The sequence below is a fragment of the Solanum dulcamara genome, chromosome 1 (genome assembly GCF_947179165.1).
Source record: "Solanum dulcamara chromosome 1, daSolDulc1.2, whole genome shotgun sequence".
Taxonomy (NCBI): Eukaryota; Viridiplantae; Streptophyta; class Magnoliopsida; order Solanales; family Solanaceae; genus Solanum; species Solanum dulcamara.
The window spans coordinates 29,746,185-29,818,273 of record NC_077237.1 but is presented as its reverse complement, the minus strand read 5'-3'; the positions used below and the strand labels follow the sequence as shown (position 1 = coordinate 29,818,273).

Genomic DNA, 72,089 nt, shown 5'->3' with positions numbered 1-72,089 from the left:
AAATGAGCAGTTGAGGGACCTACTGGAGAAAGGGTTTATTAGGCCCAGCACATCACCATGGGGAGCACCTGTGCTATTTGTGAAAAAGAACGGCTGAATAAGGTATCAATTAAGAACCGATATCCCCTCCCTAGGATTGATGATTTGTTTGACCAGTTGCAGGGTGCCCATTGTTTTCCGAATATAGACCTGCGATCAGGCTCTTATCAGGTGCGGGTAAGAGAGGCAGATATACCAAAGACCGCATTCAAGACCCGGTATGGGCATTATGAGTTTAAAGTGATGTCTTTTGGGCTGACAAATGCTCCAGCGGTATTTATGGACCTAATGAACTGAGTTTTCAAACCATTTCTAGATTTATTTGTAATCGTATTTATTGATGATATTCTAGTCTATTCACGATCGGAGGAGGAACACGCAGATCATTTGCGGGTGGTACTAGGGGTACTTCAACACCAGAAATTGTACGCTAAGTTCTCTAAATGCAAATTTTGGTTAACTTCAGTGAATTTTCTGGGACATATTATCAGGACTGATGGTATTAGCGTAGATACGCAGAAAATTAAGGTCGTAAAGGCTTGTCCAAGACCTACAACCCCTACGTAGGTACGTACCTTCTTGGGGTTAGCAGGGTACTATAGAAGATTCATAGAAAGGTTTGCTTCCATATCAGTGCCTTTAACAAGACTGACTCAAAAAGCGGCTAAATTCCAATGACTGATGCCTATGAATAAAGCTTCCAACTGTTAAAAGAAAATTTGACTACAGCTCTTATTCTAACTCTCGCTGATGGACCAAACGGCTATGTTATTTATTGTGATGCCTCTGGGATGTGTTCTGATGTAGAAGGGTAGATTTATAGCCTATGCCTCTTGACAGCTTAGGAAGCAGGAAAAGAATTACCCAATACATGATCTGGAATTAGCAGCGGTGATCCATGCCTTAGAAATATGGAGGCACTACCTGTATGTTGTATATGTTGATATCTATATGGACCATAAAAGCCTCTAGTATATTTTTAAGTAGAAAGAGCTAAACTACGACAGAGAAAGTGGCTGGAGTTATTGAAGTATTATGATGTCGATATTTTATACCACCCAGGGAAGGCAAATGTGGTGGCGGATGTGCTCAGCCATAAATCAATGGGTACCTTGGCAGAGGTACAACCTAAATGGAAGGAGATTATCCGTGAGATCTGCCAGCTTGCTAGCTTTGGAGTCCGCTTAGCTAATTCGGGCGATAACAGGGTTTCTATTCGGGGAATTGCTGAATCCTCGATCATGGAGAAAGTAAAACGATGTCAATACCAGAACCCTGTTCTAACACAGTATAGGGATAAAACTCTCAAAAAGTAAAAGACTCCATTTGAAATCACGACTGGTGAGATATTACGATATCAAGGCAGAGTTGTGTACCGGAAATTGTAGGTTTGCGGTAGAAAGTACTGGCAGAGGCACATCATGCCCATTATTCTATTCATCCGAGATCAACCAATATGTATCACGACCTCAAATATTTATATTAGTGGAACGGTATGAAAAATGATATAGTAGAGTTCGTAGCCCAATGCCCGAATTGCCAGCAAGGAAAGTTTAACATCAAAGATCGGGTGGGCTACTACAAGAGATGGAGATTCCAACCTGGAAATGGGAAGCGATTAACATGGATTTCATTACTGGCTTACCTCGTACTCTCCAGAAGCAGGATTCTATATGGGTTATTGTGGATAGGCAGAAACAATCAGCCCACTTCCTCCTAGTCAGGACCACATATTCAGCCGAGGACTATGTGAAGTTGTACTTCAAGGAAATAGAACGACTTCATGGAGTTCCCACATCTATTATTTCGGACAGGGGAGCCCAGTTCACAGCCCACTTTTGGAGGTCATTCCAAGAATGCTTGGGAACACAAGTAAGCCTTAGCACAATGTTTCATCCCCAAACTGATGGGCAGGCGAAAAGCACTATTCAGACACTAGAGGACATGTTACAAGCCTACATAATTGACTTTAAAGGCAGCTAGGATGATCATATACCACTTATTGAGTTTGCCTACAATAACATTTATCACTCCAGCATCCAGATGGCGCCGTATAAAGCTTTATACAACAGAAAGTGCAGGTCATCTATCAGTTGGTTCGATATTGGCGAAACGCAACTAATGGGTCCAGACATAGTCTAATAGGCGGTGGAAAAGGTAAAGCTTATTCGGGAAAGATTATTAACTGCCCAAAGTCGACAGAAGTCATACGCAGATAGTCGACATTGACCATTGGAATTTGAAGTGGGTGAATGGGTGTTTTTGAAAGTGTCTCCCATGAAAGGAGTAATGAGGTTCTGCAAGAAAGGGAAGTTGAGTCCGAGATACATTGGCCCTTACTTGATCCTTCGCCGAATAGGCAAGGTTGCCTACGAACTAGACTTACCAGCGGACCTAGAAACAGTATATCCATTTTTCCATGTATCAATGCTTTGCAGATGTGTTGGTGACCCGTCCCGAGTACATCCCATCAATGACATCCAGGTCACAGAAGAATTGGCCTATAAAGAACAACCGATCACCATCTTGGATCGGCAGATTAGAAGATTGCGAACTAAGAACGTGGCTTCGGTTAAGGTGTTGTGGCAGAATAGAAATCGGGAGAAAATGACCTGGGAAGCCGAAGAGGACATGAGACACAGGTATCCGTACCTATTTCTGATATCTACAGGTAACCTCAATTCTTGAGAACTTGTATGTTAGTTATATGAATGGAAATGTATGTGATATCATAAAAGAAAGGAACATCTCTATAATCTATATAAAGTCTTAAGCGAAGTTGCATTTAACATTCGGGGATGAATGTTCTAAAGGGGGGAGGAAGTTACACCCCACATTCTTAAACTCAAAAAGTTCCTTAAGTTACTTAGAAGATATCATGTGAGACACCTAAGTTACGACCCTATTCAACAACTCTAAAAAGGGAGAATGTGACACCCCATAGTAGGAAAGGTTGGAAATAGAGTCAAGAGAAGTCGGAAGGAGTTGAAGGCCAAGTAATGAGTCGTAGGACTCGATATACCTATGTATACACCTAACTTAGAAGTTTTACATACCTAAGCTATTTGAATACACACCAAGCTTGCGTAGCACGGATGACATAGGCTCTTAAAATAAGATCAGATTACGAACCCACGAGAAAGAATAAATGACGCGGGGCAGCCAATGAGGGGGTGACACATGGCAATACCTCAAGCAAGCAGGTGACCCACCTTCTTGGGGTCAAGTACGTGACCTACCTATTTGGGGGAGGTGGGCCCCACTTCCATGTGGTAGCCTCTCCTTCAGTGCATGGATGTGGTGGCCCAATAGGGGTTAGACACGTGTCACATCTAGGGGCTGACACGTGTCACCTCTAGGGGATGACACGTGTCACCTCCTAGGACCACCTATATATATGTAATATGTGACTTTACCTCAGTTCTTATCCCAACATTCAAGCCAAAGTGAAGAGATAACAAACCATAATCTAGGGAGAAAAACCTGACGGCTAAATGGGAAAAATAAGATAAGTCCTAATTTTGTTCCGTAAATTAATTACCTAGCATATGCCACAATGATATGGAAGTATTAGTAGTATAAAATTACAGTTTGGTGCAGCAAAAATCGGTCAGCAAGCTGCAACGGTTTTACATCACGCTAAAAACAGTTCTGAGGCACAATTTTGGCGAGTTCTAGCTATTTACGGGAAATGTTAGGTATTCCCCTCTAATTTGAAGTTATGATGTTATTTTAGGGTGTATTACACACATTTTGGGCTGCTGGAATTTGGGAAAAAGTCGTGAAAAGTTCGACATTCGAAATAAACAAAATTAGAATCGCTATATTTGAATTATAATCGAATAATGCGTTGTGCTTGTGGTGTTTGACTGCTGGTCATGTGGTGATTTATTGTGATGCTGGAATATGAGTTAATAAGGATGTGTCAGCTGCTGGTTTCAGTCACACGACCCTCCACTTTGCACAATTAAAGAATTCACGAAAGGAAGGAGAAAAACCCTAGTTTTGGTATCGTAGTTTTGAATGAGTTGTTTGGGGTTTATATTGTGTAATGTTGCTATAATAAACATATATATGAGCTGATGGTTATGTTTATGGTTGGTTGTAGGTGTTAAGGACATAATTGAGAATTCGGATAGGGCATATTATAGGGGAGGTGCTGTCCGATTTCCGTTAACGCCTTAACTAGTTAAGGAACTAATCGAGAAGGCGAGCGAAGGGATGAATGCTATGAATACTCGTGGGTAGTCTAAGTTGCTGAAAAGTCTAAGGTTGTTAATACATGCATTACTTCCATGTTAAATAGGTTTTGAGGACAACGATGTGAACACGATTAAGAGGAGTCCATAAGAGGTATGTGAAGCCTATCCCTTCTCTTCTTTTGACATGTCGTATAAGTAAGTAAATAGTGATATAATCTATAAAGTGATTCCATCCCTGAATGTCTTTTATTCAGTTCTAAATGTTGAGCTTTTATGATAGTTAAGTTACTTGCCTTGAATCGTTTATCTACTGAGGACTTAATGAATATACAGACTCCTAGTCATAGGACTATACGAAGGCAAATACTCTAGAGTTCTTAAGTTAATAGTAATACTTTAGTATAAGTCTAGGGACCTCGAGATGCTAATTAATGTAGCCCCTAATGGCATTTAGAGAGCAGCTAGAATGACTATACTATTACTTGAATCCTCAGATGATAGTTTAGTCCTCTTACATAGTTGAGTCTCTGATGTCAATTTAAATTGCATAAAGTTACTCATAACTCTACTCGTGTATACTGTAACCCTTCTTTCACAGAGTCCCAGACTGGGTATGTTATCATGTACAATTCACTGCATCACTCACCGAGCCCCTCACTAGAGGGTCGGGTACGTATGTATATATATGATTTTCTCCCTAGATTAGGGTTTGTTCATCTATTTTTAGTTGCTGCAAATTTGATGAATGAAATATGAAGTTTATGATACATATACATACATATATGTGGTCTTAGGGTGTGACACGTGTCAGCCTCATGAGATGACATGTTTCCAGCGCCTATTGGGCCACCGCACCCATGCACTGAAGGAGGGGCTGCCACGTGGCAGTGGGGCCCACCTCCCCCAAGCAGGTGGGTCACCTACATTCTTGAGGTGCTGCCACGTGTCACCCTCCCATTAGCTACCCCGCATTATTTTTTTCTTCTTCCTCGTGGGTTCATAATCTCGTCTTATTTTAAGAGCCTATGTCATCCATGCTACGCAAGCTTGGTACATACTCCAATAGCTTAAGTATGTAAGACTTCCAAGTTAGTAGCTTACGTAGGTAAATCGAGTCCAACGACTCATTACTTAGCCTCCAATTCCTTCCGGATTCTTATGACTCCATTTCCAACCTTCTCTACTATGGGGTATCAATTCTCCCTTACTTAAAGTCGTTTGATAATGTCGTAGCATATACGGCTCACATGATAATGTCTAAGGAACTTATGAGACATTCCGAGTTTAAAAGTGTCATCACATCATCACATATATACATACGTACCTGTCCTACTAGTGAGGGCGCAATGAATAGTGTAGTGGAATTGTGCACCAGTCCGATAACCAGCTTGGACTCGTAGAAGAAGTGTTACAGTATATAGAGTAGAGTAGTGGAAAACAAAATACAGTTTAAATCATTATCAAAGTCTCAATGAAGTCATTAAGCAAACCATCACTTAGAGATCAGGGTAGGAAGTATCTGACGTATACTCTCTAAATATCACCAAGGACTATGTAAAAAGGAGTTTTGGAAATCTTGGACATATACCAGTGTGAAATATCTCAAAGAATCCTAAGCATTGGTTATCTCATAGTCTTTCTCTTTTAAAAGAAGGGTTTTGTCTAATCAGTCACTATACCATCACATAGAAGACTTGAGGAATAGAAGTTTATCTACTTTAAGAGTCTTAACATCCAGAAGTGATCAAGAGTCCTGAAGTCATATTCAGAACCTAAGAATGAAGTTGCACCAAAGTTTACATCATCCATAGTCTACATCTAAGATATGCCAAAATAAAGAAGAGAGAGTTTCACATACTTATTCCAAAACATGCCAAAAGAAAGAAAAGATAGTTTCACATACTTATTCCAAAACATGCCAAAAGAAAGAAAAGATAGTTTTACATACCTCTTACGGGTTACTCTTTATCTTGTTGCCTCATCGTCCTTTGAACCTATTCAATATGAAAGCAATATGAACATCAACAATCCTTGACTTTCCAGTCCTTAGGTTACACATGAGTATTCATAGAACTCAACCCCTCGCTTTTCTTCTCGACTAGGTCTTTAACTAGTTAACAAGTTAACGAAAATCAGGCAGCATCTCCCCTATAATGTGCCCTATATGAATCCCCAATTATGTCCTTAATACCTACATACAACCAACAAAATAACCAGAAGATCATATATATATAACATGGCAACATCACACAATATAAACTCCAAATGACTCGCTCAAAACTACGATACCAAAATAAGGTTTTTAGTTTCCATTTTGCAAAACTTTTAACCGTACAAAGCGGGGGTCGTGTGGATGCAACCAGAAGCTCCCCCACATACTTTAGAACAATTTTAGGATGCAACACACCACCAAAAGACCAGCAGCATCCCCCACACACACAACGCCTCATTTCCACTACAATTTAATTATAACGATTTCAATTTAGTTTATTTCAAACGTTGAGCATTTCCACGACTTCTTTTATACTTACATCAGTATACAAGGTATATAATACACCCCATAACAACCCCATAAAGTCAAAATTGAAAGGACAAAACTTACCTTACCTGAAATTGGCCAAAGCTCATCAAAATTGCGCCTCAGTAACCTTTTTAACGTGCTGAAAGTAGCGGACTGTTTTGTAGCTCGTCCTTGCTCCCCCAAAATGGATTTTTACATTTTCAAAAATCGATATATCATCGTAGGATACACTAAATAATTAATTCACAGAACGAAATTAGGACGTACCTATTTTTTCCTCCAACCCGTCACGTTTTTCTCTCCACTTTAGGGTTTGCTTTTCTTTTTGTTTGCTGAAGTTTTTGGAACATAACTGAAGTATGTGTTACATATACATACATATATGTGGTCTTAGGAAGTAAAATTTGTCAGCCCCTAAGGCAGACATGTGTCCAGCCACTATTGGCTACCGTGTCCATGCATTAAAGGAGGGAATGCCACATGGCAGTGGGGCCCACCTCCTCCAAGTTTCTTCTCTCTAGTCTTCATGTTTTGCCTTGCCCTCTCTTGTTCTCTCTTACAACTGGTGTCCGGGTAGATCTTTAATTCAACCATGACTATGTCCTTTTTGTCCATTTGATTTAACTTCTCTTCGTATTCCTCTGTAACGTCTCCAAAACATCATAACTCCTTTTCATCATAACTATTCATAGGTTCCAAAACTACTCTTATACTATTGGTATGAGGTAAACACAATCTTTTCATCTCCCGGCCCATCTTGATTTATATATTGACTTCATACTAGAAGTTGTTCGTCCTAACGCTATTTTGTCCTACATCTTTCTTTTCTTCCTTTACGTACTCCTTGCTCTCCTAATTTTCTACTGTAGGAGATTTTCTATTCTCCTTGCTAATTGTACATCCGAATATCAGCGACCAATGATGTTGTTGCCATATCTTAATCTTTACTCAAAAATTGCCCTACTACCCTTTTTGCGGCCCTTAGTTTGCTTAGTCCTACTCTCTTATCGTATTCACCCCTTTTTGTAGGCACATATAATTCTTCGCATGGTCTAAGCTACCGTGGCTTCTATCTATTTATTGTTGAACTTGAGCTCTTGTTAACTCGTGCTAGTATGGGATCTCGCTTGAAATTTAAGCAGTCCTGTCTACATGTGACAGTGTCAGTTGACTTCCTCTCTATACTTCTTCTTTATCTCTTTCTCCTTGCTGGAAGGCTGTTTATGAGCGGAAGGGAAGTAGAGGTAGAAGGTCCGAAGGAGAGAGGAGATCTCTGCTCTTATCGTTAATTAGGTATGCCTCCAGATCTGAATGTATACCCTAGGCCAAGGGGTGCGATCCCCCGAGCAGCTCTTCATACTATGGGGTTATATAATCTCCTTGACCTTTCGATTGAGGGTATTCAGCAGTGGGCCTACCTTAAGGTAGGAGGTGATTGAAAAAGGGGAAGCCGGTCCCCTTACATAGCCATAATAGTCCGTTTTTTCGAAGTAGCTGAACAATGGAATCGGCTAGTATAGAATCAGCTGCACATTAATCTTCCTCTATTCTATCAATTTCATTCTTTTTTATGTCCACATGTTTGCTCTTATACACTTCCCCCCTTTAGGGTGTATCCATGTTATTTTCTGTTTATTTTCAACTATTCATACACATATGATTATGTTCCAACACATTTGATACTGCACCATGTCTACACCTTCTGTTAACTCATCTATACTTTAGGTTACCCCTATAAGAAACCTTAATATAACTATGGGGTGCTCAGAATTTTCAATAACTAGTACCCAATCTAGTCCAAGTACTGGTACTTGAGTCATATAACTAATGTAGTAGTTTAGCTAAAGCCACATTTCATTCATCCCAATCAGTACGTCACTAGAGCTTATAATCGTATTCGATTTTCCATTCGGGGCACTTATACTCTGATGACACATGTCTCTCATTTTGTTTATCACATTTTTTTTCTAATGGATACCACTTGGTCTTATGATAATTACACAATATCTTAGTTGTTTTGCAATTTCTATTCCCTGTCTTCGAGGGATCCCACTATTTTCCAAAGTGGCAGTACATATACAAAATACCCTTCTCTACTTCATGAGATTTCATCTTTATCGTTACCGTGGATACGATCTCTCAAGATATGTTACAACCGTATATCTCATTATCTTTCTATTTCCAAAAACAAATCGATAGAGTTTTCTCTATATTTCTTACTATCCCAAACCTGGACTCAGGAAATACCAACAATGCCTTACAGGGCCAATATATATTTATTAATATCACAGCCATACAGGGCTTTCAATATCAATAACCGTATGAAAATAATGGTCTTACCTCATGTGTCCAACTCAAACCGCATTTGTTACACTTTCTTGTCTACTTTCCATTCAATTCTCAATTTTACATTTCAAGATCACTACCTTACTCAACATATCTCTTTCATACCTTTGCTTACCTGCGTGTTTTGTCACTCCCAACATTGTCAATTACTTTTTTCTATTAATGCCTCCCTTCTGTTCATATCCAATGTTAGTTTAAGGGGTTTTTCCTATGACTTGGATGTATCGCACGATCTTAGATGTAAAAGAAAGGTCAAATCCTAAATGTCCTGTAGCCTTCTGTTTAAAGATGTGGTGCACAACACACAGATAAACAGGACTCTATTAGATACGATTTGTAGCCATTCTGAGGAACAAACCGCTCTGATACCACTTTTGTAACGACCCAACCCCGTAGATCGTGATGGGTGCCCAAACTAGGCACTCACGTAAATCCCTGCTATCTGTAAGTAAATATGTCCCCTGTTTAAGTTATAGCACATAAACAGGCAAGATAATATATAAGCCGGCAAGCCTTATCATAGGCACCACTATACATACATGCATATACAACCCATACACAACCTACATATATGTCCACAGACCTCTAAGAGTAAGAACAGTAACATAAGGAAGGATAGGGCCCCCGCTATACCCGTGAACAAATAAATATATACATCAAGGTTTAATACCAAAACTAGGCTCTGGCACAATGGAGCTCTTCTGAACTGCTAAGTGGAACTCCTACGTTAATGGATCTCCAAAGTGCATATTTATAACTGCGAGCTTGAACATAGCCCCCATAGAAAGGGGGTTAGTATGATATATATACTTAGTATGTAAAGCATAGACATCATAAGAAAATTACAGTTGGCGTAGGGATGCAGGGATAAGTATGACATCTAATCATTTACTGTATGCCATTGTAATCTTTGCAATAACGTGATGGGTACTCAACTTAGTCCAAGATTTACCTTAGCTTTGTCACGCTAGTTTTCATGTTTTGCCTTATCATTCTTCCCCTCATCCTATAATTAGTATCGGGAGAGACCCTTGGTCCAATCATGACCGCACCTTACCTTGCCTATGGTACTTATTTCATCCCGACAATTTGGCGTACCTATCTTTATAGCTTTTGGTGGGGTATCCAAAATATCATAATTTCCTTGTCATTATTGAACCCGTATTCCTTTTAACATGTACTTACTCACTTAACCTAAGGGTTATGTATACATATCCGTAGGTTGCACAACTATTCAAATATAACTTGTAGAAGGAAGACGTAGTCCTTGCGTCTTCTGGTTCATTCTACTGTACACATCTCACTTATGTTGGAACTTGCTTGTGTGCCATCTTATTATACATCTTTCTTTTCCCCTATTCACTCTTTGCTCTTTTCATCCCCTATCATAGGAGGTTTCATGTTCCTTTTTCCTTGGTTACAGATCTATCGCACACCCTTTGCGACCAACTCTATTGACAACATCATGGCTTTTGACCTAGCATGCTTTCATTATCCTTCATAGTGTCTCTTGAATTATTTGGTATCCTTTTATTACTATACCCTTTTCTTTACAAACGCATTCACCTTCTAGAGTTATGTTATTCCAGGTCTTGTTAAAACTTTTCAATGCTATCTTACATACCGTTCTAACTACTATTCAGTTACTAGTGGCTTCCCGACCTTTCTAACTTGGTTTAGCAAGGGTTCTTGTTGAAGTTTAAGCATACATCTCAGCTATGTTTCCATATCAATTGCCTCTATCTTACCCTTGCAGCTTTCTCACTTGATTCCCCCCATTAGAGGGTACTTATACCTTTATCCATGTATACCTTGCTCTATGTTTCTATGTCCAATCTGAATTTCGTCCAATCTCCTTCCCTAATCTACTTGATACTGCATCATATCCCCGTCTTACTGTATATTGTATACCCTGATTGTTTGCGTATGGAACCTTGGTTAAATTACGAAGCGATAAGAACCTTTCCATCCATAGTGTGACACCCCATCCATTAATCCGTACTTGAGTAAGGGACCCATGGAACAACTCATCCAAGGCAACCTTCTACTTTTCTCTATAGAAAGTTAACTGGCATTTGTAGTCGTTCCAATTCTAATTAGGCAGTATTAGTATTCCAACGATAATTGTTCAGGGTTTTCTTGAAATAGTAGCTTTATTCCAAACTATATCCTTCGTTCTTGGGGTGAATGGAAGATGCGTCATTTATTCCTTAAGTTTGTCATCTTTGTCTCTTAAGAGTTCCGTTATTTTTTGGGCGATGTTGTGTATGAGCATTACTCCTTTATACCTTATAGCCCTTACCCTTACTGTGTACCAAGGATAGGATTTTAACTTAGTCAACATATACCAAGTATGCCTTACTAGTGGTCCTACTTTATCCCTATATAATTGTATCACACCATTCAATTCATACTTACATATCTCCCTTTTTGTTCGTACTCATATTCAGTTCCTGAGATCTCTTTGAGGTGCTCCTGTTCGAAGCTCTTTCACCAATTAGTCGATGGAGGACTATAAACTGTTATCGTAACCCATTTTTCAACCATTGTTGGAAGAAACTAGATTTTCTTAAACATCACAGTACTTCTTTTAATACTTGACCTACCTGGTCTCCTTCTGAGTTTATCCTTAAGTTATGAACAACTTATCTAATTTACAATAAGGAGTAGGGGGCTTGGTACTTTCAAAAAGAGTGAAGCTCAATCAAATGACATCTTATCCTTCCACCTGGGTTTTTTTTCCTACAGCACAACTACGGCAAGCGATACCGTAATCTGAACTGTATTGCTTAGACAAACTTTTATTTCCTCGAAATAAACTTTCCCAAGTAAAAAGGCTATCCGTTATTGACAACATGAAGAGTACCTCTTACAGCTTTAATTTGGCATAATATGGGTACTCGGTATCAATTTCCAAGACATATTATAAAGCTATGTTTTATTCCCTTTTTCTTGTTCTGATAAAAGTTCGGCAGAGTTTCCTTTATATTTCTTACTTATCCCAAACCTGCACGCAGAAAATACCAACAATGCCTCATAAGGCCAATACATATATATTTGTATCATATCACAGCCGCACAGGGCTTTCAATATCATCTCATATTACAGCCACATAGGGCTTTCAATGTCAATAATAATACAAAAATACTGGACTTACCTCGTATATCCAACTTCAAACTGCATATCTTGCATTTTCTCATCTACTTTTCCCTTCATTTTTTGACTTTACATTTCAATCACATGTCAATCCCTTTCCCAATAGATATCTTTTGTGCCTTTATTTTACTTAGTTGCGTGCTTCGTAAATTCCCATGTTGTCAATTACTTCCTTCTGTTGGTGTCATCCTTTTGTTAAGATCCAAGGTTAGTATAAGGAATTTTCCTATGACTCGGATCAAGACTCTACTAGACACAGTCTGCAGACATTCTAAGGAAGAACTGCTCTGATACCACTTCTATCACAACCCAACCCCATAGGCCATGACTGGGGTTTGACCTGGACCTATATTTACATATTTATCAGTTGTGGTCAAGTCAAATTATGGACACGTAATGCATAAAATACAAGTGTAGTCAAACCAGACTACAAACAACATAACGCTATGCATCAGAGCCCTATTGGCGATAACATTTTTATAAACCTATAGCCTCTTTCATTTGTATCACCTCATGAAAGGGCACACAAGCCGACAAGGCCGCCATAACATAATAACATATACCATACATCATGTAGACCCAGCTGAATCAATCTGACATACATAACCCATATATACATATTTGCAGACCTCTAATAATAGTAATGACAGCATATAGCAGGACAGTGCCCCTATCGTACCCCTGAATAACAAAACCATACTATACATCAGTGGCCAGTGCTAAAAACTAGGCTTCGATACAATGGAGCCTTCTCCAGCTGAGCTAACATAATCCCTAACTGATGGACTTCCAGAACCAGTACCTGTACCTACGGGCATGAAATGCAGCCCCTCAAAGAAAGGAGGTCAGTACGATATATGTACTGAGTATGTAAAACATAACATAATACAACTGGAAGCATATCTGAGATGATAAAGGAACAGGGGATGAAATGTCAAATCAGAAATCAGTACCTGTACTCTGTGAATTACAAAAGCTTGCATGTTCAAATTATACCATATAGCCGGCCCTACCAGGGATCCGGTGAATACATCTGTAAAACCATCATAGGCCCCGTGCCATCACCACCTTATTACAATACATCATCACATATATACATACGTACCCGGCCCTCTAGTGAGGGGTGGTGGACAGTGTAGTGAATTGCACAATTCTGATAACCGACCCGGTACTCGGCAAAGAAGTGTTATAGTATACACAAAAAGAGTAGTGAGTAACTATATGCAATTTAAATCATATCAGAGACTCGACAGAATAAGAAAGTTAAGCTTTTGCCTGAGGACCCGAGTAGTGGTGTAGTAATTTTGAGTGTCCTCTAAATGCCATTATGGGCTGCCTCAATTGAAATCTTGGGGACCCTAGACATGTATTAACATAGGTCCAAATCATTTATGGAATCAAAACATTTGGTATCATATAGTCTTTAAGACTTGGAGCCTGTACATTCATTATCTCCTTAATACGTGGAAGTTTCCAGGGAACTAGTTCAACTATTACAAGAGTTCGATATTCAAAAGTAAATAGGATATGTTTAAGAATGGAGTTACCCCAAAGCTCATATCATGTTTAACTTACAACTAAGATAAGCCAGAAAAGAAAGAGAATAAGCTCTATATAGTCTGTACTTTCCTTTATGTGGTTATCACATACATATTTCATACCCGACCCATCATGGGGTTCGGTGAACAACTATGGCATCAGAATTTCATTTTCATACCAAGTAAATATCAAGATAAAGGAGATATAGTTTTCCACATACTACTTTTTGACACGTAGAAGCCTAAATAGGCAATACTAAATCCTTACAGTAGTTCCAATCCTAAGTAGAGGATAGGGATTATGAGGCGTACTTGGAGTTCTGGGAATGGAATTATCCCCTCATTTCACGTACATTTCACTTAAAGCTAAGACATGCCAAAAGGAATGAAAAATAACTTTACATACTTATTCCAAAACATGCCAAGAGGAAGCTTCACATACCTCGTACGGTTTACTATTTGTCTTGTTCGCCTCATCGTCCTTTGAACCTATTCAACATGGAAGTAATACAAATATAAAACACTCTTGACTTTCCAGCACCTTAAATTTTACCTTAGTATTCATGGAACCTATTTCCTTGTTCGTCTCCTCGACTAGGTCTTTAACTAGTTAAGGCGTTTAAAAAAAATTGGGCAGCACCTCCCTTATAACATGCCCTATACAAATTTCCAATAAGATCCCTAAACACTACTTCCAACCAACAACAACAACCTGCAGCATATGTTTAAGAAATTCACACCAACAATATACAACATAAACTCCGAACGACTCGCTTAAGATTACGATATCAAAATAGGGTGTCTAGCATTTATTTTTTAACACCTTTAATCGTATGAAGTGGGGGAGGGAGTCATGTGGCTGCAACCAGCAGATTCACCACCTATTTTAGAAGACATTTAGGCCCTTCAACACACACCACACAACTAGCAGCTGCCTCCAAACACACAACGCCTCCCTTCGACTACAATTTATCTACGACGACTTCAATTTAGATTGTTTCTTTCTCTGAGCATCTCCACGACTTTTTTATACTTCAAGCAGTATAAAAGGTACATAATACACTCCATAACAACCCCATAAATTCCAAATTTATAGGAGAAACCTTACCTTACCCGAAATTGGCTAAAACTAGCCAAAATCGTGCCTCGAAAACCTCTTTAGCGTGCTGAAAGTTGCAGACTATTTTTGGCTCATTCTTGCTGCCCCAAAATGGATTTTTATTTTATTAAACACCACTACACTTCAAGAGGATACCATAAATAATTAATTTACGGAGCGAAATTGGAACGTACCTATTTTTCTCTCCTAGCCGTCCTCTTTTTCTCTCTAGACTTAGGGTTTTGTTTTCTTAATTTGTGCTGAAGTTTAAAGACCAAAGCTGAAGTATATCTTATATATACATACATGTGGGTGGTTCTAGGAGGTCACACGTGTCCAGAGCCTATTGGGCCACTGTGTCCATGCAATCAAGGTGGGGCTGCCACATAGAAGTGGGGCCCACATCCCCCAAGCAGGTGGGTCACCTACTTGACACCAAGCAAGTGGGTCACCTACTTGACACCAAGCAGGTGGGTCACCTTCTTGCTTGAGGTGATTCCACATGTCACTCTTCCATTAGCTGCCACGTGTCTTTTATTTTTCTCTACCTCGTGGGTTCGTAATCTTATCTTATTTTAAGAGGCTATGAAATCCATGCTATGAAAACTTGGTACATACTCCAATAGATTAAGTACGTAATACTTCTAAGTTAGTAGCTTACGTAGGTAAATAAAGTCCTACGACTCATTACTTGGCCTCCAATTCCTTCCGGTTTCTTATGTCTCTATTTCCAACCTTCTCTACTATGGGGTATCACATTCTCCCCTCCTTAGAGTCGTTTGATAGTGTCTGACAGTAGGGGTCTCATGGACACTTTCAAGAAGACTAGGAACATATTTCAAGGTTCAAAAGTGAGGGGTGTAACATGTTCGGTGACTTGGTGTAACAACTACATCACTCTGCTATTATAAGCATCTATACTATTAGTGCTATCTCATATAATAATGCTGAAGAATGTACGGCCCAATCCATTTGTCATATAGTAATACTAAGGAATGTTTAGCCCAATCCAGATATCATATAATAATACCAAGGAACGTTTGACCCTATCCACATATTATATAGTAATGCCGAGGAACGTTCGGTCAGAACCACATCATCATATTATATCATTACATACATATACCATACCCGGCCCTTTATGGGATTCGGTGTCATCACATTATCATATACCGTACCCACCCATTTTTGGGACTCGGTATCATCATATTATCATATACTGTACCTGGCCCTTTATGGGACTCGGTGTAATTATATCATCATATACCATACCCGGCCATTTATGGGACTCAGTGTCATAATTATCATATACCGTACCCGGCCCTTTATGAGACTCGGTGTCTAATGTATTACAATATACACAAATCAAGTAGTGATTAAACATATACAATCTAAATCATTATCAGAGACTCGACAATGTAAGAAGATTAAGCTATCATCCGAGGACCAGAATAGTAGTTTAGCCATCTCGAGTTCCTTTTAAATGTAATTAAGGCCTTTATCATTTAGGATCTCGGGGACCCTAGAAATGTACTAAAGTAATACTAACAGTTCATAGAATTAGGGATATCCGTCGTCACATAGTCCTTAGGACTAGGAGCTTATGCATCCAGTACTTCTCAACGTATGGAGTTCAAGGAAAGTACTTCAACTTACTACAAGAGTTTGACATTCAGAAGTGAATAAGAGATACGGATTACATTTAGGACTTAAAAGTGGAGTTACCCCAAAGCTTGTATCACATTTTACTTACAATTAGGACATGCCAAAGGAAGAGAAAGAATAAGATTTACCTAGTCTCTACCTTTCCTCAAGAAGTCATTATTACATATATCGTACCCGGCTCGTCATGGGCTCGGTATCATAACTATATTATTGCATTACCTTACCATCATAGAACCACACTTATGTCAAATACATATCGAGAGGAAAGAAGGGTAGCTCTACGTACTTATGCCAAAACATGCGAAGAGAAAGGAGATAATTTCACATACTTACTACTCTCCATCATATAGAAGCGTTGAGAGGCAATAACTCAACTAGTATAGGAATTCTACCATCGAGAAGTGAATAAGACTTATGAGTCATACTTGGGGTTATATGAATGGAATTATCCCCCACATTTCGTATATCAATCACTTAAGGCTAATACATGCCAAAAGAAAGCTTCACATACTTATGCCAAAGATATGCCTAGAGAAAGCTTCACATACCTTTTTCAGGATTAATTGAAATCCGGCTTGCCTTGATACCTCCTTGAACTATTTGAATTGAAAGTAATACTAAGATTAATATCCTTTCACTTTCCAATATCCCACTCTACAACCAAGTACTAAAAGGAGTCATTTCCTTATCCATTACCCTCGACTAGTTTGTTACTAGTTCCGATGCTACCGAAAATTGGGCATTTCCCCTATAACTTCAACATCCCTGAGGTTTCAAGTAAGCCAAAGTATAAAAAACCATACCAACACAAAAACTAGAAGAATATATACAAGTAAACCACCTTAACATTACACAATACAACTCCAAACAACTAGCTCAAAATTATGATATGAAAATAGAGTTTTTAACCTTTATTTCATAAAACCTTTAACTATACGAAATGGAGGTTCGTGTGGATACAACCATAAGTACCCATCCCACCAGCTACAACTGCAGAACCATAATCACAACCAGCTACAACTGCAGCACCATAATCACAACACACTACTCGACTTTGATTTAACGCTAGCAACTTCAATTTAGTTTATTTCTAACGTCAAGAATCCTTATGCATTTTTTCCACTTACAGCCTCATTTAAGACATATAATATACCCCATAAGAACATCACAAACTTCAATTTAAAAGTGAAAGACTTACCTTGTCTGAAACTCGCCAAAACTTGCCTTGGAAGCTCTTTTGGCGTGATTGAAACTTCGTGGCTGTTTGTTTTCCGTTTGGGGCTGATCCAAACCATAAATTTATATTAATAAAACTTTAATACCTTCAGTGTATACCCCATATAATTAATTCATGGAACGGAATCGGAGAACTTACCTTTTTCTCCTCCCAAAACCATAGTTCTTTCTTCTCTCTAGCTTAAGTTCCTCTTCTCTTCTTTTTGTTTTTCTAGACTATTCTTGGATGAAGATGAGACTAATTGGATAAAGATGAACATAAAGTCATAAATTATATATATATAGTCTACTTTAGGAGGTGATACATGTCAAATCCCAGGTGGTGACACGTGTCAAGCCCTCATAGGGCCAACGCACCACCTCTTGTACTTAGGGACTGGCACGTGGAAGGTGGAGGCCCACCCCCTTACTGCATCTTCTTCCACGTGGTACCTCTACCTGCTTCCATCTGGCACTCTCCCATGATGCCATGTGTCGCTCTTTTCTTCTCTTCATGGGTTCGTAATTTTGTCTTGCTTTACGAACCTATGTAATCCTTGCTACGTAAGCTTGTATGTACTCAAATATTTTAAGTATGTAAGATTTCCAAGTTGGTAACTTACGTAAATAAGTCGTATCCTATGACTCATTATTTGGTCTCCAACTTCTTCCAGATTCTTATAACTCTATTTCCAATCTTCTCTACTATGGGGTATCGCATTCTCCTTACCTTAGAGTTTTTTGATAGCGTTATAGATTATCCGTCTCACATGGAAAATATTAACAAGCTTAAGAGTTCTTAAGAAGTCTTAAGAAGCTTTAAGAAACTTTAGGAAACCTTAAGAAACTTAAGAGGCTTACGATCCTTCCTTAAATCTTAAGAGCCTTTCAAGATACTTAAGAACGCTTTCCAAGGTACAAAAGTACGGGGTGTAATAATATATATATATATGAAGTATATAATGATAAAAAGTCGTATATGATGAAGATTAAGCATATGATAACGCCATATATCAGATGTTATTCACCGAGTCTCAAGTTGGATATATATATGATGATATAATGAAATTATGGATTGAATCATATGTTTCACGACATTTTTTTATATTATGGATCAGGCTGAATGTTCCTTGGTATATTTTACTATGTGATAATGGCACCGACTCCCTCACTAGAGGGCCGGTTATGACATGTATATATATGATGATAGTATGCTATAGATGTACACTACTCCCTTCACCGAGTCCCTTACTAAAGAACCAAATACTTTACGTAGGCATGCATATGAAAATATAGGGATATATTTGTGAGCCTGAGCCCCATAGTGGACCGAATATAATATGATAACATATACGATAAAATTATGCTGTGTATGATGATATGATATCGCATATGATGACATAATGAAATCATGTACATGATCAAAAGGGATGATGACATGATGATATGATGATATGGTAATTTAATGAAATAATTATGACACTGAGTTCCTTATCAGGCTGGGCACAGTGTATGATGATGTATATGATTATGTGTCCTAAGGTGTAGGTACAATAATTTGTTAATTGTTATGTTTGTCCCCTACATCCCTGTTTCACCTATATCTCAATTATGGTGTGTTATGCTTTACATACTCAGTACATATATTTTACTAACCCCTCTTTCTTCGGGGGGCTGTATTTTATGCCAGCAGGTACAGGTACTTACTTTGGAGATCCGCTATCTTAGGGTTTTCACTCAGCAATTTGGAAGTGATCCATTGTGCCGGAGCGTAGATTTTAGTATTGACCCTTGATGTATATGTTTGCTTATTAATGGGTATGGAGGGGGCCCTATCCCCCGCCATATGTTACCATTGATATTCTTAGAGGTCTGTAGACATATGTACGTGGGTTATTTACAAGTTTGTTTCAGTTGTGCCTATACAACATATTGCAAATGTTCTTATGTTAAGACAGCCTTATCTGCTTGTATGCCCTTTCATGACATGATGTAAATGAAAGAGGCTATATGTAGGCATATATGTTATCACTCATGGGAGTTCTAGTGTATAGTCCTTATATTTGATAGTTAGGTAGACGAATGTCTAGGTCGGACCCCAATCATGGCCTGTGGGGTTGGGTCGTGATAAGAGTTATTCTAATATTTCCTCTAACTAATGATTCATTTTATATCCTCTAGATCATGCCTCCAAGTAGAGTCCCTCTACCTACATCAAGGGTTGATGATGAGGACCAAGGTTCTTTTAATCTCGAAGCTCCACATTGAGGAAGGATTGACAAATATGGAATTCGGAAACATCATAACTTTGTTGGCCTAAGCCTTAGCCAACCAAACAAACCAAGGCATTTTTCCTCCTCCTCCTTAAGTGCTTACTTCAGCTTCTAGGATTCAGGATTTTAAGAGAATGAACCCACCTGAGTTTCATGGTTCCAAGGTATATGAGGAAACTATGAAGTTCATTGAGGAAGTTTATCAAATTGTGGTTATCATGGGAGTGCCTCCAAATGAGAAGGATGAGCTAGTGGCTTATCAACTCAAGGTGTGGCACAGGTTTGGGATGAACAATGAGCTATTAAGATGGGTGAAGACATAGGACCCATAGAATGGGAAGAGTTCAAGGGTGCCTTCCTATATGGTTTCTTTTGGAGCTAAGAGAGGCAAAGATTCAAGAGTTCATCAATATTCACAAGGGAGCATGAGTAAAAGGGAATATGCCCTCAAATTCACTAAAATTATCTAAGTATTTTAATGGTCTCCAACCCAAGGTCAAGGATAAGCAATTTTATTTCTGGCGTTGTGGTGTCCAAGGAATGAAAGATGACTATGTTGGTCAAAGAAATAGACAACTATCAACTCATGACATATGAGGAACAAATTGAGGATGAGAAGTTAAAGGAGAGGTCAAAAGGGCTCAAGAAGGCTAGATAGAAAGGTCAACGGTCCGCTTATGGTAATAGTGGAAAGGGCTAAGGTGGGCAATGATTTGTAGGGCAAGGTTCCACCAATAATCCTCCTTCCAGGTTCAATAAGGATAGGGTTCCTAATCTGATGGTTCCAAAGAAGAAAGTTGGTAGTCAAGTTTTCCCCACTTGCAAGAAGTGTGGGAGGACTCACAAAAGGGAATGCTTAGCCGGTTCTAATGCGTGCTTCAAATGTGTAAACTGGGTCACCAAGATATAGAGTGTAGAGGTGGTGGTTTTAGGCATCAAGAAAAAATTTCTCATGGTCAATAAGCTTAAGGAAGTGGATAACGCACCAACCATTTTTATGCATTGCATGAAAGATAAGAGGTTGAGGAAGCACCTAATGTTGTTATCGGTATGTTAAAAGTCTTTGCTTTTGATGTGTATGCATTATTAGATTTGGGTGCCAATTTGTCATTCGTTACTCCATTCCTTTCTAATAGTTTTGATGTGTCACCAGAAATATTATTAGAGCCTTATTTGGTGTCTAGCCCCGTTGATGAGTTGGTTGTTGCTAGAAAGGTCTGTAAGGGTTGTCGCATGTCTATCTTACATAAAGTTGTTCCTTGTGATCTTATTGAGCTTGAAATGGTAGATTTTTGATATTATTCTTGGGTTGGATTGATTTAATGCATCTTATGCTTCTATAGATTGTAGAACTCATAAAGTCAAGTTTTATTTCTCAAATGAATCAATTCTTGAATGGAAGGGTCATGATTTAATAGTAAATGGCAAATTCATTTCTTGTCTAAAAGCCCAAAAGTTGATCTCTAAGGGTTGCATCTATCACATTGTGAGGGTTAGAGATGTCGACTCCAAAAGTCCTTCTCTTGAGTCGATTCCCGTGGTCAATGTGTTTCCCGATGTTTTTTACGATGAACTCCCCAGTGTCTCCCCCTATAGGGAAATTGATTTTGGTATCGATCTTCTCCTTGATACCTAATCTATCTTTACTCCTCCTTACCAAATATGTTACACCCCACACCCTTGAGCTCGGAATATCTCTTAAGCTTCTTAGAAGTTATCATATGAGCTGAATAATCTGCGACACTATCAAACAACTCTAAGTAAGGGAGAATATGATACCCCATAATAGGGGAGATTAGAAATTGGGTCGTGAGAAGTCGGAAGAAGTTGGAGGCCAAGTAATGAGTCGCAGGACTCAACTTACCTATGTAGCTTAGAAGTCTAACATAATTAAGCTACTTAAGTACATACCAAGCTTGCGTAGGAGGGATTACATAGATTCTTAAGGTAAGACGAGATTACAAACCCACGAGGGAGAGAAGAGGTGACACATGGTAGCAAGGAAAGAGTGCCACGTGATAGAAGGAGGAGGTTCCACGTTGAAGTAGCTGAATCAAGGAGGTGACCCACCTGCTTGCTTAGGGGGTGGACCCCACTACCATATGGTAGCTTAGGGGTGGTTGCATGATTGAGGTGGCCTAATGAGGGCTTAACACATGTCACCCTTAGGGTATGACACGTGTCATCTCCTAAGGCAACATATATATGTATGTTATATGACTCTTAGAGTCATTCTTTATCCAAACCAAGGAACAAAAAAAAGAAAAGAGAACTTAGAGACTAGAGAGAGAGACTTACGGGTTTGAGGGGCTACTAAGGTAAAGCCCCGATTTCGTTTTGTGAATTAGTTATTTAAGGTATCCTATGGTGATATAGTGGTGTTTGATAACGTAAAATTTCATTTTGGGGTAGCAAGGAAGTGATATAAATAGTCCGCTAAATTTTAGCATGTTAAGAGAACTTTCGAGATAAGTTTTAGCAAGGTATGGATTGGTTCTCTTCTACCACATTTTGGGTAAGGATTTGGAAATTTTATGAGGGTTTTAATAATTTAAATTTAAGGTTTGGAGCAGCACCAAGTGGACAACAAACAACTACGATGTTTCAGTCGTGCTAGAAGAACTTCCGAGGCAAATTTTGGCAAGCTTTGGCTAATTTCGGGTAAGGTAATGGTTTTCCTTTAAATATGGAGTTTATGGAGTGTATATGGAGTGTATTACACGTCTTATATGTGTCTGGAAGTATAAAAATAGCACAAGGATGCTTGACCTTAGAAACAAACTAAACTAAGGTCGTCATAGTTAAATCGAAGTCGGGTAGGGTGACGTGGTTGTTGTGCTGCACTTGCAGGTGCTTTTATTGTGTGTTTCAGGGATGGAAAATGGTCTAAATAAGGCATGGGTGCTTCTGGTTTCAGCCACATGACCTTTCTTCTATTCGGTTAAAGGTTTTACAAAATAGCGACTAAAAACCCTATTTTGATATCATAGTTTTAAGCCAGTTGTTGGAAGCTTGTATTGCGTAATGTTGTCATATTTTAATTGTATATGAGCTGATGATTAATTTTGTTGGTTGGCTTCTAAGGTTTGGGAGTTAAATTGAAAGTTCGTATTGGGCAAGTTATAGAGGAGATATTTTCCGATTTCCGTTAACTCTTTAACTAACTAATAGACTAGTCGAGAAGTGTGAACAAGGAAGTAATTCCTATGGATAATGGGTGGTAGGTTTAGGGGCTGGAAATTCGAAAGTCACTAACCTCAGTATTACTTTCATGTTAAATAGGTTAAAGAAATAACGAAGTGAGCTGGGATGCGATTAACCCATAAAAGGTATGTAGAACTATTCTTCTTTTCTTTTGGCATGTCCTAGGTATAAGTTATGAATGGTTTGTATATGAAATGTGGGGATATTCACTTTGTGATGTTAAAACTCCTGTAATAGTTGAGTTATTTCCTTTTAAGACTCCTAGATCATGAACAATAGTATATGTAAAGCCTGTCTCTTCTTCTTTTAGGAATGTCATAAGTATAAATTAAATAGTTTATGATATGAGGTGGAGGTAGTTCCAGTTATAGGTTTCAAGTACGACTCATGACTTTTATTCACTACTTGATGTTAGTGTTCTTAAAGTAGTTCAACTACTACCCTTGAGTCTTCTATCTGATGAATTATAATGGAATGCATCAGCTCCTATTCCTAAGGTCTCTACGATGACAAGAATCTCTAATTCTATAAGCTGTTTAACCTTGTCTCGATACATGCCTACGATTCCTGAAACTCTAGTTAATATGATCTCTAATAATATTTAGAAGGTACTTAAGATGATTACTACTCTGGTCTTCAAGTGATGGTTCACTTGACTATTTTATTGAGTCTCACATGATGACTTAGTTGCATATGGTTTTGTTATGACCCAACCCCGTAGGCTGCGACTGGGATCCAACCTGGACCCCCGTGTACCTATCTGTCGACTATAGTCAAATTAGACTATGTATAACGGGATACTACTCACAAAAACCTCAATGGGTTAAATCTTTTTCATGTTCATATAGCCTCCTAGATATCAGAACCAAACACATGAACCTAATGGGTGATAAAATATCCATACACGTGTAGCCTCTTTCATTTGCATCATGTCATGAAAGAGAAAGACAGCCGACAAGGTTGCTACAACATAGTAGCTTTTACAACATATCGCATAGGCATAATCGAAATAAACTCCTAAACAACCCACACACATATGTCTACAGACCTCTAAGAATAGGAACGACAATATATGGTGGGACAGGGCCCCCGCCGTACCCCTTCATAAACAAATATATACATCGCAGGACCAGTACCCAAAACCCAGGCTCCGAAATAATGGAGAACTTCCAACATAGCTGATGGAAATCCTAAGCTGGCGGATCTCCGAAATGAACATCTGTACCTGCGGGTATGAAACGCATCCCCCCAAAGAAAGGGGGTCAGTACGATACATGTACTGAGTATATAAGCATACGTAACTGAGATAATAACTGAAACAGGGATGCAGGAAACCATGTATAGCATTTAATAGGGTACTATACCTGCATCTCATAAAATGAAGTCATGTATATAATTATCACGTACCATATACGAACCACTCGGGGACTCGGTGCTATAAACACATCATCTATCATGATAGGCGTATGCATATTATTAGTACTATGGGACGTACACCCTGATCCATGTATACAACAAGCACATGCCGAGGAACGACGGCCCAATCCATATGTCAAATGATAATGCCGAGGTACGACGGCCCGATCTATATATTACATAATGATGTTGAGGTACGATAGCCCGATCCGTATAATGCATAATAATGCCGAGGTACAACGGCCTGATCTATATAATGCATAACCTATTGTAGAATGTACGACCTGATCCTTACATAGAAAAATATGCCGAGGTACGTTCGGCCTGATCCATATATATCACAATGCATATACGTGCACGCAAAACTCTGTAACATATTAAACATCCCTTAGATATCATCATAAAGCATGTTCAAGATCCCCTAGGTATAGCAACTTACACATCCCAACCCTATTCAACCTATAGGAGGCTCAAGGGTCGTAGTTCAACTACTTCAAGGCCTTTATCATTCAAAAGTGGGTACAAGTCATGAGTTACATCCAGAATCTATAAATGGGGCTATATCCAAATCCATGTCCTATAGCACCTTTAGTCTAGTATTTCTAGAAGCAGGAGAAGACAAGATTTACATGCACCACTTCCTATCACATGGAAGACTTGAAAGCTTTACATGCATCACTTCCAAGCATCCTACACATATCACTTGTAACTTAAATCTAAGACATGTCTAAAAGAAAGAAAAGATAGGCTTTACATACTTATACCAAAACATGCCAAAAGAAGGAATCACTTTACAAACTTATGCCAAAAACATGACAAAATAATGAATAGCTTTACATACTTATGCTAAAAACATGCCAAAAGAAAGCTTCACATACCTCGTATGGACTTCTCTTAATCACGTTCACGTCGTCGTCCTCTGAACCTATTTAATATGGAAGAAATGTGAGTATCAACAAACATAAATTTCCAGTGCCCTCAGTTGCACCTTAGCATTCATGGAACCTATTTCCTTATTCGTCTCCTCGACTAGTCCTTTAATTAGGTAAGGCGTTAACGAAAATTGGGCAGCACTTCTCCTATAAAGTGCCCAATCCGAATTTCCAATTAAATCCCTAATCCCTACAGCCAACCAACAACAACACCCTGCAACATATACATATAAAATATGGCGATATCACGCAACACAAGCTCCAATCAACTTGCTGAAAATTACGACACCAAAATAGGGTTTCTAGTCTTTATTTTGCAAAGCCTTTATTTATACGAAACGAGGGGTCGTGTGGCTATTACAATAAGAAACCACACCCCTTTTAGAAACCATTTAGGCCCTTCAACAAACCCCCACACACCTGCGTCAGTACACCACAAGCACAACATTTTACTTCGACGACAATTCAACTATAGCGATTCCAATTTAGTTTATTTCGAACGTCAAGCATCGCTATGATTTTTTCACATTTACAGCTACTTAAACCACATATAATTCACTTATTAACAATACCATAAACTCCAAATAAAGAGGATAAACCTTACCTTACCCGAAACTAGCCAAAATCTAGCCTTGGAAGTTCCTTAACATGCTGAAACTTTAGCCGACTGTTTGTATCTTTTTGGTACTGCTCCAAACCATAAATTTATATTAATTACACCTTAATAGCATGTACAAACCCTTACCAAAACTAGGGAGAAGATAATCAAGCCATACCTTAACAACCGGCTTTCCAAACTTGCTGAAAATTAACTTCGGAACACCTCGACGCGGCTGAAATTAAGGGACTGTTTGCGTTACTTCTTGCTGCCCCAAATACAAAATTTCCATTATTAAACACCATTATATCACCGTAGAATACCTTAAATAATTAACTCATGGAACAAAATTGGAAGACTCACCTTCCAAGGACAAACCCGTAGCCCTCTCCCCTTGACTCTCTAGGTTTCTCTTTAAGCTTCTCTTAGTTTTCCAAGTGTAGAACTGAAAATATGGTTCCGTAGGCATTGTAATATACATATATACACCTCACATAGTTGAAGAACACCGTAGATAATTAATTCACGGAGAGAAAATTAGAAACTTACCTTAGTTTCTCTTAAACCATGGCTGCTCTCTTTTCTCTCTATGTTTTTCCTCTCTTATGCTTGCAGAAATTTTTGATGAAGAATGATTTAATAGTCATCATAAGATATATATATATGTACCTATTTAGAAGGTGCCATGTGGCAGCCCCTAGGGGTGCCACGTGGCAACCTCCTAAGGTGCCACCTCCACCCATACGGCCAATCACATGCTGCCATATGTCAGTGGGGTCCAACCCAAGATGCTGCATCACCTACTTAAGCCTAAGTAGGTGCATCACAGGGCACACATATATATATTTAGATCATATCATATCGCAGCCACACAGGGCGCCCAATATCAATAGTATGAAAATGAACTTAAGAGCCTTCCCAGAAATTTAAGAAGCCTTCCCAGAAACTTAAGAAGCTTACAAAGCATTCCAAGGTACCAAATTATGGGGTGTAACAGGTTTCTAACTACTCAACTCGTGCACACTGTAACCCATCTTCCTCCGAGTCCCTAAGAGAGCTGGGAACGCGGTCGTGCCTAGCTTTACTATTCATTCACTGAGTCCCGAGCCGGCTATATATATGTATGAAATGTCATATATGATGAAGTGAAGCATATAATGACGCCATATGTGATGATGCTCGTCACCGTGTCTTGGGCTGGATATGTATATGGTGATATGATGGAAAATATGGATTGGGGCATAGGTACATCGACATTATTTTAAAATATGGATCAGGACGTACATTCCTCAACATTGTTTTAAACTATGGATTGGGCCGTACGTTCCTCGGCATTATTTTAAATTATGGATCAGGACGAATGTTCCTTGGTATATTTTACTATGTGATAATGGCATCGAGTCCCATAGTGGGTTGGGTGTGGTACGATATGTACACCACTCTTTCATCGAGACCCTTACTAAAAGGCCAAATATGATAGATAGACATATATATGAAAACATAGTGATATACTTATAATATATGAAATGATGTTGTATGCAATGATATGATGTCGTATACAATGATATGGTAAAACCAAGTCCCACAGTGGGTCAGAAGTGATATGTGAGGATGATATACATGCCCTCTTTTCATAAGATGTAGGTATAGTGACTTGTTAACTGTCTTACTGGTTTCCTGCATCCCTATTTCAATTGTTATCTCAGTTATGTTATGCTATGCTTTATATAATCAATACACATATCGTACTGACCCTCCGTTCTCCAGGGGGCTGCATTTTATGCCCGTAGGTACAACTATTCATTTTGGAGATCCGCCAGTGTATAATTTCTTCTCAACTATGTTGGAGGTGCTCTACTATTCTGGGGCCTAACTTTTGATGCTGGTCATTTGATGTATATATTTGTTTATTTAGGGGTACGGTGGGGCCCTGTCCCGCCATTTGATACAGTTAATACTCTTAGAGGTCTGTAGACATGTGTATGTGGGTTGTTTATAAGTTTGGTTCAGTTGTGCTCATACAACGTATTGCAAATATTTTTGTGTTATGGCAGCCTTATCTGCTTGTGTGCCCGTTCATGTTATAATATAGGTGAAAGAGGCTACAGGTATATGAAAAAGTTTTTCACCCATTAGGTTTTTTGTGTATAGTATCACATCACACACATTTCAACGTGACTATAGCTAATAAATACATATACAGGGGTCCAAATCAGACCCTTGTCGCAGCCTACGGGGTTGTGTTGTGATAGAAGTAGTATCAGAGCAGTTTATCCTTGGAATATCTACAAACTGTGTCTAGTAGAGTCTTGTCTATCAGTGTGTTGTACACCACATCTATAGACATGAGGCTACAAGATATTTAGGATGTTACTTTCTTTCAGATCAAAGATGGTATGATAAAGCCAAGTCATAGGGGGTGAAATTCCTCATACTAACCTGTGATTTTAGCAGGAGGACAACATCGATAGAAGAAAGTAACTGATGATATTGGAAGTTATGAAGCACGTAGGTAAGTAAAGTCACGAAGGTAATGTCAGGTAGGGTGTTGAAATACTATTGACATATAAAGTTGAAAAGTGAAAGGAAAAGTATACAGCAAAGTACAACAGGTGAATTTCGAGTAGACATATGAGGTAAGTCCATTTTCATACTGTTAATTATGGGCACAATGTATGGCTGTGATATGATATGATGTGAATATATATGTTGGCCCTGTGAGGCATTATTGGCATTTTCTGCGTGCAGATATTGAGATAGTAAGAAATACAGAGGAAACTCTGCCCAAATTTTCCTAGAAATAAAAATAGATACAAGGTTGTAGTATGCCTTGCCCATAATAAGGATGAGATTTGACTAAGCTACGAATATGGCTGATCTCGAGAAATGAGTTAATTGTTGAATTAATGGCAATAGAAACTAGGAGGTTGATACTGGAATGGTAGAACGAAGTTGGAAAAGACTTATGATTCAAAGAAAATGATTTAGAGAAGACTGATAGATCTTGATAGAATGATATATTAAGGCACCGACTTAATTGATACATAGGGATAAACTATGATGAGTTATAGTTAAAAGAAGTAATAGTATGATTAAGACAAGAGTATAAGGAAAAAAGAATTGTGACGGATATGAAGTGTTAATAAGATAGCTTGTGAGACATTAAAGATAAGACTAACTAAGAAGGGTAAGTAACCCATAATAAGGATCGTGAAGAAGGACAAGTAGTGTTATACTATGGGACTGAATGCGAATAGGATACCATGTGAATATAACGACGATCGTTGTGAGAATAAGTAAAGCTTAGTAAGAGAGTAACTAAAAGGTATGATGTGGTCTATGTGATTGGAATATAAAGAAAGGTGTGAAATGAAAACGCAATCTATGGAACAAATAAGAAAGACTTATCAAGTTCTCTAAGGAAAGTTTCGAGTAAAGGTTATAAAATAATGGAAAGGACAGCTAGTGCAAGGAAATAAAGAATAATATGAAATTCCTTGCGCATAACCAAAATATAGACATGAGCTGGAGGAATAATAAGGAAGTTCTAACAGAGGCACCCCAGATAGACATAAGTAACTGAATACGGGGACGGAACAAAAGGAGAATGTATAGTTATAAATTTAAAGGTGTAGTACAATAACGGGGTGTTAAGGTAGACCTGTTATTGAGGCAAGCGCGATAAGCTATTGAGAAAGTGAGCATCAGGTGCCCGAAAAGGATGAAATCTCATGAGGCATAAAAAAGTATTATGTGTACGTGAATCGAGTACCAACAATTAGACTGAATCAGCACCTCACAATTATGTTAAGATGTCGTACATGGGCAACCAAAGGTATGGATAATATAAAAGAAGGCATATATATGGTGCAGTATACCAAATATGTTGGAAAACAATCATACACATTTGAGAATTTGAAATAAGGGCGTAGGGTAGCACACAAACAGATAGTGACACAGATACACCTTAAATGGGGGATGTGGCTTCAAGTGAAATCCCATACTAGCATAAGTTAACAAGATATAAAAGCTAGCAATGAATTGATAGAAGCCATAATACCAGAGATAGTGTTGAGAATTATTAGTAAGGACCTTGAATAGAGTGACATCAAAGGATGGGTGCATGCAAATGGGATGAATACGATAAGAGAATCACAATAAGAACCTAAAGATATTATAAGGGATAGCTAGGCTACACTTGACTAAAGGCTAGGATATTGGTAACAGAGTTATGGCTACTGGCATTGTGATATACAAGTAGCAAAAGAGAAAGGATAAGAAATCTCTCCTATATTAGAATAGTAGAAAACTTAAGAGTAAGTGAAGATAGCGAAACAAGTATCACAAAAGAGACTGTAAGTGCGTGTTAGTACAATGACACATGTAGAGTAGAGTAAGCTAAGAGCAGGAAAGACTATGACTAAAATGGAATGCACTTCATGCAAATTGCATAAGAATAGTTGTGCAGCCTACGAACATTGGTATACTAAGAGTAAGATCAAGTGATTACTCAATAAAAAGAAGTAGGTAATAGCAATGTGATTGTCATATTTAGAATCTATTAAAGAAAAGTGTAAGATGGTTCGAGGCAGAACTATTAAGATATAATCAGTATTAAGGAGAAAAGACATAGTAGAGCCCTGACCTCGACTGAAGGAGGTAAGACACTAGTATAGCGATGCTAAGGCATTTTTTGGACTGCTCTAAGTACCTAAACACGGTTGTGTAAGGATTATAATATGATATGTGGTAAGAGAACTGGAGAGAAGATCTGAGTAAAAGCGCAGGATAGCATGCCTAAAGGGTTACAAGTTGGATTAAGAGGAATTGTATAATAGCTTAAACAAAAATTGAGCATTAGAAGGTTGATATTCTATTACAGGAGATGGAAATCCTGACTCAAAAATGGAAAGCAGTTAATGTGGGTTATAGTACAGGCTGACCTCGCATTCTACAGAAATATGAGTTTATATGGGTTATGGTAGATAGGCTGACAGAATCAATCCATTTTCTTTCAGTTAGGAAGACATATTTAGTTGAGGAGTATGCGACGTGATATAGAGAGGAAACAGTAAGACTCCATGGAGTTCCCCCATCTATTATCTCAAAAAAGGAAGTTCAAGTTACAGCTAACCGCTGGAGATTATTCCAGAAGGGATTGGGAACACAGGTGAATCTTAATATGATATTTTGCCCTTCAAATAATGGATAGGCCCAGAGAGGATCCAGCAATTTATATTCAGGAAAAACTATTAACAGCCCAGAGTTAATACAAGTCACATGTAGATAGTCAACGTCGACCTTTTGAGTTGAAGTAGATGAACGAGTATTTGTGAAAGCGTCACTAAGGAAAGGTTTAATAAAATTCAGCAAGAAGAGGATACATTGGTCCTTATCAGATCATTCGTAGAATACACAAAGTTTCCTGTGAGTTGGACCTACCATCCGATTAGAAGCAATACATTCAATTTTTACAGATCAATGCTCCGCAAATATATAAGCGACCCTCCCAGAATATTCTTTGTGAATGAGGTCCATATAACAGAGAAGTTATTCTATAAGGAGCGACCTATCGCCATCTTGGGGAGGAAAATTAGAAGGTTGCAAAGTAAGGATGTGACTTCCATCAAAGCGTATGATGAGACAAAGATAGAGAAGAAATATTCATACGGGTTCCCAATGTCTACAGGTAATCTAAACTGAGGCTACTGGTATATGAAAAAGTTTTTGACCCATTGGGGTTTTTGTGTATAGTATCACATCACATAGTTCAAAATGACTATAGCTAATAGATACATATACGGGGGTCCAGGATGGACCCCAGTCGTAGCCTACGGGATTGGATCATGACAAAATAGCCTCGATGGAATTAAAGAATTTAAAGGAACAATTAAAAGACTTGTTGGAAAAAGGATTTATAAGGCCAAGTATTTGTCACGACCCAACCCCGTAGGCCATGACTGGGGTCCGATCTGGACCCCCCATACACTTAGCTATCAATTGTGGTAACATTGAACTGCAATTAAAACAATATTATGTAACCAAGCCCCACTGGGCGATAACATTTTCGTAAATCTATAGCCCTTTTCATTTGTATCACAACATGACAGGGCACGTAAGCCGATAAGGCTGCCATAACATTATATCATATATCATGTACCATGTAGACCCATATGAATCATACTGACATACACAACCCACATATACATATCTGTAGACCTCTAAAAAATATAAATGACAATATATGGCAGGACAGGCCCCCCACCGTACCCCTGAATAGACAAAACAATTTTCATACATCCGTGGACAGTATCAAAAACTAGGCCCTGATATAATGGAGCCTCTTCCAGCTGAGCTGCATGGAATCCTAAGCTGACGGACTCCCCAAATATGTATCTGTACCTGCGGGCATGAACGCAGCCCCTCGAGAAAGGGGGTCAGTACGACATATGTACTGAGTATGTAAAACATAACATGATACAACTGGAAGCATATCTAAAGTAGAGAAACATGGGATAAAATGTCAAATCAGAAACATGTACCAGTGCTCTATGAATCACAAAAATATGCATGCTCAAATTTTCAATATAGCCGGCCCCATCAGGGGTCCGGTGAATCATATATATAGTATCAGTATCAGGCCCCAGGCCATCATATATAGTATCAGTATCAGGCCCCAGGCCATTATATGTAGTATCAGTATCAGGCCCCAGGCCATCATATGTAGTATCAGTATCAGTATCAGGCCCCAGGCCATCATATATATATGTACGGATGCCGGTCACCTAGCGAGGGACTCGGTGAACAATGCAGTGAATTGCACGAATTTGTTAACCGGTCCGAGACTCGGAGAAGAAGTGTTACAGTATACACGAGTAGAGTAGTGAGAAATCAAAAACAGTTTAAATCATTATTCAAGACTCAACTATATAAGAGGACTAAGTTATTGTCTAAGAATTTGAGTAACAGTATAGTCATTCTAGCTGCCCTCTAAATGCCATTAGGGGCTATACTAATTATATCTCGAGGTTTCTAGACATATACCAAATTAAGACTATTCACTTAAGAGTTCCAGAGAAACAGTGTGACTATTATAGGAATTCAATACTTAAAAGTAATTAAGAGATGTTTCAGAATGGAGTTACCTCGGAGTTTAGATCAGATTCAACTTACAACTAAAACAAGGACATGCCCAAAAGAAGAAAGAGAATAAGCTCTATATGGTCTGTACCTTCCTCTAGGTGATCTTCATATACATATTTCATACCCGGCCCTTCAGGGGGATCGGTGAACCACTATGGCATTGTAATCTCATTTTCGTATCAAATATATCTCAATGGAAACGAGAGATAGCTTCCCATACATTACATTCTGACACATAGAAGCCCTACTAGGCAATACTTAATCTTCACAGGAACTCTAATACTGAACAGTGGGTAGGGGTTATAAGGCATACTCGGAATTCTGAGAAGTGAATTACCTCCGCACTTCATATACAATTCACTTAAGGCTAAACATTGCCAAAAGGAAAGAAAGATAGTTGTACGAACTTATACCAAAACATGCCAAGAAAAAGCTTTACATACCTTTTGGGAGTTACCCTTTGTCCTGCTCATCTCGTCGTCTTCCGAACCTATTCAATATGAAAGTAATACGAATATCAACTACTTTTAACTTTCCAGCATCTTAGATTACGCCTTTAGTTTGTTAAGGCGTTAACAAAAATTGGGCAGCACCTCCCCTATAATGTGCCCTATCCGAATTTCTAATTAGGTCCCTAAGACCTACAGCCAACCAACAACAACAACCTACAGCAATTGATACCAGTAATATACAACATAAACTCCAAACGACTTATTCAAAAATACGATATCACCATAGGGCGTCTAGCCTTTATTTTGTAACGCCTTTAATTATACGCAACGGGGGGTCATGTGGATTCAACCGGAATCACCCTAAACCATATTAGAACATGTTTAGGTCCTGCAATAACACACCACACCCCTGCATCAGCAACTCACTAAAACAACGCCTTACCTTGACGACAATTCGACTATAACGACTATAATTTAGTTTATTCCGAACGCCAAGTATTCCAATGATATTTACACACTTCCAGCCACCTATAGGGCGTGTAACATTCTCCATAAGAACATATAAATCTCAAATTTAAAGAAGAAACTTTACCTTACGTTAAACTTGTCAAACTCGCCAAAACTATCAAAACGTGAAATCTGGGCAGCCCACTGTCTTATATTGTCGCTTAGTTTCGGGGGGGTACTTGAGGGAAACAGGATTTGTGGCCTCAATTAAAGTTATAGATATGTGTATCAAGGTCGCAAAATTTTTTGAATTACCTCTACAGCAATTTTGTATCAAAATATATGACCAAAACACTCATAGCTGTCCGTGTAGGATTTCCAAAACCCAATCTGGGCAGTACCTCCTCTCCACTTCATCACCCTTTTTTGCAACGATAAAAGCAAAACTGGATTGGAAAGTCTACATAAAAGTTATATACCTATGAAATAACTTTCCAAAACATATTTAATCAACTGAAACTAAGCTATACACAAGAAGTTATACTAATATTACTAACAACTGTCCCCTCCAAAAACAGGTCGATGCCCTAGCGTTTTCTCTTTAAGTTTCTCTTAGTTTTCCAAGTGAAGAACTGAAAATATGGTTCCATAGGCATCTTAATATACATATATACACCTCCACATAATTGAGGAACACCGTAGATAATTAATTCACCGAAGAAAAGTAAGAAACTTACCTTAACTTCTCCAAAATGTGGCTGCCTTTCTCCTTTCTCTTCTTCACATTTTTCTTCTAAGTTCTTGGCTGATTTTTGGATATGTAATGAAGTACTTAGTCATAATACATACATATATAGGTTGTCCTAGGAGGTGACACGTGTCATCCTCTAAGGGTGACACGTGTCCAACCCTTATTGGACCACCTAACTATACAACCACTTAGGGGCTTCCACGTGGAAGTGGGGTCCACCCCCACCCCCAAGAAGGTAGGTGGGTCACCTCTTTGCTTGAGGTGCTGCCATGTGTCACTCTCTTATTGGCTTCCTCATTTCATCTTGTTCCCTTTCCCATGGGTTCGTAATCTCGTCTCATTTTAAGAGCCTATGTAATCCATGCTTCGCAAGCTTGGTACGTACTCCAATAGCTTAAGTATGTAAGACTTCAAAGTTAGTAGCTTACATAGGTAACTCGAGTCCTACGACCCATTACTTGGCCTCCAATTCCTTCTGGACTCTTATGATTTCATCTCCAACCTTCTCTACTATGGGCTATCACACTCTCCCTTCCTTAAAGTTGTTTGATAGTGTCGTAGCATATACGGCTCACATGATAATGTCCAAGGAACTTATGATACATTCTGAGATTAAAAAAGGGTAGGGTGTAACATCCTTCCCCCCTTTAGAACATTCGTCCCCGAATGTTAGACCAAACCTCTCTTAGCACCTTATACAAATCGTAGGGAGGTTCTTTTCTATTTTCTTAACACATACCTCCATACCAGTACTTCCTATATACTTTTCAGGAATCGGTGTTACCTGTAAATATCGGTTACAGGTGAGAATACTTGTATTTCATGTTCTCTTCAGTTCCCCGATCATCTTCTTTCTGGTTTTGGTTTTTCTAACATCCCTTGCGGGGAGGCATGTCTTTAGTGTACAATCTTTCGGTTTGCCGATCTATGATGACGATAGGTTTTGCCTCACAGAATTCCATCTCCTGGACCTTATTTATGGAAAATACCCTGGGTGACTCGTCAGTATTTGATATACTGGGCGTATAGTTTCCTAATGAGATGGTAAGCTTAACTTACCAGTCACGTTGCCCACCTTATGAGTAACTTGATACCGTCTAACATATTCTGGGTCAAGTTCATTTTCTAGGTGACCCTATGATGAACATCAAATCATCAACTTGAACTCTGCATGTCGATGTCAATTATCTGTATATCATTCCTGCCGACTCTGGGCTTATAGTCAATAGCTTGCTTAATCATGTCGGGGCTATTGGAATACTGGAACGGTGGCCCTTCTCGTAGGCAAACCCAATAATTGGTGGATAATAGTCCTAGCTACACTTAAAGCCAACCTCATAAGCTCACAATATACTTTCTTGCAGTTGCTAGTATGCTCAGTCTGTTCGGAAGCCCGAGGTAAATGCGGCATGAAGGCCTGTTTGTGCCCCCGACCTCTTCTTGGACTGAGGTCCAAACGCTAATCATATTTGAAGTCCCTCTATCTGAGATATTAGCTGGGGAACTTCACGGAATCTTACTACTTCCTTGTTATATAACTTCACCTAGTTCCAGTTGCATAGGTTGTCTTGCTTGAAAGCAAATGGGCTGATTCGTTAGCCTTCCCGCAATAACCCGTATAGCACCTTACTCTTGAAGAGTATAGAATAGGTGCGTGATGACATTGATAATTCGGGAATCCTTAGTTTCGTATAGTTTTTCTCGACTTTCTTCAGAACTTTCACTGGCACTTTATTCTTTTAGGTCTTTCTTCTCCCTTATCCTATATTCGATGTTGGGGAAGATCTTTGGTCCACTCGTGGCCATGTCTCACTTCACCTATAGTATTAATTCCATCTCGATAGTTTGACTTAACCTATTTTTGCATCTCTCCATAGTTAATCACAACTTGGGCTCCCTTGCCTAGGACAATAGCTACGGGGACTTCGTAAGGTCCTACCACTCTTTTACCTTACAACTTTACACCTTCTCGGCAGAGTAGGTAACCTATGATTAAAGGATCAGGGGTTAATACCGTTAATTCACAGGTAACATTTGTGGAATTTTCAACCTTTAGGTATTGCTTCCTGTTATTCGTAAATTACATCAGTTGGCACCCTTACCCTTTTGGGTTTGCTTCTTCGCCTTTAGAGTTGGCTGCCAAGTAGTGTCGAAATTCCCGCGTCCACTGGCCCATATAGTCATTCTGTGGTTTTCCTCTCATTAACTGGTACTATATTGAAGAACTGTGGAATTCAAGTGTGTCGTCAGTTAGCAATTAGCTAATTCTTCTTGTTTTTCTTAAGTCCTTGTTAGAATTGTCTTAACGTATCTTATAATACTCTAGGTACATAATCTCATATCGTTTCTCCATCACTAGTTCAGATTCTTCCATCTCGCGTGATCATACCAGCACTAACACATTAAGTTCCATTAGAATTTCGAAGTTATGCGTGCTGGGGTGAGAGTAATACTGGGATGGGTGACCTCCCTGGAAAGTCTTCGTGTCGCGTTTCGTTGTAATCCTTTCCACGATGTGCGGGCACTCGATTTAGCCAAAGATTTACCTTAGCGTTATCTCGCGAGTCTTTATGTTTCGCCCTGTCCTTTCGTCTGTTATCTTGCATCTAGTATCGACGTAGACCTTTAACTCCACTATCTTCTATTCACTTTATGTTCTCCTTATTTTCTACCACAGGAGGCTTTCTATTCCATTTTCGTTGGTGATTTTTCTATCGCAACATCATTTGCGACTAACTCTATAACCAATATTTTGGCTTTTGGTCTAGCATGCTGTCATTATCCTTCGTAATGTCTCTTAAGTTGGTTGATATCCTTTTATGGTTACACTCTTTTGTTTTTATCCGCAACTGCCTTCTAGTGTTATGTCAGTCAGGGTCTCGTTAAAAACTTCTTAACGCTGCCTTATGTAGCATTCTAGCTTCCATCCAATTATTGATAGCTTCTGGACTTTTCTAACTTGGTTCGGTAAGATATCTTGTTGATGTTTAGACGTCCATCTTAAATATATTCCCATATGGATTGCCTTCATCTTACTTTTGCCATTTTCTCATTAACTTCCCCCCTTTAGAGGGTACTCATACTTTCCTTTGTTTCTACTTGTAGTCGTTCCAATTCCAATTAGGCAGTGCTAATATTCCGACGATAAGGTTTTCTTGGAGTAATAGCTTTATCCCAACCTATATCCTGTGCTTCTTGGGGCGAATAGGAGTTGCACCATTTATTCCTTGAGTTTGTCATCCTCATCTCTTAAGGGTTCCACCATTTTTGGGGCGACGTTGTATACATGCGTCATTTTTCATTTTTTTCTTAAGCCCCATGCTCTTACTGCGTTCTCAACGCAGGCCTTTAACTTAGTCAACGCGTACTAAGTGCATCTTACTAGTGGTTCCACTTTATCCCTACCTACTCGTATCACACTGTTCAATTCATACTTATATTCCCCCTTTTAATTCGTATTCCTGTTCAGTTCCTGACACCTCCTTGAGGTGCTTCTGTCTGAAGCTCTTTCCCCAATTAGTCGGTGGAGAACTATAAACTGTTATCGTAAACCATCTTTCAATCATTGTTGAAAGAACCAGAATCTCTTAAACATCACAATACTTCCCTTTTAATACTTGACCTACCTGGTCCCCTTCTGAATCTATCCTCGAGTTATGAAAAACTCATCTAATTTACAATTAGGAGTTGAGGGCTTGGTACTTCCAAAATGAGTGAAGCACAATTATTGGGCATTTTACCTTTCCACCGGAGCTTCTTTTTTTTTCTACCACATAATTACGGCTGGAGATACTATGGTCTGAACTGTACCACTCAGACAGACTTTTGTTTTTCCGAGATAAATTTCCCCAAGTAAAGAAGGTATCCCTTATCGTCGACATGAAGAGTATCTCTTACAGCTTTAATTTAGCATCCCATAGGTACTCGGTATTCATTTCCAAGATATGTTATAACCTATGTTTTATTCCATTCTTCTTGTATTGGGAAAATTTCAGCAGAGTTTCCTCTATATTTCTTACTTATCCCAAAACCTGCACGCAGAAAATACCAACAATGCCTCATAGGGCCAACATATATATATATATTTATACATATCATATCACAGCTGCACAGGGCTTTCAATGTCATGTCATATCATATCATAGCCACACAGGGCTTTCAACGTCAACAATAATATAAAAATACTGGACTTACCTCATATGTCCACCTTCAAACTGTATCTATTGCGCTTTCTGTCTACTTTCCTTTCAGGTTTCAACTTTACATTTCTATATTACTTCAATACCTTACCCGACAGATATCTTCTATGCCTTTACTTTACCAACCTGCATGCTTCGTAATGCCCCATATCGTCAATTACTTCCTTTGGTTGATGTCGTCCTTCTGTTAAGATCCAAGGTTAGTATAAGGAATTTTCCTATGACTCGGATCTAAAGCATGATCTCAGATGTAGAAAAAAGGTAACATCCTAAATATCCTGTAGCTTCCTGTTTATAGATGTGGCGTGCAACATACCGATAAACAAGACTCTACTAGACACAGTCTGCAGACAATCCGAGGACGAACTGCTGTGATACCACTTCTGTCACGACCCAACCCCATAGGCCATGACTGGGGAACGACCTGGACCCCCCGTACACTTAGCTATAAACTATGGTAACATTGAACTGCAATTAAAACAATATTATGTAACCAAGCCCCACTGGGCGATAACATTTTCGTAAATCTATAGCCCTTTTCATTTGTATCACAACATGACAGGGCACGCAAGCCGATAAGGCTGCCATAACATCATATCATATATCATGTACCATGTAGACCCATATCAATCATACTGACATACACAACCCACATATACATGTCTGCAGACATCTAAAAATATAAATGACAATATATAGTATCAGTATCCGGCCCCAGGCCATCATATTTAGTATCAGTATCAGGCCCCAGGCCATCATATGTAGTATCAGTGTCAGTATCAGGCCCCAGGCCATCATATATATACGTACGGATGCCGGCCCTCTAGCGAGGGACTCAGTGAACAATGTAGTGAATTGCACGAATTTGTTAACCGGTCCGAGACTCGGAGAAGAAGTGTTACAGTATACACGAGTAGAGTAGTAATAAATCAAACACAGTTTAAATCATTATTCAAGACTCAACTATATAAGAGGACTAAGTTATTGTCTAAGAATTCGAGTAAACGTATAGTCATTCTAGCTACCCTCTAAATGCCATTAGGGGCTATACTAATTATATCTCGAGGTTTCTAGACATATACCAAATTAAGACTATTCACTTAAGAGTTCCAGAGAAACAGTGTGACTATTATAGGAATTCAATACTTAAAAGTAATTAAGAGCTGTTTCAGAATGGAGTTACCTCGGAGTTTAGATCAGATTCAACTTACAACTAAAACAAGGACATGCCCAAAAGAAGAAAGAGAATAAGCTCTATATGGTCTGTACCTTCCTCCAAGTGATATTCATATACATATTTCATACCCGGCCCTTCAGGGTGCTCGGTGAACCACTATGGCATTGTAATCTCATTTTCGTATCAAATACATGTCAATGGAAACGAGAGATAGCTTCCCATACATTACATTCTGACACATAGAAGCCCTACTAGGCAATACTTAATCTTCACAGGAACTCTAATACTGAACAGTGGGTAGGGGTTATGAGGCATACTCGGAATTCTGAGAATGGAATTATCTCCGCACTTCATATACAATTCACTTAAGGCTAAACATTTCCAAAAGGAAAGAAAGATAGTTGTACGAACTTATACCAAAACATGCCAAGAGAAAGCTTTACATACCTTTTGGAAGTTACCCTTTATCCTGCTCGTCTCGTCGTCTTCCGAACCTATTCACTATGAAAGTAATATGAATATCAACTACTTTTAACTTTCCAGCATCTTAGATTAAGCCTTAATGTTAATGGAATCTATTTCCTTAGTTGTTTCCTCGACTAGTCCTTTAGTTTGTTAAGCCGTTAATGAAAATTGAGCAGCACCTCCCCTATAATGTGCCCTATCCGAATTTCCAATTAGGTCCCTAAGACGTACAGCCAACCAACAACAACAACCTGCATCAATTCATACCAACAATATACAACATAAACTCCAAACGACTTATTCAAAAATACGATATCACCATAGGGCGTCTAGCCTTTATTTTGTAACGCCTTTAATTATACGCAACAGGGGGTCATGTGGCTTCAAACAGCATCACCCTAAACCATATTAGAACATGTTTAGGTCCTGCAATAACACACCACACCCCTGCAGCAGCAACTCACAAGAACAACGCCTTACCTTGATTACAATTCGACTATAATGACTACAATTTAGTTTATTCCGAACGCCAAGTATTCCAATGATATTTACACACTTCTAGCCACATATAGGGCATGTAACATGCTCCATAAGTACACATAAAGCTCAAATTGAAAGAAGAAACCTTACCTTACGTTAAACTTGTCAAACTCGCCAGAACTATCAAAACGTGAAATCTGGGCAGCCCACTGTCTTATATTGTCGCTTAATTTTGGAGGGGTAATTGAGGGAAACAGGATTTGTGGCCTCAATGAAAGTTATATATATGTGTATCAAGGTAGAAAACAATTTTGAATTACCCCTATAGAAATTTTGTATGAAAATATATGACCAATATACTCACAGCTGTCCGTGTAGGATTTCCAAAACTCAATCTGGGCAGTACCTCCTCTCCACTTCATCACCCTTTTTCGCGATGATAAATGCAAAAATGGATTGGAAAGTCTAAATAAGAGTTATATACCTATGAAATAAATTTCCAAAACATATTTAATCACCCGAAACTAAGCTATACACAAGAAGTTATACCAATATTACTAACAACTGTCCCCTCCAAAAACGGGTCGATGCCCTAGCGTTTTCTCTTTAAGTTTCTCTTAGTTTTCCAAGTGAAGAACTGGAAATATGGTTCCTTAGGCATCGTAATATACATATATACACCTCCACGTAATTGAGGAACACCGTAGATAATTAATTCACCGAAGAAAAGTAAGAAACTTACCTTAACTTCTCCAAAACGTGGCTGACTTTCTCCTTTCTCTTCTTCACGTTTTTCTTCTAAGTTCTTGGCTGATTTTTTGATATGTAATGAAGTACTTAGTCATAATACATACATATATTGGTTGTCCTAGGAGGTGACATGTGTCATCCTCTAAGGGTGACACGTGTCCAACCCTTATTGGACTACCTAACTATACAACCACTTAGGGGGTTGCCACGTGGCAGTGGGGTCCACCCCCCCAAGCACGCAGGTGGGTCACCTCCTTGCTTGAGGTGCTTCCACGTGTCACTCTCTTATTGGCTTCCTCATTTCATCTTGTTCCCTTCCCCGTGGGTTCGTAATCTCGTCTCATTTTAAGAGCCTATGTAATCCATGCTTCGCAAGCTTGGTACGTACTCCAATAGCTTAAGTATGTAAGACTTCAAAGTTAGTAGCTTACATAGGTAACTCGAGTCCTACGACCCATTACTTGGCCTCCAATTCCTTCCGGACTCTTATGATTTTAACTCCAACGTTCTCTACTATGGGGTATCACATTCTCCCTTCCTTAGAACCCTTTTATAGTGTCGTTGTATATACGGCTCACATGATAATGTCCAAGGAGCTTATGAGACATTCCGAGTTTAAAAAAGGGTGGGGTGTAACAGTATTTCACCATGGGGTGCTCCCATGTTGTTTGTAAGGAAAAATGATGGTTCACTTCGGATGTGCATAGATTACCGTCAATTGAACAAGATGACCATTAAGAACAAGTACCTAATCCCTAGGATAGATGATTTGTTTGATCAATTGCAAGGGGAAATTCATTTCTACAAGGTCGATCTTTGGTACAGCTATCATCAACCAAGGGTGAGGGAGTGTGAAAATCCCAAGACAGCTTTTCAAATAAGGTATGGTCATTTTGAGTTTGTGGTAATGCTATTTAGGTTGATGAATTGTCAAGACCCAACCTCGTAGGACGTGACGGGTGCCTGACTAGACACTCGCGTGTACCCTTGCTAACTATAAGGAAACCTGTCTCATATTTGGGTCATAGCGTGCCAAAAGTCAAGAAAATATATATAAGCCGATGAGGCTATTGTAACATATAGGCACAACTCTTCACACATACATATACAATCCACATATATATCTACAAACCTCTAAGAGTGATAACATAAGGTAGAACAGGGCCTCCGTCGTACCCCTAAATAAGCAAAACGAGTGTACAAATCAAGAGACTAGTACCACAACTAGGCTCCGATATAATGAAGCTTCTCCCTAACTTGCTGGTTGGAGTTCTAAGCTAGTGGGTCTCTAAAATGTGCATTTATACGTACGGGCATGAACATATCCCCATGAAGAAAGGGGGTCAGTACGACATATGTACTGAGTATGTAAGCATAAAACACCATAATGAGATTACAGTTGGAATAGGGATGTAGGAGACAAGTATAGTAATTAACCCATTACCGTCCTGAATCTTATGCAGTAAAATCATTTTCATCATAATATAATATCATCATCTCTTTTCATCATATATATCACTTCATCATGTCATTGTATACGGCATCATACCATCTTACACGACATAACCTCATCATATATATATATCATAACATATTTGGCCTATTATGGGGTTCGGTATCACAAATGTATCACTATATTTGCACATGCATAACTACCTACGGTATCCGGCCCTTTAGTGAGGGACTCGGTGAAGAGAGTAGGGTACATCTATATCATACCTGCATCATATATATACATACCATACCCGGCTCTAGTGAGGGACTCGGTGTTCCTTCCTTATATCACTATATACTGTACCTGGCCCATTATGGGACTCAGTGTCATAATCATCATATTTTATATGGCCTAGGATGCGGTGAATACTCTTATCGTTGTGGCAACGTTATATCATCACATCATTATATCATCATATATAGCTTCCCCTCCTCGTACGTGGCATCACCCATCACGTTAAGATATCATATCGCATCCGACCTGGGACTCGATAAAAGAAGTAGTAAAGATGCACACGATATTAGGCCTGGCCCAATATGGGACTCGATAAAAGAAGGGTTACCGTATGCACGAGTAGAGTAGTGAGAAACTATATGCAACTAAATAATCTCCTAAGACTCAATGAAATAGTCAAGTGAACCATCACTTGAAGACTAGGAAAGTAATTCTCCAATGTACACTTTAGATGTTAATAGGGATTACATCAATTAGGGCCTCAGGAACCATAGGCGTGTACCAAGATAGTGCCACACAGTTTATGCAATCAAAGACATAACTTATGCAATAAAACACATAGCTTATGCAATCAGAGATGCAACTTATGCAATCAGAGACATTTATCCTCTCATAGCCTTTCAGAATAGGAGTTTATATTTCCACTTACTATTCAATATATAGATGGCTCGAGAGTAGTAATTTAACTACTTTAGGACCCTTAGTATTCAGAAGTGACTATGAATAACGAATTATATCGAAACCTATAAATGGAATTACCTCTAAACTCATATTAGACATCATTTCAGTTACCTTAAGCGATTTCAACAAAAGAAGGAGATAAGCCTTATATGTACTACTCTTCATCCTACAGAAGACTTGAAAGGCGATGAGTCCACTTAGTGCAGGAGTTCTAACATCCAGAAGTGAAAAAGGGTCTTGAATCATACTCAGATATTTATGAATGAAATGACTCCCAAGTTTCGTATATATATATCTTAAGTCTAAGACATTCCAAAAGAAAGAAAAGGTAAGCTTCACATACCTTTTGTGGATTAACTGTAACCCAGCTCGCCTCGTTATCTCCTTGACCTATTAACATGAGAGTAATACTAAGGTTAATAATCTTTCACTTTCCAATTTTCAAATCTACAACCAATTACCCATAGGAATTATTTCCTTATCGAATACCCTCGACTAGTTTGTTACTAGTTTCGAAGTTACCGAAAATCGGGCAGTATTTCCCCTATAACTTTAACATCCCCGAGATTTAAACTCGGACACTGTGTAAACAACCATACCAAAAACAACAAACAGCATCATATACACAAGTAAATTACTTCAACATTACACAATACAAACTCCAAACAACTCACCCGAAGCTACGATATCAAAATAGAGTTTTTAATCTTTATTTTGTAAAACCTTTAACAATACAAAACGGAGGGTCATGTGGCTGAAACCAGAAGTACCCACACCCCTTTTAGAACCCTTTACATCCCTACAAAATATAACCACACCAGCTACAACCGCGGCCCACAATCACAACACTCTATGCGACTTCGATTTAGCTATGACGACTTTAATTTAGTTTGTTTCTAATGTCAAGCATTCTTATGTAATTTTTCCACTTCTAACCTTTTTTAAGACATGTAATATACCTTATAACATCATCATAAACTCCAATTTGAAAGGAAAACCCTTACCTTGCCCAAAATTCGTCAAACTCATCGAAACTTGCCTCTGAAGTTCCTTTAGCGCGCCTAAAACTTCGTGGCTATTTGATAACGTTTTGGGCTGCTCCAAATCATAAATGTTGATAACTAACACCTTCATAGAATCTTGGTTCACCCTATTCAATTAATATATGGAACAAAATCGGAGACTTACCTTTTTTTTTCTCCTTAGCCGAACCTACTCTCTCTAGTTCTAGATTTCTCTTCTCTTCTTTCTTTATCTAAAAGCCTCTTGAACTTGGAAGATAATGACTTGTTGATAAGTCTGATCATAAAATATCTATATATATAGGACACTTTAGGAGGTGACATGTGTCAATCCCTCATTAGGCCAACACACCACCCCCTCCAACCTTGGGCTTCCACGTGGCATGTGGGGGCCCACCACCCTTTCTCCAGCTTCTGCGATATGGAACTCTCTCATGATGCCATGTGGAACTCTCTTATGCTGCCATATGGCACTCTTCTTTCCCCGCATGAGTTCGTAATCTCTTCTTACTTTACGAACCTATTTAATCATTGCTACGTAACCTTGGTATGTACTCAAGTAGCTTAAGTATGTAAGATTTCCAAGTTGGTAGATTACATAAATGAGTTGAGTCCTAAGACCCATTATTTGGTCTCCAACTTCTTCTGGATTCTTACTCTACTATGGGGTATCTCATTCTCTTTTTCTTAGAGTTGTTTGATAGCGTTCTAGATTACCCAGCTCCTATGGTAACTCTTAAGAAGCTTAAGAGTTCTTAAGAAGGCTTAAGAAGCTTTAATAAACTTTAGGAAACCTTAAGAAACTTAAGAGGCTTACGATCCTTCCAAGAACTTAAGAGCCTTTCAAGAGACTTAAAAATGCGTTCCAAAGTACAAAAGTATGGGGTGTAACATCTTCCCCCCATTTAGGACATTCGTCCTCAAATGTGAACCAAAACCTTTCTTAAGATCTTATATAGATTATATGCAAATTTCTATCTATTGGAATAACACATACTTTGATCAAGCTATCACTATCAGAGTACCAAAGGTTAGGATTACTCGTAGCATAAAGAGTAGGTATGGATACTTGTGTTTTATTTCCTCCTCCACTTCCCAGGTCATCTGTTCACGATTTTAATTTTGCCACAATACCTTGACGGAAGCTACGTCCTTAGTTCACAATCTTCTACTTCACCAACCCAGGATGGGGATAGGTTGCATCTCGTAGGATAACTCCTCTATGACCTGGATACCTATCACGACCAAACCCCGTAGGCCGCGACTAGGGTCCAACCTGGACCCCCTTATGCGTATTTATCAGCTACACTTAAGTTGAACCATGTGTGATGTGATACTATACACAAAAACCTCAATAATTTAATAATTTTGTTCATGTACATGTAGCCTCTTTCATTTGTATCATATCATGAAAGGACACGCGAACCGACGAGGCTGCCATATCATAAATAAAATTACAACATGTCTTATAGGCACAGTCGAAACAAACTCATAAACAACCCACATACATATGTCTACAAACCTCTAAGAATAGTAACGATAACATATGGCGGGATAGGGCCCCCGTCATACCTCTAAATATATAAATATATACTTATTACGTGACTAGTATCAAAAGTTAGGCTCCGGAATGGTGGAGCGCTCCCAACATCACTGAGTAGAAACCCTAAGCTGACGGATCCCCAAAATGAGCATTTGTACCTGCGGGCATGAAACACAGCCCCCCCCCCCAAGAAAAGAGGGGGTCAGTACGATATTTGTACTGCATATATAAAGCACGTACTGTAAGAAGTAAATCCATGAAGAGAACAGAAGGTGCAAAAGTGAGCTAAATATCCAGAATATCAAAATGCTTTTCATAACCACAGATAATGTATGCAGAGAAACATATGCCATATCCGGCCCCATTATGGGACTCGGTGAAGAAATCGTGGTTGCCGCCCCGTCACTAGCGCCACAGCACATTATAACTCTTGAGTAGGGAATATCTCTATAACAAATCATATCATATCAGATGGTCATATCAGATCATATCATATCATAGGTGTACATGGCACATCATAACTCCATAAATAAAACCAATGTACAGGTCGTACCTGCCCCTCATGTCGGGGCATGAAGAACAATGTAGAGAAGTACGGATAATAACAAAACTTGGCCTGGGCTCGGTGAAGGAAGCATTGAGGCATCCACGAATGGAGTAGTGAGAAATAAAACACAATTTAAATTATTATTTGAGACTCAATGAAGTCATCAAGTGAACCGTCACATGGAAGTAATTGAAGTACCTGCTAGGTGTCACGGAGGACTATATGGAGCATCAAGAACCATATCCATGAGTTAAAATGTTGCCAAACAACTTATAGGATCCAGACGTCTGTCCTCGTGGAGCACTTAAGCATAGAGGCCTATACCTCCAGTTACTATTTAACCTATCGAAGACTCGAAGATAGTAGCTTACTACTTTAAAGTTTAACATTCAAAAGTGAGTAAGGGTCCTGAAGTCATATTTATAATCTGAGAATGGAATTACCCCCAAGGCTCATATCATATCCTGCTTACATCTAAGACATGCCAAAAGAAAGAGAAAAGATAGGCTTTACTATTATAGGAGTTCCGCCATCATGAAGTGGATAAGAATTATGAACTGTATTCGGAGCTTTATGAATGGAATAACTCCCAATTTTACATACGTAACACCTACATCTGAGACATGCCAAAAGAGAAGAAAGGGTGGCTTCACATACCTGCTACGGGTTACTTCTTATCCCATTTGTCTCATCGTCCTTTAAACCTAAGTAACATAAAAGAAATATGATTATTAACAACCCTTGTCTCTCCAGCACCTTAGGCTACACATAAGTATTCATGGAACTCAACCCTTCGCTCTCTTTCTCGACTAGTTCCTTGATTAGTTAAAGAGTTAACAAAAATCGGGCAACACCTCCCCTATAACATGCCCTATCCAAATTTCTTATTAGATCCATAATAACTACATCCAACCAACAACAACAAACTGCATCTCATATAGAACTAAAATATGAAAATATTACACAACATCAGCTCCAAACAACTTGCTGAAAATTACGATACCAAAACAGGGTTTCTAGTCTGTATTTTGCAAAACCTTTAATTAAACAAAACGAGGGGTCGTGTGGATGAAACCAGAAGCACCCACAACCTTTTTAAAATACATTTAGTCCCTTAAAAATATCACCACACACCTTTAGCATCACCACACATGTACAACACCCTATTTCGAATACAATTTAACTACGACGACTTCACTTTTGATTGTTTCTATTGCCGAGCATTTGCACGACCTTTTTTATACTTCCATCAGTATAAAAGGTATATAACTCACTAAATAATAACCCCATAAATTTAAAATTAGAATGGGAGACCTTACCTTTCCAGAGATTGGCCAAAACTCGCTAAAACCCGCCTCGAAAACCTCTTGATGTGCTGAAATGGAGTGGACTGTTTTCTATCCGTTTGGTGCTTCTCCGTATCCTAAATTCACATTATTCACACCCTCATAAAATTTGCAAATCCTTAACAAAACGTGGGAGAAGATAATCAAGCCATAGCTTATCATATGGCTTCCCAAACTTGCTGAAAATTAACTTCGGAACTCCTTGATGCGGCTGAAATGTTGTGGCTGCTTGTTACTCGTTTTTGCTGCCCTAAATAGGTAAGTTACGTTATTAAACACCTCCACTTGATAGAAGAATACCTTATCTAATTAATTTATGAAGAGAAATTGAGAAGTACCTTTTCTTTTCTCCTTAAGCCGTCACCCTTTTCCTTTAGCTTTTAGGGTTTCTTTTCCTTTGCTTTTGCTGTAGATTTTTGGATAGAACTGAAATATAAGTCCCTATATACATATATATGTGGTATTAGAAGGTGACACGTGTCATCTCAATAGGGTGACACATGTCTAGCCCCTATTGGGCTATGGATCCATGCCTTACCCCTAGGCTGCCACGTGTCCTTATGGGCCCCACCTCCCAAGTAGGTGGGTCACCTTCCTTCTTGAGGTGCTGCCACATGTCGCTCCTCCATTCTCTTCCACATGTCGTCTTTTCCCTTACTCGTGGGTTTGTAATCCCATCTTATTTTAGGATCCTATATAATCCATGCTACGTAAGCTTAGTATGTCCTCAAGTAGATCAAGTATGTAAGACCTCTAAGTTGGTAGCTTACTTAGGTAAATCGAGTCCTACGACTCATTATTTGGCCTCCAATTCCTTCCGGATTCTTATTACTCTATTTCCAACCTTCTGTATTATGGGGTAACACATTCTCCTTTCCTTAGAGTCGTTTGATAGTGTCGTAGCTTATCCGGCTCACATGATAATGTCTAAAGAACTTAAGAGACATTCCGAGCTCGAGAGTGTGGGGTTTAACAATACCCTCTACGGGATATACACAGGTTAGATTACCAACATACTTATTGATACATGGAAGACTAGATGTACCGCTTCCAGATTCGATGGTAAGTCCAGCTCATAGGCAACCTTGCCTATTCGGCGAAGGATCAGATAAGGTCAATGTATCTGGGACTAAGGTCCCCTTTCCTACTGGATCTCATTACTTTCTCTGTGGGGGGTACCTTTGGAAATGCCCAATCATTAACTTGAAACTCTAGAAGTCGATGTAGATTACCTACGTATGACTTCTGTCAACTCTGAGCTGCTAACACTCTCTCCTGAATAAGCTTCACCCTATCGATGACTTATTGAACCACGCCTGGGCTCATTAGTCGCGTTTTACCAACATCAACCCACCAATTGATGACCTACTCTTTTTGCAATACCAAGTCTCTTCTGGGGGACTAGAATGATAGTTGATGTAGTAAATACTCTTGATAGGTAGTAGGCAATTATCGAAGCTACCTTTCGAGTCAACCGTATAGGCTCACAATACCTCTTCTAGCATTTATCTAGTAAGCTTAGTCTGTCCTTCGGTCTGAGGGTGCAATGGTGTATGAAGACCTATCTGTCTTCCCAATCTCTTCTTGGACTGATCTTCAATAGTTAACTATAACTCGGGCTCCTTCATCTGAGACAATAGCTATGGGAACTCTGTAAAGTCTCATCACCCTCTTGACCTATAATTTTAGACAATCTCGACTGGACAGGTATTCCTTGATTGAAAGAACATGGGCTGATATTGTTAATCTGCGGATAACATTCCATATAAAATTATCTGTCCAAGGAATACAAAGTGATTCTTGTATCCAAGGTGGTATTATGGAATCTTTGACATCGTATATTACTTCTTTCCTTATTTAGATGGCATCAACTGGTACCCTCGCCTTTTGGGTTTTTCTTTTTGCCCATCATAGTTGGCTACCAAGTTGTGATGAAGTCCCCTCACACAATGACCTGTATAGCCGTTCCATGGTTTGCCTTATCATTAACTAGTATTATGTTGAAGAACTGTGGCATACAAGTGCACCATCTAATAGTAATCGGCTAATCCTGCTTGTTTTGCTTAAGCTCTTTTACAATTCCCTTATCGTAACTTATAACACTCTAGGTACATAATCTCTTATCGTTGCTTTGCCTCTAGTTCGGATTCTCCCATCTTGTGCGATCATAACAGTACTAACACACTAGATCCCACCAGAATTCTAAAGTTAAACATGCTTGGGCGAGAGTAGTACTAGGATAGGTGACCCCTTGGGAAGTCCTCGTGTCACATTCCATTGCCATCCTTGCAATAATGTGTGAAGGCACTCATCTTAGCCAAAGATGTACCTTTGCATCTTCTCGCTAGTCTTTATGTTTTTCCTTCCCTCTCTTCTTCTCTCTTAAAACCGGTGTCGGGGTAGATCATTAATTCAACCATGACTGTGTCCTTTTTTTCCCTTTGTACTCACCCCATCTCAGTAGTTTGGTCTAACCCATCTTGACATCTCTCTGTAATGTATCCAAAACATCCTAGCTTCTTTTCTTGGGTACTTCTCACTTGACCCTATACTCAACATATACATATCCATAGGTTGCATAACAATTCTGATACAACCTGTATAAGATAGACATAATTTTTTCATTTCCTGGCCCATCTTGCTTTACATATCGACTTCACACTAGAACTTGCTCACGCAAATGCTATTTTTTCCTACTCCTTTCTTTTCTTCCTTTACATACTCCTTGGCCTCCTCATTTCCTACCATAAGAGATTTTCTATTCTTTCTCCTTGCTACTTGTATGTCACCATATAGACGGCCAATGACGTTGTTTCCCTATCTTAATCTTTACCCAAACACGGCCCTACTAACCTTTACACGGTCCTTAGTTTGCTCAATCCTACCCTCTTATCGTATTCACCCCTTGTGGTTGGCACCAATCCCTTAGGATTCTACCAATGATTCTTCGCACGATCTCAGATACCGTGGCTCTTATCTGTTTATTCTTGTCCTTGAGCTCCTGCTAACTTATGTCAGTATGGGATGTTGCTTGAAATTTAAGTGTTCTTATCAATATGTGATAGTGTCAGTTGATTTCATCTCATACGTGTATTTCTCTCATCCACTTCCCCCCTTTAGGGGGTACCTATGTCATCCTCTGTTTATTTTCAATTGTTCATAACATATGATTCTGTTCCAACATATTTGACATAATTCACCATGTCTACACCTTCTGTTAACTCATCTATACATTAGGTTGCCCCTGTACGAAACCTTAATATAACCATGGGGTGCTCAGAATTCTCAATAACTAGTACCCAATCTAGTCCAACTACTGGTACTCAGGGCATATAACTAATGTAGTAGTTTAGCCGAAGCCACATTTCATTCATCCCAATTAGTACGTCACTAGTGCTTATAATTGTGTCCAATTCTCCATTCAAGGAACTTATACTCTGATGACACGTGTCTCACATTTTTGTTATCATATTTTTTTCCAATGGATACCACTTATTCCTTTGATAATTTCACAATGCCTCAGTTTTTTTGCAATTTCTATTCTCTATCTTTGAGGGATCCCACTATTTTCCAAAGTGGAGGTACATATACACAATACCCTTCTCTACTTCATGAGTTTTAATCCTTATCATTACCGTGGATACGTTCTCTCAAGATATGTTACAACCGTTTATCTCATTCTCTTTTTATTTCAAAAAAACAATTCGGTAGAGTTTCCTATATATTCCTTACTATCCCAAACCTGCATTCAGGAAATACCAACAATGCCTCACAGGGTCAACATATATATATATTCATATCACCACCACACAGGGCGCCAAATATCAACAACAGTATAAAATAATGGACTTACCTCGTATGTCCAACTCGAACTACACCCGTTACACTTTCCTATCTACTTTTCCCTTTAATCTTTGAATTTAAATTTCAACCATATTTTAATCTTCTTACCTTATCCAGCATGTCTCCTTCACACCATTACTTACCTGTATACTGGGTAGCTTCAAATATCATCCGTCATTTTCTTCTATCAATGTCGTTCTTCAGCTAAAACCAAAGGTTAGAAAAAGGAATTTCATGTCCTATGGCTAGGCTCTAATGCACGATCTTAGATATGAAAGAAAGATGACATCCTAAATGCCCAGTAGCCTACTATTTATAGATGTGGTGTACAACACACCGATAAATAAGACTCTACTAGACACAGTCTGTAGACATTCTGAGAAAGGACCGCTCTAATACTATTTTTGTCACGACCCAACCCCGTAGGCCATGACGGGTGCCCGAACTGGACACTCGCATGTACTCTTTCTAACTATAAGGAAACATGTCTCTTAGTTGGGTCATAGCGTGTCGAAAGGTAAGAAAATATATATAAGTCGCCACCGAGGCTATCATAACATATAGACATAACTATTCACACATACATATACAACCCACATACATGTCTACAGACCTCTAAGAGTATATTGATAACATAAAGTGGGATAGGGCCCCCACCGTACACCTGAATAAGCAAACCGAGTGTACAAATCAAGAGACTAGTACGACAACTAGCTCCGATACAATGAAGCTTCTCCCGAACTTGCTGGTAGGAGTCTTAATCTGGTGGGTCTCCAAAACGTGCGTCTATACCTGCAGGCATAAATGCAGCCCCCTGAAGAAAAGGGGTCAGTACGACATATGTACTGAGTATATAAGCATAAAACACCATAATGAGATTATAGTTGGAACAGGGATGTAGGGGACAAGTATAACAAATAACCCATTACCGTACCTGCATCTTATACAGTAAAATCATTTTCATGATAATATTTGTTACACCCCACGTCTTTGAACTCAGAAAGTTCCTTAAGTTGCTTAGAATCTAGTATGTGAGCCCCCTAAGTTAAGAACCTATTGAACAACTCTAAGAAGGGAGAATGTGGCACCCCATGGTAGGGGAGGTTGGAAATGGGGTCAAGAGAAGTCGGAGGAAGTTGGAGGCCAAGTGATGAGTCATAGGACTCGATTTGCTTACCTACGCCCTAACTTAGAAGTTTTACATACTTAAGTTATTTGAGTATATACCAAGCTTGCATAGCACTAATGACATAGGCCCTTAAAATAAGATGAGATTATGAACCTATAAGGAAGAAAAATAATTACGCGGGGTGGCCAATGGGAGGGTGACACGTGGCAGAACCTAAGCAAGCAAGTGACCCACCTGTTTGGGGGAGGTGGGCCCCACTGCCACATGGTGGCCCCTCCTTTGGCATGTAGATACGGTGGCCCAATAGGGGCTGGACATGTGTCACCTGTTGGGGATGACACGTGTCACACCCTAGGACCACCTATATATATGTATATGTGACTAACACTTCAGCTTTTTCCTCAAATTTTAGCCAAAATAAGAGAAAACAAATCCTAAAACTAAGGAAAAAAGAGTGACGGCTTTGGGAGAAAAAAATAGGTAAGTCCCGATTTCATTCCGTAAATTAATTACTTAGCATATACTACGATGATATGGAGGTATTAGTAGTATAAAATTAGGGTTTGGTGAAGCAAAAATCGTACAACAAGCTGCCACGATGTTACAACGTGCTAAAGAAAGTTCCGAGGCACAATTTCGGCAAATTCTAGCCAATTTCGGGAAAGGTAAGTTCTTCTCCTCTAATTAGAAGTTTATGATGTTAAATTAGGGTGTATTAAACACTTAGGGGCTTTTGGAAGTTGGGGAAAAGGTTTGAAATGTTCGGCGTTTGAAATAAGCGAAATTGGAATCGCTATAGTTAATTGTAATCGAATAATTCGTTGCGCTTGTGGTATGTGACTGCTGGTCGGGTGGTGAGGTATTGTGGTGCTGTAATGTATGTTAATAAGGGCGTGGGGGCTTCTGGTTTCAGACACATGACCCTCCACTGTGCAACTAAAGAAGTCGCGAAAGAAAGATTAAAAATTTTATTTTTGGTATCATAGTTTCGAGTGAATCGTTGGGGGTTTATATTGTGTAATGTTGTCATAATGTGCATATGTATGGTCTTCTGGTTGTATTTTTGTTTGGATTTGGGTGTTAGGGACATGGTTGGGAATTCGTATAGGGCACATTATAGGGGAGGTGCTGTCCAATTTCCGTTAACACCTTAACTAGTTAAGGAACTAGTCGAGAAGGCGAGCGAGAGGATGAATGCTATGAATATTAGTGGGTAGCGTAAGTTGCTGAAAAGTATAAGGGTTATTAATACTCGCCTTACTTCTGTGTTAAATATGTTAAGAGGACAGCGACATAAACACGATTAAGGAGAGTCCATAAGAGGTATGTGAAACCTATCCCTTCTCTTCTTTTGGCATGTCGTAAAGGTAAGTAAACAGTGATATAACGTCTAAAGTAATTCCATTCTTGAATGCTCCTTATTCAGTTCTGAATGTTAAAGCTTACATGATAGTTAAGCTAATTTTCTTGAGTCTTTTATACACTAAGGACGTAATGAATATACAGACTCCTAGACAAATAATTTGGAATTCTTAAGTGAATAGTCTTACTTTGGTATATGTCTAGGAACCTCGAGATGTAATTAATGTAGACCCTAATGGCATTTAGAGGGCATCTAGAATGACTAAACTGTTACTAGAATTCTTAGACAATAACTTAGTCCTCTTATATAGTTGAGTCTCAGATAATGACTTAAACTGTATTTTGTATCTCATTACTCTACTCGCGTATACTGTAACACTTCTTCTTCGAGTCCCGAGCCAGTTATCAGATTCGTGCAATTCACTGCATTGTCCACCGAGTCCCTCACTAGAGGGACGGGATCCATATGTCTATATATGATGAGGATGTGGTGTAATAAGGTGACGATGGCATGGGGCATGATACTGATACTATGATGATGTGTTGTAATAAGGTGATGATGGCATAGGGCCTAATACTGATACTATATATATGATTCACCGGACCCCTGACGGGGCCGGCTATATTGAAAATTTGAGCATGCATGTTTTTATGATTCACAGAGTACAGATACATATTTCCGATTTGATAAATTGTTCTCCTGCTCCTCTGTTTTGGATATACTTTTGGTTTTGTACATTACACTTTACATACTCAGTACATATGTCGTACTTATCTTCGGGGAGGCTGCATTTCATGCCCGCAGGTATAGGTACACAAGTTGAGGATCCGCCAGCGTAGGACTCTCACTCAGTGGTCTAAGAGAGATCCATTGTGCTGGAGCTAAATTTTAGGTACTAAGTTCTGATGTATATACTAGTTTTGTTCATGGGTACGATGGGGGCCCTGTCCCATCGGATGTTACTGTTTTCTTACTCTTAGAGGTCTGTGGATACGGATATGGGTTGTACGTATGTAAGTGTGGGTGTATATCAGCTGTATATGAGTTGTATATGAACTATATATGAGTTGCATATGCATGAGTGTACAGCTGTGCTAGTATGACTTATGATTTAGGGCGTTCCCTGTGTCGTGGCTGCCTTGTCGGCTCGCATATATATGTATCACGGGACGACCCCATGTGTTACAATAGCCTTGTCATCTTATAAGTTTTCTTTTCTGTTGATGTATTTTGAGTATAACCAGGGGACAGACTATGTATAGTTGGCTAGGGTAGATAGGGATGTCCAGTTTAGGCACCCGCCATGGCCTACAGGGTTAGGTCATGACAGAAGTGGTATCAGAGCAGTTCTTTCTTGGAGTATCCATAGATCGTATCTAGTAGAGGCTTGTTTATCAGTGTGTTGTATACCATACCTATAAACCGGAGGCTGCAGGATATTTAGGATGTTACTTTCTTTCTTATTTTAGATCATCCGATAGAGCTATATTTTCAGGATACCCCTTCACTAACCGATCTATATGTTTACAGTAATGCCTCCAAGGAAAGCGACCACGGCCTAGAGGGGCATGTCAGCAACGGGGGAAACTAATCAGACCTCGAGGGTTACTAGGGCCCATGCCCAGTCTATGCCGAGGATTGTACTCCAATCGGCGAGCTCTACTACACCGCCACCTCCAGAGGAGCTTAGGGCAGCAGCAGCTGCAGATCCTGAACCTCCAATACAGGAGCCTCCCATCCCGTAGCAAGGGGCAGAGATAGAGCTATGAGAGAAGCCGTGCAGCTGTTGACTGGGCTAATGGCAGGACAGGCCCGGAGGTGAGGCCTAGATGATGCCAACAGACAAGAGAGCTTAAGGGTCCGTGACTTCCTCGCTTGTAAACCTCTAAAATTTTATGGATCAAGGACTACCGAGGACCCACAGGAATTTATTCAACAAATGCAGCGTACATTGTGAATCATTAGGGCTTCGGAAACTGAGTCAGTTAAATTGGCCTCTTATCAGCTATGTGACGTAGCCGCTAACTGGCATGAGTCTTGGGAGTTATCGAGGGGCGAGGGTGCTCCTCTAGCTAAATGGGATGAATTTATATAAGCCTTTCTTAGCCACTTCCTGCCTCCAAAAATGAGACAATCCAGGGTGGATAGATTCTTGCAGTTGAAGCAGAACGGCAGGAGTATTTGAGACTATAGCCTCGAGTTTGACTCATTGGCAAGGCATGCCCCTATAGTTGTAGTTGATATGGAAGATAGGGTGAATCGATACGTTATGGGCTTGGATCTTTATTTGGTTGATAGTTGTATGGCCATGGCTTCTCAGTTAGGCATAGATATTGCCCGAGTACAAGTATATGCCTAAGGGGTAGAAGAGCGACATAGAAGGCATCAGCCTGATAGAGGGTTTGATAGAAGTCAACCTAAGAGGGCTAAGTCAGTTGATTATCTAGGGGAATTTTGCAGCGGGAAATTCCAACAGTTTGCTAGATACCCCTCCCAGTCAGCTCGGAGCGTACCTCCACAGTTTCCAAGTGGACGAGTTGAAAGTGTTAGATATTCAGGGGCCGGACAAGGTTCTAGAGCTTTAGGTATATAGGTGAACAAGAGATCTCGACAGTTAAGACCATCGATACCCCAGTGTCCCCATTGTAATAGGCCTCATTTTGGGGAATGTCGTTGGACTACCGGTGCATGTTTTTCTTGTGGCCGTCAGGGCCATATTGCGAGAGAATTCCCACCTAAGAGTACTCCAGGTGGTATGGCTCAGCCAACTGTGTCAGTTGTGAGTTCTTCTTCTTCTGTGGCTATGCACCCGATGGGGTGGGGAATGCAGATACCAGCAGGCCATGCTAAAGGCCATTGTGGAACATCCAGTTCTGGCGGTACTTCTAACCGTATATATGCCTTGGCCAGTAGACAGGACCAAGAAGCGTCGCCGAATGTGATCACAGGTACATTATCAATCTTTTCTCAGGACGTATATGCGTTGATGGATCCAAGCTCTACTTTATCATATATATCTCCTTTTATTACTAGTAGAGTTGGAATTAAGCCTGAGTTAATAGAATCGTTTGAGGTTGCTACGCTAGTAGGGTACTCTATTGTGGTAAAGCAGGTTTATAGCCATTACTCGGTAAATATGTATAGTCATCGTACCATGGCCGATTTGATAGAGTTAGATATGGTAGAATTTGAAGTTATTATAGGTATGGATTGGCTAGCTTCTTGTCATGCAAATGTAGACTGTAAAAATAAAATAGATCGATTTCAGTTCTCAGACGCACAAATTGTCGAGTGGTTAGGATGTTACACCCCACACTCTCAAGCTCGGAATATCTCTTAAGTTCTTTAGACATTATCATGTGAGCCGGATAAGCTACGACACTATCAAACGACTTCAAGGAAAGGAGAATGTGATACCCTATAGTACAGAAGGTTGGAAATAGACTCATAAGAATCCCGAAGGAATTGGAGGCCAAGTAATGAGTCGTAGGACTTGATTTACCTATGTAAGCTACTAATTTAGAAGTCTTATACACTTGAGTTTCTTAAGGACATACCAAGCTTACGTAGCATGGATTACATAGGCTCCTAAAATAAGATGAGATTACGAACCCACGAGGAGGGGGAAAAGACGACACGTGGAAGCCAATGGAGGAGCGACACATGGCAGAACCTCAAGCAAGTAGGTGACCCACCTACTAAAGGTCAAGTAGGTGACACACCTACTTAGGAGGTGGGGCCCACAAGGACACGTGGCAGCCTAGGGGTAAGGCATGGATCTATGGCCCAATAGGGCTGGACACGTGTCACTATATGGGGATGACACGTGTCACCTCCTAGGACCACATATATACATTTATATGTGTCTTATACTTCAGTTCTGATCCATTAAACTTCAGCAAAAACTCAAGAACAAAACCCTAGTTTAGAGAGAAACTAGCGACGGCTAGGAGGAAAAAAAAAAGGTAAATCCCGATTTCGTTATGTAAATTAATTATCTAGCATATACCATGATGACATGGAGGTATTATAAGTATAAAATTACGGCTTGGTGGAGCCAAAACGGACAGCAACCAGTCCACACAGTTTCAGCACGCTAAGAAGGGTTCCGAGGCGCGATTTTGGCTAGTTTGGCCAATTTCGAGTAAGGTAAGGTTTCTCCTTTAAATTTGGACTTTATGGGGTTTTTATGGAGTGTATTATGTACTTTTTATACTGCTGGAAGTATGGAAAAATCGTGGGGATGCTAAGCGAAAGAAACAATCTAAATTGAAGTCGCCGTAGTTAAATTGTAGTCGAAGTGAGGCGTGGTGTGTTTGGAGGCTGCTGCTGGTTGGGTGGTGTGTTTTGCAGTGTATAAAAGTGTTCTAAAATAGGTTTGTAAGTTTCTGGTTGCGTCCACATGATTCCACGCTTCGTACGATTAAAGGTATCGCAAAATAGAGACTAGAAACCCTATTTTGGATATCGTAATTTCGAGCGAGTCGTTCGGAGGTTGTAATGTATAATGTTGCAAAGTTTTCTATATATACAAGCTTCTGGTTCTGTTGTTGGTTGTCTGTAGATATTAGGGACATGATTGGGAATTCGGATAGGGCACATTATAGGGGAGGTGCTGTGGGATTTTCGTTAATGCCTTAACTAGTTAAGGAACTAGTCGAGAAGGCGAGCGAGGGAATGGAGTTTATGAATACTCTTAAGTAATGTAAGATGCTGAAAGTTCTAAAGAGGTTGATGTTTGTATTTATTTCATGTTACCTAGGTTCACGGGATGACAAGACGACCGGGATAAAGACAAACCCATAACAGGTATGTGAAGCTTTCTTTTGGCATGTTTTTGGAATAAGTATGTAAAGCTTATCCCTTCTCTTGGCATGTTTTTGGCATAAGTAGGTAAAGCTATTCTTCTTTATTTTTGCATGTCTTATATATAAGTTATGAATGGTTTATAGATGTAACTTGGGGATAGTTCCATTCGTATAGCTCAGAGTACAGTCCATAATTCTTATCCACTTCGTAATGGTAGAACTCCTGTAATAGTTGAGCTATTGCCTTTTTAAGGCTTCTATAGGATAAAAGGTAATATATGTAGAGCCTATTGACTCATGTTCACTTCTAAATGCTAAGGCTCTTAAGGTAGCTGAGCTATCACCCATAAGCCTTCTATACAGGAAATAGTAACCGGATGCATGGGAAGCATGAACTACAACTCCTATTCATTTCTTAATATCGAAGTTCTTGAAGTAGTTGAACTGCTACCCTCGAGTCCCTATATGATGAATACTGATTGAATGTATGAGCTCTCATGCCTAAGAACTCTATAATGACAAGTGTCTCTGTTTGCATAAGCCATTTGGTATTACCTTAATAAGATCCTAGGACTCTTGAGACTCCGTCGATGTGGCCCCTAATGGAAGTTAGAGGATATGTGAGACGATGATAGTTTTGATCCTCAAATGATAATCTATAACGATTGTTATACCAAATCTCAGAGGATGAAGTAATTATATATGGTTCCTCATTACGTTACTCGTGCAGGCTATTAATACGTTACTCACCGTATCCCATGAAGGGCTGGGCATGATAAACTCACTGCCTCCCATGAAGGGCCGGGCATGATAAATTCACCGCGTCCCATGAAGGGCCGGGCATGATAAACTCACCACATCCCATGAAGGGCCGGGCATGATAAATTCACCGCGTCCCATGAAGGGTCGGACATGATAAATTCACCGCGTCCCATGAAGGGCCAGGCATGATAAATTCACCACATCCCATGAAGGTCCGGGCATGATAAATTCACCGTGTCCCATGAAGGGTCGGGAAATTCACCACATCCCATGAAAGGCCGGGCATGATAAATTCACCGAGTCCCATGAAGGGCCAGGCATGATATATGAAGCAATGATCATTCACCACTTCCTATTAAGGGTCAGGCATGATTATGATGAAACGATTATGATACGAAGTTCACTAGAGGGCCAGGTACAGGGTATGATAAGGTATATGACCACATGTCCTAAGCTGCAGGTACGGTAATCTGTTAACTGTTATACATGTTTTTTGTATCCTCATTTCAGTTGTTGTTTCGGTTATGATATGTTATGCTTTATATACTCAGTACATATGTCATACTGACCCCCGTTCTCTGGGGGGCTGCATTTCATACCCGCAGGTACAGATGTTCATTTTGGAGATCGGTCAGCTTAGGAGTTCCTCTCAGTATGTCAGAAGTGCTTCACTGTCCTAGAGTCTAATTTTTGATACTGATCATTTAATATACATATTTATTTATTCAGGGGTATGGAGAGGTCCTTGTCCCATCATATGATGCAGTTATTACTCTTAGAGGTTTGTAGATATGTATGTGTGGGTTATTTGTAAGTTTGTTTAAGTTGCGCTTATAAGATGTATTGCAAATGTTTTCGTGGTGTGGCTGTCACGACCCAACCCTGTGGGACGCAACTGGGGTCCGACCTTGACCCCCGTTTACGTAACTGTCAACTACAGTCAAATTGGACTATGTATAACGTGATACTGCTCACGAAAACCTCAATGGGTTAAAACTTTTTCACGTTCCTATAGCCTCCTAGATATAGGAACCAAACAAATGAACCCAGTGGGTGATAAAATATTTATACAAGTGTGGCCTATTTCATTTGCATCATGTCATGAAAGGGAAAGCCAGCCGATAAGGCTGCCATAACATAATAGCTTTTACAACATATCGCATAGGCATAACCAAAATAAACTCCTAAACAACCCACACACATATGTCTACAGACCTCTAAGAATAGGAACGATAACATATAGCGGGACAGGGCCCCCACCGTACCCCTGCATAAACAAATATATACATCACAGGACCAATACTTAAAAGCTAGGCTCCGAAACACTGAAGCACTTCCAACATAGCTGAGCAGGAATCATAAGCTGGAGGATCTCCGAAATGAATATCTGTACCTGCGGGCATGAAACGCACCCCCCCTACTCGAAAAAAGAGGGGTCAGTACGATATATGTACTGAGTATATAAGCACAACATAACTGAGATAACAACTGAACTAGGGATGCAGGAAACCAAGTATAACATTTAATAAGGTATTGTGCCTGCAACTCACAAAATAAAGTCATGTATACCACTATCACATACCGTATCTGGCCCGCTCGAGGACTCGGTGTTACAAACACATCATCTATCATGCTAGGTATATATATGCCATTAATGCTGTGGGATGTACAGCCCAATCCCTGTATATAGAAAGTACATGCCGAGGAACGATGGCCCAATCCATGTATCATATAATAATGCCGAGGAACGACGGCCCGATCTGTATATCGTATAACAATACCGAGGTACAATAACCCAATCCGTATAATACATAATAATGCCGAGGTTCGACGGCCCGATCCGTATAATGCATAATAATGTCGAGGTATGATGGCCCGATCCATATAATGCATAATAATACCGAGGTACGACGGCTCGATCCGTATAATACATAATAATGCTGAGGTACGACGGCCCGATTCGTATAATGCATAATCTGTCGTAGAACGTACGACCCGATCATTATATAGCAAAATATGCCAAGGTACATTTGGCCCGATCCAGATATATATCCTAATACATATACGTGCATGTAAAACTCTGTAACATATCAAACATCCCGTAGATACCATCATCAAGCATGTTCAAGATCCCCTAGGTATAAGAGCTTACACATCCCAACACTATTCAACCTATAGGAGGCTCAACGGTCGTAGTTCAACTACTTCAAGGTGGATACAAGTCATGAGTTATAACCAAAATCTATAAATAGGGCTATATCCAAATCCATGTCCTATAGCACCTTTAGTCTAGTCTTTCTAGAAGCAGGAAAAGACAAGCTTTACATGCACCACTTCCTATCACATGGGAGACTTGAAAAGTAATGATTTAACTTGTTACAAGAGTTCTAATCAGTAGGAAGTGAACAAAAGCCTTAACTCACACTCAGAGTTTTAAGAGTATAATAAATTCAAACTTCATATACACAATACTTACATCTAAGTCATGCCAAAAGAGAGGAAGAATGTCATTACATACACTACTTCTGAGCATATAGAAGACTTGAGGAATGGAAGCTTAACTACTTTAAGAGTCTTAACATTCAACAATGGACACGAGTTATGAATCATGAATCATGTTCAGAGCTCATGAATAGAGTTACCCCAAGTTTCATACACATATCACTTTTCACTTAGATCTAACACATGCCGAAAAGAAAGAATATATAAGCTTTACATATTTATACCAAAACATGCCAAAATAAAGCTTCACATACCTCTGGACTTTCCTTCGGGTGATCTTCATATACATATTTCATACCCAGCCTTTCATGGGGCTCGGTTAACCACTATGGAATCGTAATCTCATTTTTGTATCAGATACATCTCACTGAGAATGAGAGACAGCTTCCCACATATTATATTCTGACACATAGAAGCCCTACTAGGCAATACTTAATCTTCACAGGAACTCTAATACTGAACAGTGGATAGAGGTTATGAGGCGTACTCAGAATTCTGGGAATGGAATTATCCCCGTACTTCATATACAATTTACTTAAGGCTAAACATTGCCAAAAGGAAAGAAAGATAGCTGTACGAACTTATACCAAAACATGCCAAGAGAAAGCTTTACATACCTTGTCTGAATTATTCCTTATCCTGCTTTCCTCGCCTTCTTTTGAACCGATTCAACATGAAAGTAGTATGAATATCAACCCCTTTTACTTTCCAACACCCTAGGTTATATCTTAGTATTAATGGAATCTATTTCCTTAGTCGTTTTCCTGACTAGCTCTGTTATTCGCTAAGGCGTTGATGAAAATTAGGCAGCAACACCCTTATAATATGCCCTATCCAAATTTTCAATTAGGTCCCTAAGACCTACAGCCAACCCACAACAACAACCTGCAGCAATTCACACCAACAGTATACAACATAAACTCCAAACAACTTATTCAAAAACATGGTAGGACAATAGGGCGTCTAGCCTTTATTTCGTAAAACCTTTAATCATGCAAAATAGAGGGTAGTGTGGATGAAACCAGCAGCTCCCACACCTCTTTTAAAATTCCTTTAGGACCTGCAACACACCATCACACACCTGCAACAGCCCCCATATGCACAATGCCTCATTTCGACTACAATTTAACTATAGCGATTCCAATTTGGTTTATTTCGGACGTCAAGCATATTTATCATATTTTCACATTTCCAGACACTTACACAATGTATAATACCCTCTATAACAACACCATAAACTCCAATTTAAAAGAAAAGGCCTTACCTTACGTTAAACTTGTCAAACTCCCCAAAACTATCCAAAACGTAAAATCTGGACAGCCCACTGTCTTATATTGTCGCTTAGTTTCAGAGGGGTAATTGAGGGAAACAGGATTTGTGGACTCAATGAAAGTTATATACATGTGTATCAAGGTTGCAAACAATTTTGAATTACCCCTACAGATATTTTGTACGAAAATATATGACCAAAATACTCACAGCTGTCCGTGTAAGATTTCCAAAACATAATCTGGGCAGCAGCTCCCCCATACTTCACCACCATGTTTCGAGCAGAGAAAAGCAAAAGTGGGTAGTAGAGTCTAAATGAAAGTTATATACCTATGGAATATATTTCCAAAACATCTTTAATCACTTAAAACGAAGCCTTACACAAGGAGTTATACTCGTTTTACTAACAGTAGTTTAATTAAAAAATGGGTTTGTTCCCTAGTGTTTTCTCTTTAAGCTTCTCTTAGTTTTCCAAGTGTAGAACTGAAAATATGGTTCCGTTGGCCTCGTACTATACATATATACACCTCCACGTATTTGAGGAACACCTTAGATAATTAATTGATGGAGGAAAAGTGAAGAACTCACCTTTAATTCTTCTAAACCATGGCTGCCTCCTTCCCTTCTTCTTCTCCACGTTTTTCTCTCTATGTTTTGGGCTGATTTTGGATAAATAATGACTTAAGTGTCATTAGAATACATATATATGGTTCCTTAGGAAGTACCACGTGTCAGTCCCTAAGGATGACACGTGTCAAGCCCTTATTGGGCCACGAATCCATACCTAGCCTCCAAGGCTGCCATGTGGCGGTGTGGGACCCACCTCAAGTAGGTGTGTCACCTACTTGGTCCAAGTAGGTGCATCACCTACTTAGTCAAAGTAGGTGCATCACCTGCTTGCTTCCGAGTAGGTGCTACGCCTCCTTCTGCCTCTCTTGTGGGTTCATAATCACGTCTTACTTTAGGAGCCCATGTAATCCTTGCTACGTAAGCTCAACATGTACTCCAGTGGCTTAGTTATGTAAGTCGTCCAAGTTGGTAGCTTATGTAAGAAAGTCAAGTCCTACGACTTGTTATTTTGGCCTCCAATTCATTTCAAATCCTTATAGACCTATTTCCAACCTTCACTCTTAAGGGGCGTCATGTCCTCCCTTCCTTAGAGTTATTTAATCATGTTATAGATAATTTGGGTCACGGGACATCTTTCAAGAAGCTTAAGAAGATGTTCCGAAGTATAAAGGTACGGGGTATAACAACCTTCCCCCCTTTAGAACATTCGTCCTCGAATGTAAACCAAAACCTTCCTCCGGACCTTATACCGATTATATGGAGAGGTCCTCTATCTCGTTGGAATAACATATACTTTTATCGAGCAATCAATATTAGAGTTCCAAAGATTAGGATTACTTGTAGGCATAGGGAACAGGTGATATTTCTTTTTCATTTCTTTTTTTTCCAATTCTCTTACCACACATCATATTGCACCCTTTACACGAACATGTGTAGGACTTTAAAGTAGCCCTAAATATGTTTTAGCATCACGATACTAGTTTGTACATAAACCTGTATCGTTTCTTACTTCCTTCCTCTACTTACCCTTGAGTTTCCTCATATTCCAGTATAGGAGAGATCTCTCATCCTTTCCTTGTTTTGCTGCTTGTACACCACAATATTAGTAGTTAGTGACTTTGTTACCAACATCTTACCTTCAGTCGAGTATAGCCTGGCTATTCCTTACAGTATGTTTAAGTTCTCATCATAATTCTCTTGTTGTATTCATCCCCTTTGTACGCACCTATTCTTTGATGTCATACTATTCAAGTCCTTACTATTAATTCTCTGCACTGTCTCCGGTATCATGGCTTCTATCCATTTATTATTGGCCTTTAGATCTTATTAACTCGTGCCAGTATGGGATCTCACTTGAAGCCACTTCCCCCCTTTAGGGTGTACCCATGTCACTATCTATTGTGTTCTACCTTACGCCCTTATTTCCAATTTTCCAATACGTTTGATTCTTTTCCAACACATTCGGTATACTGCACAATATCTATGCCTTCCTTTATATCTTCCATACCTTTGGTTGCCTAGGTACGATAACTTAACACAATTATGAGGTTCTAATCCAGTCTAATTATGGGTAATCGAGTCATGTAGCAATTTATTTGAAGCCACTTTCTCACAAGGCTTTACTTAGTTTCATAACTATCCTCATTATATTCACATCATATCATGTTCGCATTCTACCCCGTAGTATAACACTTCTTAACTTTTTTCACGATTCTTACTGTGGGTTACTTACCCTTCTTAGTTAGTCTTATCCTTAATATATCGTTCTATCCAGAACTACCAGTCTTTCCTAAATCATTTTCCTTTTATTTCAAGGAAAATTTAGGCAGAGTTTCCTCTGTATTTCTTACTATCTCAACACCTGCATGCACAAAATACCAATAATGCCTCACAAGGGCAATACGCATAAAGATACATATATACGTATCATATCATATCATATCGCAGCCTCACAGGGCGCCCAATATCAACAATAGTATAAATTGATGGAGTTACCTTGTATGTCCAACTCGAACTGCACCTGTTTAGACTTTCCGTCTACTTTTCCTTTCAATTTTCAACTTTAAATATCAACCGTAATTCAATACCTTACCTGCCACCTATCATTCGTGCCTTGCTTACCTATGTGCTGTGTAACTTCCAATATCGTCAGTAACCTTCTTCTATTGATGTTGTCCTTCTGTTGAAATCATAAGTTAGTATGAGAAATTTCATTCCCTATGACTCGGCTCTATCGCACGATTGTAGATATGAAAGAAAGGTAACATCCTAAATGTTCTATATCCTCTTGTCTATAGATGTGGTGCACAACACACAGATAAACAAGACTCTGCTAGACATGGTCTATAGACACTCCAAGGACGAACTGCTCTGATACCACTTCTGTCACGACCCAACCCTGTGGGCCGTAACTAGGGTCCGACCTGGACCCCCGTTTACGTAACTGTCAACTACAGTCAAATTAGACTATGTATAACATGATACTGCTCACAAAATCCTCAATAGGTTAAAAAAATTTCATGTTTATATAGCCTCCTAGATATAGGAACCAAACACATAAACCAGTGGGTGATAAAATATTCATACACGTGTCTCCTCTTTCATTTGCATCATGTCATGAAAGGGAAAGCTAGCCGATAAGGCTACCACAACATAATAGCTTTTACATTATATCGCATAGGCATAATCGAAATAAACTCCTAAACAACCCACACACATATGTCTACAGACCTCTAAGAATAGGAACGAAAACATATAGCGGGACAGGGCCCCCGATGTACCCCTACAAAAACAAATATATACATCGCAGGACCAGTACTCAAAAGCTAAGCTCCGAAATATTGAAGCACTTCCAACATAGCTGAGCGGGAATCCTAAGTTGGCGGATCTCTAAAATGAACATCTGTACCTACGGGCATGAAATGCAGCCCCCCTCCTCCGAAGAAAGAGGGGTCAGTACGATATATGTACTGAGTATACAAGCACAACATAACTGAGATAACAACTGAACTAGGGATGTAGGAAACCAAGTATAACATTTAATAAGGTACTGTGCCTACACCTCACCAAATAAAGTCATGTATACAACTATCACATACCGTATCTGGCTCGCTCGGGGACTCGGTGTTAAAAACACATTATCTATCATGTTAGGTATATATATGCCATTAACGCTGTGGGATGTACAGCCCGATCCCTTTATATAGAAAGTATATGCCGAGGAACGATGGCCCAATCCATGTATCATATAATAATTCTGAAGAACGACAGCCCGATCCGTATATCGTATAACAATGCCGAGGTACGACGACCCAATCCGTATAATGCATAATAATGCCGAGGTTCGATGGCCCGATCCGTATAATGCATAATTATGTCGAGGTATGATGGCCCGATCCGTATAATGCATAATAATACCGAGGTATGACGGCTCGATCCGTATAATACATAATAATGCTGAGGTACGACGGCCCGATTCGTATAATGCATAATCTGTCGTAGAACGTACGACCCGATCCTTACATAGCAAAATATGCCGAGGTACATTTGGCCCGATCCAGATATATATCCTAATACATATACGTGCATGTTAAACTCTGTAACATATCAAACATCCCGTAGATATCATCATCAAGCATGTTCAAGATCCCCTAGGTATAGGAGCTTACACATCCCAACACTATTCAACCTATAGGAGGCTCAAGGGTCGTAGTTCAACTACTTCAAGGTGGATACAAGTCATGAGTTACATCCAAAATCTATAAATGGGGCTATATCCAAATCCATGTCCTATAGCACCTTTAGTCTAGTCTTTCTAGAAGCAGGAAAAGACAAGCTTTACATGCACCACTTCCTATCACATGGGAGACTTGAAAAGTAATGACTTAACTTGTTACAAGAGTTCTAATCAGTAAGAAGTGAACAAAAGCCTTAACTCACACTCAGAGTTTTAAGAGTATAATAAATTCAAACATCATATACACAATACTTACATCTAAGTCATGCCAAAAGAGAGGAAGAATGTCATTACATACACTACTTCTGAGCATATAGAAGACTTGAGGAATGGAAGCTTAACTACTTTAAGAGTCTTAACATTCAACAATGGACACGAGTTATGAATCATGAATCATGTTTAGAGCTCATGAATAGAGTTACCCCAAGCTTCATACACATATCACTTGTCACTTAGATCTAACATATGCCCAAAAGAAAGAATATATAAGCTTTACATATTTATACCAAAACATGCAAAAAGAAAGCTTCATATATCTCTGGACTTTCCTTCAGGTGATCTTCATATACATATTTCGTACCCGGCCTTTCATGGGGCTCGGTGAACCACTATGGAATTGTAATCTCATTTTCGTATCAGATACATCTCACTGAGAATGAGAGATAGCTTCCCACATATTATATTCTGACACATAGAAGCCCTACTAGGCAATACTTAATCTTCACAGGAACTCTAATACTAAATAGTGGATAGGGGTTATGAGGCGTACTCGGAATTCTGGGAATGGAATTATCCCCGCACTTCATATACAATTTAATTAAGGCTAAATATTTCCAAAATGAAAGAAAGATAGCTGTACGAACTTATACCAAAACATGCCAAGAGAAAGCTTTATATACCTTGTCTGAATTATTCCTTATCCTGCTTGCCTCGCCGTCCTTTGAACTGATTCAACATGAAAGTAGTATGAATATCAACCCCTTTTATTTTCCAGCACCCTAGATTACATCTTAGTATTAATGGAATCTACTTCCTGAGTCATTTTCCTAACTAGTTCTATTATTCGCTAAGGCGTCGATGAAAATTAGGCAGCACCACCCTTATAATATGCCCTATCTAAATTTACAATTAGGTCCCTAAGACCTACAGCCAACCCACAACAACAACCTGCAGCAATTCATACCAACAATATACAACATAAACTCCAAACGACTTATTCAAAAATACGGTAGGACAATAGGGCGTCTTGCCTTTATTTCGTAAAACCTTTAATCGTGTAGAACGGAGGGTCGTGTGGATGCAACTAGAAGCTCCCACACCTCTTTTAAAATGCCTTTAGGACCTGCAACACACCATCACACACCTGCAACATCCCCCACATGCACAATGCCTCATTTCGACTACAATTTAACTATAGCGATTCCAATTTGGTTTATTTCGGACGTCAAGCATATTTATCATATTTTCACATTTCCAGCCACTTACACAACATATAATACCTTCTATAACAACACCATAAACTCCAATTTAAAACAAAAGGCCTTACCTTACATTAAACTTGTCAAACTCACCAAAACTATCCAGAACGTGAAATCTGGACAGCCCACTGTCTTATATTGTCGCTTAGTTTCAGAGGGGTAATTGAGGGAAACAGGATTTGTGGCCTTAATGAAAGTTATATACATGTGTATCAAGGTAGAAAACAATTTTGAATTACCCCTACAGAAATTTTATACGAAAATATATGACCAAAATACTCACAGCTGTCCGTGTAGGATTTCCAAAACACAATCTGGGCAGCAGCTCCCCCATGCTTCACCACCATTTTTCGAGCAGAGAAAAGAAACACTGGGTTGTAGAGTCTAAATGAAAGTTATATCCCTATGGAATATCTTTCCAAAACATCTTTAATCACTTAAAACTAAGCCTTAGAAAAGGAGTTATACTCGTTTTACTAACATCAGTTTAATTCAAAAACGGGTCTGTTCCCTAGCATTTTCTCTTTCAGCTTCTCATAGTTTTCCAAGTGTAGAACTGAAAATATGGTTCCGTAGGCCTCGTAATATACATATATACACCTCCACGTATTTGAGGAACACCTTAGATAATTAATTGATAGAGGAAAAGTGAAGAACTCACCTTTAATTCTTCTAAACCATGGCTGCCTCCTTCCCTTCTTCTTCTCCACGTTTTTCTCTTTATGTTTTGGGCTGATTTTGGATAAATAATGACTTAAGTGTAATTAGCATACATATATATGGTTCCTTAGGAAGTGCCACGTGTCAGCCCCTAAGGGTGACACGTGTCAAGCCCTTATTGGGCCACGAATCCATACCTAGCCTCCAAGGCTGCCATGTGGCGGTGTGGGACCCACATCAAGTAGGTGTGTCACCTACTAGGTCCAAGTAGGTGAATCACCTACTTAGTCAAAGTAGGTGCATCACCTGCTTGCTTCCGAGTAGGTGCTATGCCTCCTTTCGCCTCTCCCGTGGGTTCATAATCTCGTCTTACTTTAGGAGCCCATGTAATCCTTGCTACGTAAGCTCAACATGTACTCCAGTGGCTTAGTTATGTAGGTCGTCCAAGTTGGTAGCTTACGTAAGTAAGTCAAGTCCTACGACTTGTTATTTTGGCCTCCAATTCATTTCAAATCCTTATAGACCTATTTCCAACCTTCACTCTTAAGGGGCATCATGTCCTCCCTTCCTTAGAGTTATTTAATCATGTTATAGTAATCTGGGTCAAAGGACATCTTTCAAGAAGCTTAAGAAGATGTTCTGAAGCGTAAAGGTATGGGGTATAACAGTGGCAGCCTCGTCGGCTCACGTGCCCTTTCTTGTTATGATACAGGTTAATAAGGCTGCAGGTTTATGAAAAAAAAATTAACCCATTGGGGTTTGTGTATAGTATCACATCACACACGGTTACACTTAAGAGTACCTGATAGATATGCATAAGGGGGTCTAGGTTGGACCCCAGTCGCGGCCTATGGGGTTGTGTCGTGACAGAAATGGTATCGGAGAAGTTCGTCCTTTGAATGTCTACGGACCGTGTCTAGTAGAGTCTTGTCTATCGGTGTGTTGTGCACCACATCTATAGACAAGAGGCTACAGGATATTTAGAATGTTACTTTCTTTCATATCTAAGACCGTGCGATAGAGCCGAGTCATA

General features: G+C 39.3%; 2 pseudogenes; both read left to right on the top strand.

Moving 5' to 3' along the window:
- Nucleotides 1-37,372: 37,372 nt before the first annotated feature.
- On the top strand, nucleotides 37,373-37,492 carry LOC129904674 (5S ribosomal RNA; annotated as a pseudogene).
- Nucleotides 37,493-51,093: 13,601 nt separating this feature from the next.
- On the top strand, nucleotides 51,094-51,212 carry LOC129904625 (5S ribosomal RNA; annotated as a pseudogene).
- Nucleotides 51,213-72,089: the final 20,877 nt, after the last annotated feature.